At 38.3% G+C, this 72,089-nt stretch overlaps 1 long non-coding RNA gene across 1 annotated transcript; it reads left to right on the top strand.

Moving 5' to 3' along the window:
- Window positions 1-21,277: 21,277 nt before the first annotated feature.
- On the top strand, window positions 21,278-60,789 carry LOC122238410. Its single transcript, XR_006217324.1, has 3 exons — window positions 21,278-21,335; window positions 22,028-22,091; window positions 60,641-60,789. It is a non-coding gene; the product is annotated as an uncharacterized LOC122238410 (long non-coding RNA).
- The last annotated feature ends 11,300 nt before the right edge of the window (window positions 60,790-72,089 follow it).

Below are 72,089 nucleotides of genomic sequence, written 5' to 3'. Positions count from 1 at the left end.
AGGTAAGTACCCAGTAGTGGAATTACTGGTTCACATGGTATTCCTATTTTCAAATTTTTGAGGAACCTCCATACTTTTCCACAGTTGGACGCACCAATTTATATAGCCACCAAAAGTGCACAAGGGTTCCTTTTTCTCCATGTTTTCACTAATTTATGTTATTTCTTATATTTTTGATTCTAGCCATTGTAACAGATGTAAGGCAATATCTCATTATGGTTTTGATTTGCATTTCCCTTATGATTAGTGATGTTGAGCATATTTTCACTCAAATATTCCCTTTATAAGAACACCAGTCATATTGGATTATGACTTCACTTTAACTTGATTACCTCTGTAAAGACTATATCCAAATTATATCACACTCTCAGATACTGAAGGTTAGGTTATATGAAATTATTTTTTGGTTGGGAGAAACACAGTTGAACCCATAGCATCTCCCCTCTTTCCCTTTATTGACTATTAGTACGTACTCGTGTTTTTTTTTTTAAAAAAATTATAATCCATTTCTGTCATTATTAATTTTAATGCTCCAATTATCCCAGATTTGGTCTACAGGAGCTTCTCTGGTCTATCTCTGACATCCTTTTAACATTTGTGTCCATCATTTTTTCAGCACTGCCCTACTATCTGGTCTAACAGGCTCCAAGTTCTTTTTATACTTTCCCTGCCCCAGTCCTGAAACTAGCCATTTCTCCAAGGACCTCTGGTTCTTTTTAGAGCTAAGCTCCATTTTCTTTAATTCAAACTTGGCTAGAAAACATAATGGGAGTTTGAAACTATAAACAATAACTAGTAGTTTTCTGAGAAATCTTGTTTGTTTTGTGAATGTTGACTTATAACCTTGAGACTAAAAATGTTTATTAGGGTGACCTACATTTGTTAAAATGATTATTGTAGAAGGTGTCTTTGTTCACATAAATTTCTAACTGTATTTTCCATAATGTGTTGACTTTATTATGAAACTATCATGATCTCTCAATCTGTCTCTAGTTAACCAGTATGAAAGTTACTGTGTAGATTCTCTTAAAATTAGGCAATTAATTAATTAATTATTAATATTTTCTTTATTTTTTGAGGGAGAGAAAGAGAGAGAGAACAAGCAGGGGAGGGGCAAATAGAGAAGGGGGAGAGAGGATCTGAAGTGGGCTCTGTGCTGACAGGCTGACAGCAGCGAGCCAGATGTGGAGCTCAAACTCATGAACTCTGAGATCATGATCTAAACAGAAGTCGGATGCTCAACCGACTGAGCCACCCAGGCACCCCAAATTATTTATTTTTTTGTAAATATTTATTTTACGAAAAATAATGTGACTCTGACAGGTCAATTTTGAATCTCCGTATAACTGTATCAATCCTTATGTCTCTCCTCACTGTCTCAGAGGAACACATGTCCATCCTCCTGAAGGTAAGTCCAGTTACTCATGAATTGGTTCTGTCCTTTCCTATCTCCTTGAGGATCTTGTTCCATCAATTATCTCTACTGTATTTTAAATTTGTCTATCTCCATTGCATCCTCCTCATTCTATAAGCACTGTAAACACAGCCTATAATTACTATCTTCTCTTTACTTTTATCCCTCCTCCTCATCCAGGATAAAGTCCCAGGACTATTGCTTGAGACACAGTATTGCTGGAACTCTGCTAATTTATTATGCTTCTGTCGCATTCACAAAAACTCTAATCCTGATGAATACAACTGCTTGCCCTCTGCTGCCTGCATTTGGCAGCTGATAAAGGTTGCATACCTAGACTGATGCCACTATAAATTCATTCCAACAGCCTCATCAAAGATGTTCAAGCTGCAGAACGACCCCACTCTGTTTCCATGGTGTGCTGTCTCTCCTTCACATGGTTGCTTCTCACATTCTCTGCTGTCTTGGATCTCCCTATATCCCAGTCCTTCACTCCTTCCAGTGCTCTTTGCAGATGATCTTTCCTCCCACTTTGTTCAGGGAAGAGTTACAAGTGAGTCTACAAACTTACTGCTCTGCCGGCACACCTACTTCCTTCCCTCCTGTGACAACGTCCCTCCTTCCATTTGAGGCTCTTCTCTGAACTCTGCTCAGCAGAGCTTCCTCTTTTCTCTTCTACCTCAACTCTAGCGTATCATCTCTCTCTCCTCAGTGTTTAAATGATATTCTGTGTACAAGCCTTTCCCATCACTTTAAAACTGTCTACATCTTTCCTGTGTAAGATAACAAACTCTCCCAGAGCCCATATGTTGCTCCACAGCTACGGCAGCTCCCTTCACTCTTTCATATCCACTTTTCCCTTCTTCCACCACCTCTCTGCTTCTCAATCCACTGTGCTCCCTCTTATGTGACCAAGGCAGGGAAAGACCTCCCACCCGTAAATACTCTGACATGCATTCAGTCCATGTGAATTAGTCCTTGTTGACTTACACCGTGGCAACATTTTATGCCTGTGATGCTCTTCTTCTGAAGGACTTGTTTCCCTTGCTTTCCATTTCCTACCTGCTCCAGTTATTTGATACTCTGGGCTGCCCTCTCAGTCCCCTTTGCAAGCTGCTCTTTCTGCACCAGCTCTAGAATGTTGGTGTTCCTGTCTTAGCCCTCCCCCACACACTGTTTACGCTCCACACTTTTACTACATGCACTCCCCTAGCTTCAGCTGGTATCTTTGTATCCAAAGTCCCCACTTCTGTTTTTGGCTTGGACCTCTCTTCTGACTGTACATCCACATGTCTAACTGGCTCAATCTTTGTATATCCAAATCAGGACTCAATCTTTTACTTCAGAGCTATTCTCCTTTCTTTTATTCCTCAGTTTAGTAACACTGCTTTCCATTCCTCTGCCCATATCCGACAGATTATCAGGTCTGGGAGATGCCCAGTGTTACAATCTTGAGTCTTTCCATTTCTCTTTATTCCCACTACAAGTACTATTATTTCAACTCAACGTTATCTTTCAGCCAGAATACCTCATGCCTCTCATGTGCTTTTCCTGTTTTACTGCCGTTTAATCTGTCTGTTCTCTGCACTGCTACGGAAGGGAACTTTCTACAGTGTAAATTTGATCATGTGGGAAGACTAAACTGCTGATGACTTCTGTTGCCTTAAGAATCAGCCTTGTGGTTCAGCCCTGTGTCAAGCTCCGTGCTGACAGCTCAGAGCCTGGAGCCTGCTTTGGATTCTGTGTCTCCCTCTCTCTGCTCCTCCCTCGCTCACACACACACACACACACACACACACTCTCTCTCTCTCTCTCTCTCTCTCTCTCTCTCTCTCTCTCTCAAAAATAAATAAACATTAGAAAAAATTTAAAAAAAAGGATCAGCCCTATGGATTTCAGGGTCCTTCACGATCTAGTCTCTGCTACTCTGCTAGGAGGTCCAGGCTTCTCTTTACTGTTTACTCCTTTGCCCTTTTGTTTTTCAGTCATACTAAAATTAATTCAGTTCCTAAAATAAAGCATGTGCACTCTCTCCTAAGCATATCTATCTATCTAGTAATAAATAGATCTATCTATCTAATAATCTATCTAGTAATATCTATCTATCTATCTAGTCCCATTTTTCTCAGTTGACTGATAAATGCACTGCATTTTCTTCTTATGTGGGGGAAAATCTTTATATTTACATGTGATATTAGGTATATGATGAAGTCAAAATCTTGTGCATATTTCCTTTAAAGATGAGTGTTCCTTGGAATGTACCTTCATCCAGAATTCTAGGAACCCAACTTTAGATAACCTAGTAACATTTAAAATAAAGTAGTTTGGTTAAGTCGTCCTTACTTTAAGGCAGGAAGACTGAATGGCATTTATGCTGTCACTTCCCCATATTGCCAGATAGTGCTCATTAGCCATGGCACTCTTTTGAAGAGCTGACTCAACCTCATGATTACTCCAGCAAGTCACTGCCAGTAGGAAGTTCTCCTAAGTTGAAACCCTTTGCCAATTATATGAGTGGGCATGGCAAGCAGTTTTGCACTGAGGACTTGAGGACAAATAAGTCCAGGGAAGTGAATTCTTACTTGAATATATACGTATATTATATATATGTGTGTGTGTCTTATCTTAGACATCTATCTTAGATACCATAATCTTAGAGGAATAATTCTGGTCTAGATATCTTTAAACAAGGTATGTATACCCATGGGGGATTTTCCAGGGGTACACAGCTTAGGCAGCTTTAAGGAAATCATTTTGTAGGTGCTCAGCTTCTATTGTATCCCTTTCTAAAGCTGATCTGTCCGAGAACCACTCCTGCAGTCAGTGTTTCTTTCTCCTTTCCTGTCTCCCTTTCCACAGTTGATTGTCCTGCTTTACGAAGGAAATGTGTACCTCTCCCCCATCTGAATCTTATTGTGAGGCATTTTCCAGGGTATAAAAAAACTTAGAGGTACTAAACAGAGGGATGTTTGAAAATGTAGAGCTCCTGAATGAGGGCCCCTAGATTTGGTAAAGTGGACAAACAAAAATAATGGAAGAGAGCAATGCCTGATTTCATTCGGGCCACAAACTCATGGAAGGGCTCTATTCCCATCTTGTTTCTGTCTATGTGTGTTGGAATTGGGATTCATAAACAAAAGTGTGGCTATGGAGCACATCGTGATATTTTTACTTAAGTTGAAAAGTGGCAAATGAAAGTGATTTCACTAATTGGTTTGACCATGAGAACTGCTTTGACAGTAAGGTTTTATATAGCAGTTATGTTTCATTAATTGAATAGGCTAAACCTGAAACTCCGAGTATATTTTAAGATATAGATCGCTCTCTATTACTCTATTTTAAGATATATTTAAATGTAGTAAATAATATTCAATATACTAGAAATTGCATTTTTGTAACTGTTACATTTGAGATAAAAATTTAGATTCAGCGTAAAAATATATGAGGAGGTATATAATTTTTCAAAATTGGTGTCAAATTGCCAATATTTTAGGTACATTGTAAAGCAAATTTTCAAGTTTAGTATCCTATAATAATTTGAAAACAACAAAAAAAAATTGTGCCTTGAATAATGGGGCCCGAGCACGTTCAGACACCACAAAGACCCTCAGAATTTAATGATGAGAAAATTAGGATGCAGAAAAATCAGTGAGTAACCCATAACCATACTCTAAAATAAGGACAGGTCCCAGCTAGTTCTTCTAATTTGTCAGTACACTGTTCTTTATATTCCTTATAAAAGGCCTATAAAATTGGCATTGACATCCCATAGACTTTGATTATACAAGGAAGCACAAATATACCATAAAGTGTAAGAAGCCCCATGTGTAGAGCTCTACTATGTTATAAATTTAGCCTTAAAATGATATAACATACATACTGAACATTAATTGAGCACTTAATTAATAGCAATTTTTCTTACCTTCTTAACATTTAGAAAGGCTTTTAGAAATTATTTTTATAGCACAGATCTTTTAAAATGCCATCTAGGGAACTATGGATCAATTTTTCATTTTCTTTCATTAATTTTTTTCTTGGCAAATAAAGGCATTCCAAGCTGTTACAACTATCATTAATTTACTAATTAGCCATCTTAATACCTTGTAGAAGAAAGAACACCAGTCTCAGGAAATAGGAGTCCTGGACTTTAGTCCCAGATCTATCACTAATTTGTTTTGTGACCTTAGATCTTAATGTGTGTATGTGTGTTTGTCAGAGCATTGAATAGATTTTACTCGGAAGGCCAACTCTAATTGATAACAATTTCCTGGAGTTTTTCATTAAGAATGATTCTAAGGCTACTTCTGACATTTGTGGGAAAGGGTGCTATGACTGGTTTAGAATATTTCTTATGGGCATAAATGAGGAATGTTGTATATTTATCACCCCATATGATAAAAAAATTTATGTTGTCAGTATTTGGTCTTCTGGTACATGAGAGGTGTGTATGTGTGTTTCCTCCTTCTAAATAAGGGTTCATTAAAAAAATAAAAAGTCAACAGTCATATTTTCTTTAATTAATGTTGAAGTAGTTGGCCTTTAAGAATTTTAAAAAATAACTGACAAGATCACCTCACTGTTTCCCTAGATTTACAGCTTAAAAGAGATCCACAAATGAGAATTAGAAATGCATTTATAGGAATTTGAGGAAAGGCCAATGAGTTTGTTTTTGAGGGACAGTTCAGTTGTGGGTAGAGCCTTTTAGAAAAAGAATTGTGTTTGACTCCTCATTTTCCATTGTTTGTTCTATTTCCTTGCAGGTCTAAGAAAAATGATTTGCTTGGTTCAACCAGAGATTATTATCTCTTGATGATAAACTCATTGCTATTAAATTCTCTTACATCATAACATTATATTCAATTCATGCTGGGTGGCAAGACCTTTTATGAATCTCTTACCAAAGATTTGCACTTCCTAGTAGTAAAGTACCTGGAAGTGAACTTATTATGATCATAGGATGAGCATGGAACTATAGTACTAGAAGTAACGTGTTAAAGTGCCATTGAAAAGGTTCAAATGGTATATTGGACACCTGACTTAAGGGGCAATCTATTATAATCAGTAGGGGACCTGTTTTCCTTTTTATCTTAGAATGTTGTCTAGCACATGTATATAACAGTTTTTATTAAATCATATCCCCATGAGACATAATTTTGGGGTTTATGGAACTTAAGGAGGATAGTATCTGGGCTGAAAGGTTGGCAATGCCCAGATCTATCTGAGACTGTGCTACAGTTAATGGATGAGTGCTGTGTGACAGAATTTCAAGAGTTTCAACATGTAGAGAAGATAATAGAGGTCATCTTCAAGTATAAATGTTCCAAAAAGAAGCAATAGACTTACATGCTGAATTTGCTCCTTGTTATGGGATGTAAACTATTATGGGAAATGGGAGGCTGAACTGGGATGGTGTAATGCATGGGGTTGTAATCTATGTAAACTTACCCAGGGTGAGTCTTTGGGTCTTTTTTTTTTTAATTTAATTTTTTATTTTCTAAAATTTACATCCAAATTGGTTAGCATATAGTGCAACAATGATTTCAGGAGTAGATTCCTTAATGTCCCTTACCCATTTAACCCATTCCCCCTCTCACAACCCCTCCAGGAACCCTCAGTTTGTTCTCCATATTTATGAGTCTCTTCTGTTTTCTCCCCCTCCCTGTTTTCATATTATTTTTGTTTCCCTTCCCTTATGTTCATCTGTTTTGCCTCTTAAAGTCCTCATATGAGTGAAGTCATATGATTTTTGTCTTTCTCTGACTGACTAATTTCATTTAGTATAGTACCCTCCAGTTCCATCCACATCGTTGCAAATGGCAAGATTTCATTCTTTTTGATTGTTGAGTAATACTCCATTGTATAGATATACCATGTCTTCTTTATCCAGTCATCCATTGATGGACATTTGGGTTCTTTCCATACTTTGGCTATTGTTGATAGTGCTGCTATAAACATGGGGGTGCATGTGTCCTTTCAAAACAGCACACCTGTATCCCTTGGATAAATGCCTAGTAGTGCAATTGCTGGGTCGTAGGGTAGTTCTATTTTTAGTTTTTTGAGGAACCTCCATACTGTTTTCCAGAGTGGCTGCACCAGCTTGCATTTCCAATTTGGGTCTTTATTTGAGATGCTGCATTACATACTCTGCTTTGCAGACTCTTGGGAACCCATGTTAAAACAGGAATCAAAATAATGGGTTGGGATTCTGAAATCCCCGTGTGGCAGAGACTACTGATTGCTCTTCACTAAACATTTCCCTTTTCTTATTAGTAATAGAATTTCTTTCAAGTCAGTTTTAGTGGAGCAGGTGGTTACCCAGCTAGAGAACACATTTGAATCAAGGTGTGGCCATGTAAATAAATTTAAGCCAATGCAATGTGAGCAGAAATACGTGTAATTTCTAGGTCATCTCCTTAGCACCTGTTTGCCTTGAGTTGTCTCTTCTCTGCTGGCTGGAGAATGGTGACAATTGGATCAGTCTTGGACGTCATGAGTCACCAATGGTAGAGCCACCCTGGGAGCTCCAGACTGCCTTGGGGGAAAATAATGAACTTCATTCTTATTATAAGCCACTCTGTTGTGGGGTCTTTTGTTATAGCAGCTGATGAATACAGGAAATGGTACCCAGAAATGAGGTCCTATGTAACAACAGTTAAAACTATGCTTAGCAGTGTGGCACTGGATTGCAAAGCAGCATATCCTGCAAGTTCTCATGCTGCTGACTGTAATTTAGTATACAGTAACCTGGAAGACGGACTACCTGTTTACTGAGTCTGTTGGTCTAGGGTGACTACATAAAAAAGCTCAAACATTCGATGTTTATTGGCTCCTTCTTCCTGGTTTTTGCACAAGAGAGATGAAAGCAGATGAGATTAGCCAATTTTGTAAGCAGAGATGGAAAAGAGTATAGATCTGCAAAAGGAAAGTCTCTCTGCCTATGACCTGTAGGATAAAATCTGGGGATTCACAGGGTTTGCAAAGTCAACTCTTTTGGAGCAAACTTCTAAAGATAAAACTATCATTCAGAGCTTTGCTCACAAACCTGTTAAGACACACATCCAGACCAGGAAACAACTCCATGGCAAGGATCTGATTATAGGCATTGTTTTTCCTTCCAAGCTTATTGTTTAGAATGGCCTTAGGGTAGCAGTCATGAAATTGAGGAAATACAGAGGTCAGTAAATAAAGGGAAGAGTCACTTAGCTTAAGAACTATGCCTGAAGGAGAACTTTAGGAATGGTTATTGCACTTGGAACTTGGCAGAAGCAAATCTACAAGATCCTACCACAATTTTTAGAGAATTGTTTTGCCAAAGAAACAAGTCTGGCCTAGAAAAGCTTATGATTGTTCTAAAGCATCCTCCCTTCCTCTGAATGTGTACCAACAAAAAGCTGGCATACGTGTCAAGGACCACTTTTTTGTTATGGAAGCACTACACTGGTGAATAAGAGAAAACCATCCAGAGAGCCATGCCAGTGACCACAGAGAATAATTTACAAGGAGTTGCCTCTTGATGAACAAAATCACATTCCAACCAAGAGATCTATACTTTTAGGCAAGGGTTCTTCATAAAATCTGTCCAGAAGAATTCATCATTCCTGCAGATTATTCATGGCTGTGTATGTACCATTCTTGTCTTTTATAAATTGGAAATTTTATGACAGCTATCCTGGTCTTTCTCTACCGCTGCAAATGTGTGTATGTGCATGTGTGTGTGAGAGAGAGAGAGGGAAAAAGAGGGAGAGAGACGGGGAGACAAAAAAGGGAGAGAGAAAGAGGGAAAGAGATGGAAAGAGAGGGGGAGAGAAGAAAGGGAGAGAGAGGGAGAGAAACAGAGAGAGAGAGAGAGAGAGAGAGAGAGAGAGAGAGAGAAAGAGAGAGAGAGAACACTTGGGTATTAGTCTATAGGTCACTGAAATGTGAGGAGCCTCGTTTGGACCTGATGGAAAGGACTTTGCATCACTCAGAGACTCAGGACTTTGAGCTGAATGGAATGAAATGGAGGGGTTTGGGGGGAATGTGAGTGTGCTTTGTATGTGCAAAAAAGGCTGTGTATGAATACTGGGATGAACAGTGGGTTGGACTATGACAGAGATTAGTAACTTCCTACTAGTATTTTTTCTCTTCTTTTTTTTTTTTTAATGTTTACTTATTGATTTTGAGAGAGTAAAAGAGAGAGCAAGCCCAAGTAGGGGAAGGGCAGAAAGAGCGGGAGAGAGAGAATCCCAAGCAGGCTTTGTCTGCATTGTCAGCACGGAGCCTGATGCAGGGCTCAGTCTCACAAACTGTGAGATCATGACCTGAGCTGAAATCAAGTTGGATGCTTAACCGACTGAGCCACCCAGGTGCCCCTCTCTTCCTTTTAGTAAGACAACTTTCTCAGTCAGCTAGAAGTGGCATTTCCAATCTCCCTTGCAGCCAATTACAGACCAGTGGGATGTGAGCAGAAGGGATATATATGATTCCTGGGTTATCTCCTTCAAAATTAATTCATTTGACCTAGACAGCCTTTTTTTTTTTTTTTTTTTTGATACTGACTGGGGAATGGTGAGAAGTGGAGCAACTCTGAGAGCTGAATACAGGTTATGGAAGAGTTGGCATTACTAGGCTGGTTCACATCCAGATGGCTCTGTGAGAGAGTAAGAAACCTCAATCTTATTCAAGCCACTATATTTTGGGGTTGTTTGTGTTACTTTGTTAGAATAGATGAACTTCCTTCTCCTCATATTATGCAGGTAACCCTGGTGGTAATAACAGAATGATTTGTTGGGATGTTGCTGCTAAGCACTGGGGAAGTATGATAACATGTTATCAGACTTCATTGGGAGAACATCCTTCTAGTGCTGGGGTTGCTTGTGTCTGTCTTACACAGTGCTAGATAAACAGTGACATGTTTTGTTTTTCTGAATCTGGTATTATTAGCTTGATTACCTTTTTTTTTTAGGTGAGATTTTCATTGAATGTGTTTATGTAACTGATTACATTTTTATAGGGGTGGAGGATATTCTGTGCAATCTCAATGTGTATTTATATAATTAGTCCAACTCCCAATGTTCTTGGAGAATCTTACCAAAGGATAAATTAATGTATTAGTATGAGATGACCTTTAATGAACAGCAACAACAAAAATGGAATGAGATCCACCAAATAATGGATGCTATGTGGATTTTACAATAATGATACCATAATAACACCACTAAAATGAAGTTATAGAAGGTAATTTTACCTATAATTTTACATTTGGGACAAATGGAAAATGTACACTAATGTTATTCTGGAGGCTGAAAGTAGAACCCAGCTCCCTTGGGTACCTAGAAGATGACCCATTGCCACATTCATATTGGCAGAGAGAGAAAGAGACTTGAGAGTGACTTTATAATCTACCATTTTAGCTTAGCCAAAATTGTGGTGATCTAATTAACATTGTGATTTTAGTGAGGGAAGTGTCTGTCATAGTTATTAATTGTTAACTGATTTGAGATGTTTTGCATCAAAATACATCACACATATAAGGAAACTTGTTTGTATAAGTATGATGCATGGCTGGGATGTACACATTCTTTTTTTTTGTTTTAAGTTTATTTAGTCATTTTTGAGAGAGAGAGAGAGAGAGAGAGAGAGGGAGGGAGAGGGGCAAAGATAGAGGGAGAGGGAGAGAATCCCAAGCAGGCTCCATGCCATCAACACAGAGCCTGACATGGGGTTGAATCCACGAACTGTGAGATCATGACCTGAGTCAAAGTTGGATGCTTAACCGACTGAGCAACCTGGATGCCCTGGGATGTAAAATTCTTATACCCACAAACACATTGATAGTCTTCATAGGTACACTAAAAAATGGATTGATAATATTTGTCAGAGTGAACCCCAAAAGTATAAAATTGGCACTCAAATGTTTTGGGATAGGCCAATAATTATATGGGCCTGTGGAGAAGATAGAACAAAATATCAAAATAAAGATGTTGTTCTTGGTGGCTTGGTCGATTAAGGTCTGGCCCTTGATTTCAGCTCAGGTCATGATCTCACAGTTTGTGGGATCAAGCCCCTGGTTGGAGTCCACGCTACTAATGGGGAGCCTGCTTGGGATTCTCTCCTCTCTCTCTGCCCCTCACCCTACTCGTGCTCTCTTTCTCAAAATAAATAAATAAACATTAAAAAAAACCCCACACAACTTCTCCAGCCTGAATTAATTGCTCTCCAAGAACTCAGATTTATAAGCACGATCAATAAGGGAGCTGTGAATATTGCTTATGAGGCCATGTGATTTAAAATATTACCATGATCTGTTGTTATGTACAGAGATCATGGTGGTGTCTGAATCATTGCTCGTATGGATTGCCCATCAAATTGCAATTGGCAGTAAGTGTGTGTTACTCTGTCCAGTCCCTTTCTCTCTGCCTCTGATAATGAGGGCTACATGTTTACAATACAGCTGTAGGAAGCTAAAGGAAAACTGACTGGTGTTAGTGTTAGGTTTATAAACTCAGATTCTAATGTACTGACACATCAGTCCAGACACTAAATAATTATTGTGCATTTGAATCTGGCACAGATTGTTTTTGTGCATAAAAACCTAGTTAATCTTGGAAATCAAGCATAATACGAATGTATTACTTCATTGATAGCTCTGCCTTGATATTTTTCAAAGTAAGTTAAAGCACAAAAAGTAAACTTTTACTTTAAACATTTTCCTGTGGTGTGTAGCATATACATTCTTTATGTTAATGGCCTAAAATTTGGAAAGGTTGATTCAACAGTGAGTAGGAGAGCCTCTTTCATTTCCTTTATTATAGGTTGTTAGCATTTGAATGTTCTCAGTGCTCTTGAGAAACAGAATAAAAACTTTTCTTCCCTACTCCAATTTTTCTTTCTACTTCTTTGTAACTTTTGGTGCACTGCTCAGCCTGTATCTGAGGCATGCTGGAGTGGTTTTATGTATAGGTATTTCAGAGGTCAGTAGTTTTGCAATCTACAATGCTTCTCTTATGCCATATTGTTAAATATCACTTAGGTGCAAATAAAGGTTTTTTTGCATAATGTTTTTATTATTATTTACCTGTAGCAAAAGCACGGTCCTAATAAAACTTCTAGGCTGATATTCTGAATAACTAAATTGTGACAGTTCAAGCTTTTTTTTTTTCTGCCAGAATGTGTCAGAATGAGCCAGACAGAGTGCCAGAGATGTTGAACTTGATGTTTTCTGTCCCTTGACACATCTGGTGTCAGAAGCTGCCTCGGCTCTGGTAGTGAGTTTATTTTATCTACCTGTAACTGTGGAAATTGATGTGGGACACAGGGACTTATAGTGATGAAGCAATGGGACTATTTTGGCCAATGCTATACTTAGGTTAATATTTATAGGGTCATAGAACTTAAAAATGCAAGGGATCTTTGAGATGATTAAATGTCTCACTTTTTAGGCTGGGTTAATTTGAGGCCATGTCACAGTTTGCTGCTGGTGGTTTTAGTATCAGTGGTTAAAAAGTATTGGAGCAATGCATAGGTCAAAATCTGGTCGTGTTACCTAAGAGGTTCAGGCTCCATTCTCTCTCCCAGTGTCTCGTGTGTCATCAGTCCCTGGCCTCTACCTCATCATTGATGCACACCTGTATTCAGGCCATCCTTAATGAGAGGTCTTGCAAACGGAGCTCTTCCCTTACAATTTTCACATGCCTAATGTCCACACCACCAAAGACTGCATTGCCATCTGCACCATCATTTTAATTTCTGTCTCTTCTTCCTTGGAAATGTATTAAGAATAGAGAAGAGAAGAAAAAGGATGGGAAAGACATATCTTTCAATGACAACTTTCTATCTCAAGAGGACAAATCATTCTTTTTCCGTTGTTTTAGTCCCATCTGAGTAAAACCTCACTACCATTAAGTTGGAGGCCCGATAATGTGATGCCTAAAAGCTTGGATTCTGGAGCCACATTGCTTAGGCTTGAACCCTGGCTGTACCAATTGGATCATCACTTAATTTCTTGGGGCCTCAGTTTTGTCATCTGAAAAATGGGGATATTACTAGTACTAGCTCATATTGTTACTGTGAAAATTAAATTATTTAATATACCTAAAGTGCTAGGAGTACTGCCTGGCAAATGGTAAGTTTTTTGTAAGTCTTTGTTGTTTTTGTTTTTTGTTTTTGTTTTTGTTTTTGAGAGAGAGGAGAGACAGAGTGTGAATGGCAGGGGGTCAGAGAGAGAGGGAGACACAGAATGCAAAGCAGGCTCCAGGCTCTGAGCTGTCAGTGCAGTTCGAACTCGTGAACCACGAGATCATGACCTTAGCCAAAGTCTGATGCTTAACTCACCACCCAGGCACCCCTTTTTTGTAAGTCTTTATTATGAGAGAGAGACACACAAACGGACCATTCTTTGGTTAAGGAAATTTGAATTACTGTGGCCCTCTGCTAGAACTCCTGAACAAGATCTCAAGATCTGTGCTTAGGAGACAAAAGAAATATAACTGACCCACACATTTGATACTATGGGTTTGGCTACTTTTTAGTAACTTCTCCAGCAGAATGTTTGTGATCAGGGGGTGCCTGGGTGGCTCAGTTGTTTGATTTCCACTTAGGTCATGATCTCATGGTTTGTAAATTCGAGCCCAGTGTTAGGCTCTGTGCCAAGAACATGGAATCTGCTTAGGATTCTCTCTCTCCCTCTCTCTCTGCTCCTCTTCCTGTTCATGCATGTGCGCGCTCTCTCTCTCCCTCTCTCTCTCTCAAAATAAACTTTTTTTTTTAAAGAACATTTGTGATCAGATAAACCCCAGAGTCTCTGTCACTGTGCTCATTGTGGATGGATCATGGGTCTGCATCAACCCTGCCCTGACTTCCTGCTCAGATTCCCCCATCAAATGTCAAGCCAGCCTCTCTTTCCTCCCTAAATTTGGAACTTCCAACTCACTGTACTACCTTTAAGCTTAAACAAAAGTTATGGGGTAAAAATTATTAACATGGAGTCTGTAACCTTCTCCCCCCTCTACCGAAATGAAGAGGACAGGGGTGGTGTTGTCACAATTCTCACCAAAAACAAAAACAAAAACAAAAACAAAAACAAAACATTTGGAGAAGAAAAGGACACCTCCCTGAGGTCTGGCACAGGAGGCTATTATTGTTGTTGTTGGTAGTAGTGCAGCAGGGCTTGTGCTCCCGGATGCTTGGACCTCCAACTTCATAGTGGGAGAAAGAGGTGACATAATACTTATGGGCTATTTCTAGCCAGAGTGGGTGATTCCCGGATGAACAAGAAATATTCTCCAGGACTGCTGTTGTATGTAAGAGAAATGTTGGGGGAAGGGGGTGAACAGAAAGGAGAAATTTTAATAAAGGTTTGCTTTGGCCTACATATACCCCTCACAATGTTCAATAAATGCAAGTGAAGAACTTGAGATATTTTCGAAATGGCATTTGGCTGTTGCACTGTGTTTCCTCATTTCCTCATTGTGTCACTGAGACTCACCTGTGTGATTGATTCCTGGCCTCATAGGTGTTACATAAGCCAGTGTCTTCCCCCAGTGGGGAATAGTCTTTTTCTTCATCATTGAACCATTCTCCTGTTTGTAGCTCAAGATCTTCTTTCTGCTTTGCAATTTAGTTGTCAGTTATCCTCCCACCCTAGCCCTTCAGCAATTATTGAAGATACACTATAGCTTCATGTTTGTGGTATGATTCTTCCCACTATGAGTTACTTACCCATTCATTCAATATGTGTTTTAAAAATCCACTTAGAGCTTATTTTGGGTGCCTGAGTGGCTCAGGCGGTTGTGTCCAACCATTGATTTTGGCTCAGGTCATGATCTCACGGTTCATGAGTTTGAGCCCTGTGTTGGCCTTTGTGCTGACAGTGCAGAGCCTGCTTGGGATTCTCTCTCCCCCTTTCTCTTCCCCTCCCCCACTTGTGTGTGCAAGCATGTGTGAGCGAGCATGCTCTCTCTCTCTCTCAAAATAAATAAATGAACATGAAAAAAATTTAGAAATTATAGACTTCTTATAAATAAGGAAAATGTTTGGTATTTTTTTGCCTCTTTGTATGTTTTATATAATTTACTTTTATATTTTCCTAAATGATTTTAAGGCATGTTTCACATATATTATTTTAGTAAATTCTTGGAAAACCCCTTTGTTCATAAAGAGGGAAGGTATTTACCCCATTTCACAGATGGAGAAACTGAGTCTCAGTAATATGAAGTGAGCTACTCAAGTCAAATCGCTGATAAGTGGCAACAATATTCTGTTTCTGAGTTGGTGACTAGATTTTCTCAGCTGAAGCGTAAGAAGTTGGACCAGATTTCTGTTGGTCTGTCTTTCCTCATTTGATACTAAGAGGAGGAAAAGAAGAAGAAGAAGAAGAAGAAGAAGAAGAAGAAGAAGAAGAAGAAGAAGAGAAGAGAAGAAGAGAGAGGAAGAGGAAAAGGAGGAGGAGGAGAGATGAGGAGGAGGAGAAGGAGAAAGAAGGGGAGGAGGAGGAAGAGGAGAAGGGGGGAGGAGGATTCAGAGGAGGAGGAGGAATGAAAAAAGAAAATTCTCAGTGCCTTACATTTCTGTGTGAGCAGTGTCTGGATATTATTTCAGAGTCTTTGGAAACAGAACCTGTTTCTGCCTTTTCATTATGCTTCCATCTCATATTACACTCAGGATGAATCACTAGGTAACTTCTCAGTATTTTGCAAAGTATCTCAGTGTGTGTTTGAGGGAATTATTGCACATGATAGAGGGGCATTAATCATATGAAAATTGTGGGGAAGTTTAATATTTTAAGTTTCTAAAGAGACAGATCAAGTTTTTGGGTTTGAAGGAAATATTGATGGTAAGACATTGATGCTGACACTTGAGTTATGAAGACTGTGATTACAATGGGAATTTATAATAGAAATTTACGTACATTTGACATAGTCTGTAGTATTACTGTAAACTGACTTTCTAAAAAGGTTGCTGCAGTTTTATTCACACTTTGGTGATCTGTTGGACCTAGCTGAACCTTCTTGTGCGTAGCCTCAGAATCATAGTAAATAAAGGACTGGATTAATTAATGATACATATATTGGCTGTATCAGTAATAAATATTAGGATCACATGACACAATGAGGACCTAATTTCACTTGCTACTGAGTGAGTCACCTAGCACTTATGCCTACTGTAATACTTTAAATTAATTTCAGCAAACAGCACTTAATTGCCTTTAAGCCTCTTTTTTGGATGGTATGAGAGCTTACAAGTGGAAATGACACAAAATTGCTCTCCTCTAGCACCTCACTATTTAGTGGAAGAAGAGGACTCATAAAATTTATTAAAATAGAAGATGCTGTGTGTTGTATAAAATAGCTACATAGGCAAAATGAATATATGTTACATGTTTATACAGTCTAATTCACTGTCTACATATTCAGCTATTTGGACAATAGTTTTTGTAATGTTCGATTGAAGTTTAGGAGCCTGTATAGGTTTTGGGGACTCCTGGGTATACAAGACACCCTATTCTCATGGAAGGGAGAGATGCAAATAAGCACGAGTAGGAAGGAGTCTGTGCAGCTATGGGGAGACACGGTGAAAGGAGTGACCAGCTACTTCTAGGCATGAGGGGAAAGTAAGGAGGCAAAGAAGGGCTTTGGATGGTGTCAGAAGAGCTCACCACTGGGTAAGGACTAGAGAGACATTCTGGGTGGAGCAAATGTCTTGTGCCCTCCATGTTATGCTTACCCTAAATGGGTGCTTAAAGCTTAATCAGCATCAATTGACATTTTGAGTTTCCTCAGAAAATGTAGTCTTGCTTCAATTTCTCAACTTTTCTATAATTGTGAAAGCACAATTACTTCACTCTCCTTCCAATGTGAAATTGGAGCAACACGGGTATTAAAAGGTGGAAAATGTAAGCACTGAAATTATGTTTAGGGTAACATCTAGATAATCCACAACTCAGGGCACCACCATTGCCTTTTTTCATTTCTAATTGCTTTATCAGTGCTGAAGTGTTTGATAAATATGATGTATTAGTGTGACATTAAGTTGGAGAACCAAATTTTATGAAGGTTTAGAAATCTCATTTCAGAATGAAAACTTTCATTTGAAATTACACTCTTCCTTTCTTCTTTTACAATTTTTTTCACCTTATAATCCTTTCTGCAAATACTCATTAAATGGCACAGTAAATAACTATCACTTGTTCTTATTTTCTTCTGGAAAGATATACTCCTTCGAAAAAACAATACCTGCTAAAATACATATAATCTGAAAATGTGGTTGTGATAGACTTTTTAAAATAGAGGGTTGGGGGGCGCCTGGGTGGCTCAGTCGGTTAAGCGTCCGACTTCAGCTCAGGTCACGGTCTCGCGGTCCGCGAGTTTGAGCCCCGCGTCGGGCTCTGGGCTGATGGCTCAGAGCTTGGAGCCTGCTTCCGATTCTGTGTCTCCCTCTCTCTCTGCCCCTCCCCCATTCATGCTCTGTCTCAAAAATAAATAAAACGTTAAAAAAAAAATTAAAAAAAAAATAGAGGGTTGGTTCTGAGTTTGGAAGTGAATGCCATAGCAAGGGAAAAAAAGACACATAAGTGATTGTATCAATTATAATATTTATTAGTTACTTTTAAAATGTTCAGGGCACCGGGGTGGCTCAGTCGGTTGAGCATCTGCCTCTTGATTTTGGCTCAGATCATGATTCCAGGGTCGTGGGATTGAGTCCCATGTCGGGCTCTGTGCTGAGCATGGAGTCTGCTTAGGGTTCTCTCTCTCCCTCTGACCCTCTCCCCTGCTCATCTGCACTCTCTCTAAAAAAAATAAAAATAAATAAATAATTCAACGTTGCCTTTATTTCTTAAAGAGAGAGAAATAAAACGAATGTATTTATTATGTGTCCTTTCTCATTATTTTTAGATTTTTAATAATACATAGTATTTACTCATTGCTTACTCTCTGCTACCCTGAACAAATTATTGAGGTAGGTACTATTATTATACTCATTTTACAGTTGAGGAAACCGAGCTCAGAGAAACTAAGCCACATGCCCGAGATCACTGAGCTAGTATGTGAAAGAATTGAAATCTGAGCTCAGATTGTCTAGGGGCACAGGCTAATTGAGGCTCTGCAGTCTTGTAGCTGCACCATCTAGAACTTGGAGACTTTTCAGTCTGTGCCTCAGGGTAAGAGAGCCAGATCACATGCTGGCTCTTGAGTACTTCTTTCTGGCAGTGAAGCCACGTTTGCTTGCAGCCTATTTTCCAGAGCTAGTTGTGTGGCCCTTCCTAACTGCCAAAGGGTGGGAAATGTGAGGGAGCAAACAATTTTTGATGAGTAGCAAGTCCCTGCCACAGCTACTCTCATTAAAAACTTCCCTTAAAAGTTTCAAACAATAGAATACCATCGAATAATATGAATTTCAAACATTAAGCCAGGAGAGAACCTATATTAAATATTCAGAATTTCTGGGCAAACTCAGCTGGCCCAGCCTCTTCACCTCACCTGCTCCCCCTGGTATGGTGTTCCTTTCTCTGGGTGGGTATATTAAGACTGTGAGTTACATTTACTTCATAATGGCACTTTCTGGACTCCATTATTTATATGGAATCTTCCTTTTTTAAGATTAAAACATTTTTTAATGTTTATTTATTTTTGAGAAAAAGAGAGACAGAACATGAGCAGGGGAGGGGCAGAGAGAGAGAGGGAGACAGAATGTGAAGCAGACTCCAGGCTCTGAACTGTCAGCACAGAGCCCGATTCCGGGCTCGAACTCACAAACCATGAAATCATGACTTTGATGTCAGATGCTTAACTGACTGAGCCACCCAGGCACCCCTGTGTATGTGGAATCTTAAAATTACTGAGGTTCAGTCTCTCTCTCAGATTTGCCTTCTCCAGGGGTCCTTCTCTTCCCACTGAGATTTGGTGCTGTCTTGTAGAAGACTGACTGTCATGGAAGAGTGCTTGTATTTTTGCCCAGTTTTCCTGAATACATACAACAACAAAACAATCTCTAAAATTGGCAGAGGGAATAAGGAATGTTATTTATTTCATTTCCCTCCCCCACGATTGCATCTCCCCCATTATGTTCTCTGACCGTTGGGTCTTCCACAGGTGCTTGTATACACCCATTGATCCATCCATCCATCCAAAAAATATTTGTAAAGTTCTTACTAGGTATCTTTCTGTCAGATGAGTCTCCTTTGCATCACTTTTTGATTCTTAGTTTTATTAAAGACGTTTGTTTTTTTTTTCCTGGAAATGAGCTTACAGTGTAGTTTCAGACCTAGCCACTTCCCCAGGGAGCAAATAGCTTGCCCTGTGGTTGACACTCCTGTGCCCAGTCCATTGGATTTCCCTTGAGAACTTGACCATGATAAATGAAGGACACTTAGTCCCTAGAAATGCAGAGAGAAGAAAATGTCATGTGAATCCCCAGCATTCTTTTGAGGTAGCAAATACAAGGCAAAAACCTTGATTTAAAATCTCATCATTATGCAACCAAAGTAGGACATGTAAAAATCACAGCCATAAAACTCACCTCCTGAAATATGATAGCTACAAAAGAGGTTTGAACAAATGCTTACACTGGAAAGTTTTCCTGTGAAATTTACACACAGCTAGAATAAATGCCATCATATAAACATACCTATTGCTTCGGTTATGGATTTGTCAACACTGTGGTGCTCTGGCTAAAATGAACATTCCAACGAGATAAACATCTATGACCTTGGTTCTTAGCCTGGTTTTTGGTGGACTCTGCAGTGTCAAAATGGTATAATGGAATTTTATGCAGGCCTCAGGGTCAGGATTATTGGTGCTCTGAACCAGACTTGTGTGGGAAGGAGGGTGGATTTGAGAGACAGAGTGAGACCTTGTGCATAATACAGCTTTTTGCTTTAAGGTATGTGGAGAAAATCCTCCTTCCCAAGATACTCCTCTGCCCCTCTGCACATTGCCAGTAGTAGACACATTCACTTAGTCATAGCAACAGAAATTCCACTAATTAGGATTCATTTATGTTAACAAGAATCCTTTTTAAGATTCAATTACCTTAGGATGGCAATTGCTAATTCACAAGTTCATGCAAATTTTCTTAATCAGATTGCCTTTCTCTTTAATACCTGCCTGAGATTAGTGTCTTTGAAGGAAATGGAAGGAGAATTTGGAATTTGGTGGTGTTAGGGGGTGGAGCTGGGCAGAGGTGGAGATAGGAGGGAAAAAAGCAATTAAAAACATGTTTTTCCAATTATGAAAATCCTTCATGCAGTTTAGTGGAGTGCTTAAGGGAGCAGGCTCTGGAGCCAGATGATTCTTGCCAGCTCTGTGACGGGGCAAGTTGCTTCACTCTCAATTACCTTGGTAATATGAAGATACTAATACTTATATTAGAGGGTTTTGTTGTTTGTTGTTGTTAGATTAAATAAATTAATGCATGTAAAGAGGTTAGTATAGAGGAAGCACTCAAGAAATATTAGCTATTATGAATAATTCAGAAAATACAAAAGAAAATGAGTTGCCCAAAGCCCTATACATATCTCTAGAGCATCATACTTTAAAATGGGCACTGTTGCAGCACCTGGGTGGCTCAGTCGATTAAGCATCCAATTTCGGCTCAGGTCATGATCTCACAGTCTGTGAATTCAAGACCTGTGTTGGGCTCTGTGCTGACAGCTCGGAGCATGGAGTCTGCTTCAGATTCTGTATCTCCCTCTCTATATGTCCCTCCCCTGCTCACACTCTGTCTCTCTTTCTCTCAAAAATAAATTAACAAATAAACATTAAAAAAAAATTTATTAATGGGCACTGTTAACATTATCACCTATATCTATCCACTATGTTTATATACCATATACAAGTAGACATATAAATTGGGATTACATTGTCATTATGTCTTATTCTAATTTTTCTTCAGGTTATATTAGCTTATGAACACTCTGGGAAGGGCTTCATGGAGGAGGTGACTGGTAAATGTATTTGTCTTTCCACAGTCAGAGTTGAAACGCATTTCCAGCCTAGCAGTATAGTATAACCAAAACATAAGGCAGGAAGCCCAGGAAGAAGTGAGGACACTAATGTGGGGCAGGAGGTCTCAGGAGGTAGAGAAGCTAAAGGAAAGGTTGGGTCTGATTACTGAGGACAAGAGTGCTTACTTTTTGGCACTGATAGAAGGAGGCAGGTTTAAGGAGACCAGTTAGGAGTCACTTGTAATAATCAAGGGCAGAGGGACAAAAGATTAGAATTGGACCTGAGCTACTCCTATTGGAATAAAGAGGAAACTATGGATAAGAGAGGCAGCATGAAGGAGAATTGACACAATATACTAACTGATTAGATAAGGGGCTGTTGGAGGGAAGAGATAAAGATGGCTCTGAGGGAAAAAAAAATAGCTCTGAGAATTCTAGAAAGTATGACAGAGGGTATTGTATTATTCAGACCTTTGAGAGAAGACTTTTAGAAAATTAATGAAATCAGTAAATAGAAACCAGATTATAGGGTTAACAGCACAAGGCTAAGAAGTTCAGGAAATGAGCATAGATAACTCTTTGAAGGGCTTGATGTCAAAGATGTAACATGGAGTGTTAATGTAAAGGAGGAATAAAATGGAGGTAAGGCTTTGTTTGCTTCTGGTTTGTTATTATTTATTTATTTTTCTTAGGGATAAGGAAGACTTTTATCCCAGGGGAAGAGAACACATGAAGATGAAGGAGAAAGAAAAGAAGGTAATAGGGAAAGGGATGGAACCCCAGGTGGAAGAACCCATCTTGTATAGAAAGGGATTCCACCCTCTTTTGAGAGGAGGGATGAGGATAAAATAGAACAGTAAGTGAAAGGGGGGTGGTGTTTGGAGAGATATTGCCATGGAAAGACCCGGAGGAGAATCAAGTCACTGGTTAAGGGTAGAAGGCAAGTGTGGGACTGGAAATTTTCATAGAACAGAAAAGATTCTGAACAACCTGGGGAAAAGATAGGCTGAGGTTAAGAATTAAAACAAACAAACAAAAGATATGCAAGAGCTTTGAGGCTTATCTTATTTAATTAGAGCACGTATGCCAATTTTGAACCATACTTCAAATTAGATTGATATGCTATACAAATGCTTTAGTTATATAAACCTATTGGTTGTTGAGGACATCTTTCATTGCAGCAGCTAGAGAAAATATAATCTTCATTAAAGTTATGTATTAATTCTTAAGATTCTTGCTTGGATAAGGGGTACAGAAAGAAGAGTAGCTTCTCTGTCTCAGGAAGCGATCGTAAACAGTCCTTTTTTTTCATTTTACATATATGTATTTACTTATTTTCCATAATTAGCAAATTGTGCTTTTATAGTAAATACAAATCCACTATCCACTTTATATCCACTATAAAGTTAAATGACCCAAGTTTTGGTTTAAGCACTAAAAGAGAAAATATCAAGAATTTTGAAAAGGAACTACTTTCTAAAAAAATCAATAGCCTTTGTGTGAACAGAAGTGTTTGATGTTTAAAGCAAAACTCCATCTCTCTGTCCTTTCTACTCATTTGTACTTATTTACTCATTTATACATGTATTCATTCATTTAACAAACAATGTTTAAGTTCCCACTATGTTTTATGGACTGTGAAGAGACAAAAAGATGGAATTCTCAATTCATAACTGGTTGTTGATGACTTACATTTTTATCAGAATGTGGAAATACTAAGAAGACCCCTTCCTCATCTTGGGAGCCAGATGTGTATACTCCATGTGCATATATGAGTTCACTTAAAATGGATCAGGGCATATAAATGTAACTTCAGGGAAATAATAGATTATGCCTAGCATATATTCAGTGCCATCAGGTAGACTAATTTAAGTAGAATAGTTGCTATTGAAAATCTTAACAAAAGATGCTAAGAATAAGTATTAGCTGTCATTAAAAGCCCTATGGTATTATTAAAGAAACTAATAATCAAGAGAATTCACGCAAGGAAGAATAAAATAAGATTATACATTTTAATAAAAAGAATGTTTGTCTTGGGTTAGAGAGGCCTATAACTTAAATGTAAAGGTCATTTAAATGATCAACATCTATTGATCTGTTATGAGTCTGCACTGTGCTTGGTACAGGCCCAAAGATTATATTTCTCCTTCTTCCATGATGTAGGTCAAAGTGAGGACATTTTCTGGTCAATGTTTTAAGATTTAGTTAAATGGAATTGATACTTATTGATTCATTTTTAATATTGTTATTAGAAAAAATTATTTTCAGATGGTATCTGCAACATAACAGTCTGCTAACTTTGAATCCTATTTCTGTCCTAATTAGTTGTATAATCTTAGGCAGGTCACTGAATGATTCTGAGATTGTTTTCTCATCTGTGAATTAGACACAATGATTTCTAAGACAGTGTGGTTGTGAGGATTAATTGGACAAGATAAGGACAACTGATCCTTCCTTCATCAAATATTTACTGAGTACTTGCTCTGTTCCAGGCACAATTCTGGGACTGTGCACACAGGAGTGAATAAGGCAGACATGGTTCCTATTCTCATGAACCTTAAAGTCTTATAAGTGCCATTAAATACATGGAAAGGATAACAGGGAAAGACAACAATATAATGGGTGGGTAAGGAAGTCCTCTCTGAGGAAGGGACATGTCAGTTAAGAATGAAGGAAGAGAGAGGCAACTATGAGAGAGTAGTGAAGAATAGTAACCTAAATTCCCTATGATAGGAAAGGTGTGTGCAAAGAAATGGTAGAGGTAAGTGTGCTGGAGCATCAGAAGTTTAGGAAAAGTGGTGTGACAATGGAGTACTATGTGGCAATGAGAAAGAATGAAATATGGCCCTTTGTAGCAACATGGATGGAACTGGAGAGTGTTATGCTAAGTGAAATAAACCATACAGAGAAAGACAGATACCATATGGTTTCACTCTTATGTGGATCCTGAGAAACTTAACAGAAACCCATGGCGGAGGGGAAGGAAAAAAAAAAAAGAGGTTAGAGTGGAAGAGAGCCAAAGCATAAGAGACTCTTAAAAACTGAGAACAAACTGAGGGTTGATGGGGGGTGGGAGGGAGGGGAGGGTGAGTGATGGGTATTGAGGAGGGCACCTTTTGGGATGAGCACTGGGTTTTGTATGGAAACCAATTTGACAATAAACTTCATATATTGAAAAAAAAAGGAAAAGTGGTGTGAGATATAAAAAGATATTAAAAAAAAGTCATAGACTCAATTGTGCAAGACCTTGTAGATCATGGCAGGGTTTATGTATTTTATATTTAGGTCATGGGAAAGCCAATGATGGAAAGTCAGAACTGTAAAAGATCTGGCCCTAGTGTTGTTATTTAGGTTAAAGATGGTCATGTACTAGGTTCGTAGCATAAAAGACACAGAGAAGCAAATAGATTAGTCATTTGTTCTGATAGAGAGTATAGGTTTTTAAGTATGGAATGGATATGAGAGATAAAAGAGATAGATGAACCTGTTATGATTTGGTATATTCTGCCTTGTGTAATTGGATAGGCTGTGGTAACATTTACTAAGATGGGGAAAATAGAGAAGGAGCAGGATTTTTTTTTTTTAATTTAATTTTGGTGGGAGGGAGGTTAAGAGTTCTGTTTGGAGCATGTTAAATTTGAGATATTCAAATAGAGATATCAGATAGATAACTAGGTTGGACTGTATCAGATACTTGCTCAAAACCCTTCACTGGCTTCCCATCTGAGTTAGAATAAAATCTGAAATTCCTTTTTTAAAAAAAATGGGTATTTATTTATTTTGAGAGAGGGAGAGCGTGAGTGGGGGAGAGGCAGAGAGAGAGAGAGAGAGAGAGAGAGAGAGAGAGAGAGAATCCCAACCAGGCTCTGCACTGTCAGCACAGAGTTGGATGTGGGGCTCAGTCTCACAAACTGTGAGATCATGACCTGGCCAAAATCAAGGGTTGGATGGTTAGCCACCCAGGAGCCCCCAAATCTAAAATTTTTATAATGACTGAGAGGGTCTTGTTTTGCCTTCTGGTTACTTCTCTGATCCCATCTTCCTCCTTTCTTTCCCTTACTTACTGCTCCAGGCACACTTGACTTTTTTCTCTTTGTAGAAACTAAACATGGTATTCATGTCTCAGGGCCTTTGCATTCACCTTACTTGCTACCTAGAAAATCTCTTCCCATAGGTCTTTGCCTCTTGGCTTACCTCTACTCCACTCAGGTCTCTGATCAAATTCAACTCCTCAGAGATTTCTTCCCTGACCGCTCTACCTAGAATGGTTTCTACCTTCAACTTTAATACTCAATCCCTATATCTTGATTAATTTTTCTTTTTAACAGTTATTGCTTCTAACACATTAATATTCTATGTGTTTATTGTTTACATGACCTGTTTCCCTACTAGAAAATAAGTTTTGTGAAAGCAGGGACTTTGTTAAATTCACCGCTATATCTCCAGACCTAGACTCATACACCACAGGTACTCAGTGCCTAAGTATTTGCCGAATGGATGACTCTCTGGGTCAAAAAGCAAAGGAGTATTTGAGCCTAGAGCATATATTTGGGAGCCACTAGCATATAGATGGTGTGTAAAGCTCCAGGAGGGACTGAAGTGACGCAGGGGAGAGTATGGAGAGTGCAAAGAAGAGGGCCAAGCCTTAGTGCTAAGGCACTCTCAACATTGAAAGGTTGAATTGAGGAGATTGGGGGAGGACCAAAGCCAATGGAGACCAAGGGTTGATAATCAGAGAAGATGGAAGAAAAGCTGAGAAACAGAGACAGGATTCCAAAAAGTAAGTTCTATTAGAAGGCAGAAGTTCCCTTCTTGTTTGATCTGTTCTTCAACAAAGTTGATTTTAAGCTTTCACATTATTGCTCAAAGTTAATTTCTCTACATAACCAAAACTTAGCCACATTGAGGCTATTAATTGTACATTGAAAGAAAGTACTCAATTAATCTGCTTTTGCATATCATAATTATAATCCTTCCATCAACCTCTTTTCCCATTACTATTGCTAAAACACAAAATTTGAGTAAATTTTAAGATCTAATTGGCTTTATTCAATGATTCATAATTCAAGCAGCATCCCATCTAGCAAGTGGAAAGAGGGTCCACGGAGTTATACAAAATGGAAAGTTTTTATAGGCAGAAGTTAACAGAGTGGATTATTTCAGGCAAGCCACCTCTCATTAGGGAAAAGCAGGAGGTCTTATCATGTGGATTGTCTCACTAGCGCTGATCAGGAAATTCCAGACTGACTTAAGATTCTTCTCCTGGGAGAGGCTGAAACTGTAGTTAGGTTAGGTATTAAGTTGTGGTGGGGCTTAGCAAAAGTGACTCCATTTGGGTATGTTGTTTCTTTTTAATACTGTTTATTAAGACATCTATTTGGCAAATACTTAGAAATACCATCAGCCTTAAATTTCTTCATAAGATTATTTTTGTTCCCACTGCCTGTTCTTTTGTCTTTGTACAAATATAACTATATAGTTTAAATCACAGCTGGATTGGAGGTAGGATGGGTGGACCAATGAAATCAAAGTAGCACCAGAATAGTTGGGCTAATCAAAGAAATAGTATTATTTGTCATTGATTATTTACATACCAGTATCCTAAAAATGGCAAAAACAGCATGAAGAGATGATAAAAGAGGTTTGAAAATGGTAGGGTGGATATTAATATTTGATCTATTCAATGAATATAGATTTAATAAATCAACTTTTTAGGTGGGGTGCTACTTAAACAAGGGGTGTTGATTTGATTTTCTAAAACATAGTCATAAAATTAATTTTCTTTCATTGTTGATATTGCCAAATAATTTCCTTGGTTCTGAACTATTTCAAAGAGGTCTTAAGTAAAGCCAAACATGTATTTTCATAGGTGATTTTATCTGTCCTCTAATATCCTGACTTATTTCATTATTTAGAAATGTATTTGAAGTCAGTCACCTTGGCCACCAGTAAAATACATGTTATTTGCTTCTTTCAGAAAAAACTGTTCCTTCAATTTAGATACCACATAGTGTTTGGGCCACAAAGAAAATACTGCATTCTCTGGTATTAGGACAAATCATATACAATTACAGAAGGTAGCTTTTGCTTGAAGTTATTTCTTACTGGTCCAGGCAGTATTTATTGTTGCGTATAGAATACTTAATGTTCAGATAAAACTCTAAACCCAGTTTTTATTAGTTAAGATATCAGAAAAATTGTTTCTCTTATAATTATTGTTTCTGATACAGGTGGGACAAAGTGTTCTGAATTTGTACCTTCATGTTAATTTCACTTTGAAATGTAAGAAATGAAGGCTTGAAAACCAGAGTCTTATCATCATACTTGGAAAGTAATCTCTCTTTCTCTTTCCTTCCCATTTTTTTCTTTCTCTAATATTTCCCTTCTGTTTCACAAAGATTTAAAGTGGCATACAAAATATAAAGAGTAAGTGAAAATAAATATAAGGCCAATAAGAAACATGAGGCAGAACAAAAAGTAAAAGATAGGAGAGTAAAAGGGAATTAGGAGTAAGTTTAAATGTCCAAATCCTAGCCCCAAATTCCCATGTACTTGTTAGAGGTAGGCTGTGAATGTGAAACTAAGCCTTCTAATTGGCAATATGAGGAAGGGAATACAATATGTTTTACCAAAAGGAGAAATAAGTCAGTCACTTAGGATAATCATCATATTTCCTGACAGTGAGACCAGAAAGACTTTTTTCTACCCTTGGCCTTCATAGAGGGAATACTATGTATGTAATGAACAGTCTTTGATGACATTCTTAATAATACATGGGCTTATGGTATTAAACAAAAATAAAACTCATAAAAGTAATTTAGGTCCATGAGGGTGGGATATTGGAAGGGGTGTTTATCCTAAAATGTAGTCAAGGTTAAATACTCCCTAATGATCTACTCTCATTGGATTATGTAATGTTTAGATAAATGGCAAGTTTCATAGCCTGTAGATCACTGATTTTCAAACTACAGGTTGCATCTATTAGTGGTTAGTAAAATTAATTCAGTGGTTCACAACCAACTTTTAAAAAGGATTAAAAAAATAGAAGAGAGTAAAGAAGATTAATCAGAGTATCTTAAGAAACTTCATCATTTCTTTCAAATGTGTGTATTGGGTCATGATGCAAAATGCATTTCTTACTGTGAGTCTAGTTAAATGGCATGAAAAACCCTGCATTGAGGCAATTCTCATAGACTATCTTTCGTGCCTAATTTTGCAGAAGGTATTCCTTGGCAGTAACTCTAAGATTATATCCTTTGGCAAGCGCCTTGAAAGCTGCAATTCTGAGTTCAGTCATCGGCTGGGGGCTGGGAGTGGGGGCACAGGGGTGGGGGGTGGAGAGAGAAACATTGAAATACACTTGGAAAAATGGAGGTCACTGACAAGTGCTCTGTACTGCTGCATGACGGTGAACCAAGACAGTGCACACAGGGCATGACAAGCTTTCTGGAAGCAAAAGGAAAGACTACATTAACTAAATGCATGGCTTAGTATGGAGCCTCAGCTATAGCCCAGTTAAGAGTTGGAAGTCACCCATCCAAAAAAATAACTTTGGTCCTTTTTTCAGGTAATAAGTATAGTGCAGTTCCTGTGATAAGTAATAAGTTAACTACATAATTGTGATAAAGTTACATTATTTATAAGAGAATACCCTATAAAAAAGTGTCCTTGGTTAACACCAGGCAAGTCTCCTGATGCTAAAGACTTTCAACTCTAGAATTTGATTAGTTTTCTGTGACTACAATGCAAAGGAAAATTCAACCTGTTTCCTCTCATAAGCTTCAAAAGTGGTTTCCTGTGTGTTGAAGTGCTACAATTAGAAATGTCTCAGAAAACAGGACTTCAAACATGACAATCCCTGAATTCCATCTGACACATATTAAACCCAAGAAGAACCACAGAAGGAGATGTTAGAACAGCATGGCTTATGAAGTCCTCTTTTTTTAAAAAAATGATGTACGTAGTTACTGTGAATTGTCTTTTTGCTGGGACTGCCTTATCCACCATCTTAGGCTCCCTGAGATTGGAGACAATGTTACACACTTTTAAAAGGAGAGTGAGTTTATTGATGCTTAATTTACTTTCAGTAGAATTCACTCTTTTTGTGTGAACAGTTCTAATGAATTTGGATATATGCTTATTGAGTTGGTGGCCACCTTACAAATCAAGGTAGAGAACGTTTCCATTGACACAAGAAGCTCTCCACATGCCCCTTTGCTGTCATTCTCTTTTGTTGCTCTGGGGTCTTGGCAACCACTGATCTGTTTTTTGTCCATAATATAGTTTTGCCTCTTTCAAATGTCACTTAAAAGGAATCATACAATTTGTACTGTTTTGGGTCTGTCTTCTATCTAGCATAATGCTTTGTGATTCATCCTCATTTCTGTATTTGTCAGCACTTCCTTCCTTTTCAATGTACAAGTATTTATATCCATTTGCCAGTTGATGCACACTGTGTTTTTTCAGTTTTTAGTAGTAGTAACTAAAGCTACTGTAAACACTTGTGTACATTGACATGTCTTCATTTCTCTTGGGCAAATGCTTAGTTGAGGGATTACTAGGTCATATGGTGAATGTAGATTTAACTTCATTAGAGCAAGCTCTTCTTGGCTAGTCATTCCTCAGTCACTTTTGGCCAAAGATCAGCACTTATAGGGAACAAACTGAGTACACTTAAATGAAAAACCACCAATCAGACATCAATCCCAATGAAATTATTACCAGAAAACATAAAAAATGGACTGAATTTGACTTCTATTTCCTTAGTTACCTTCAACTATTCTGAATTAACTGCTGATAAACAGTGAAATGGTTCAAGGCAGCAGGAAACAAGTTAGGGAAGCAATTGGAAGAGTGCTGAATTCATAAATTGAAAAATAAGTGTCTAGAGAAGAAAGGATTAGCGATGCTTGCAAATCATGCAGTGTGCTCGCTTTTCTCATTTTCATTCTTTGAGCTAGAAAGTTAATAATATTTTTAATGATTCTGATTTTAAGTTAAAGGAGTTGAATTTACATGGAAGCAACATAAAAGTGACCTAGCATATTTCTTTTGAAAATGTGAGCTAAAAAATCAATTTTGTATGTATTGTGCTACGTTTTAGCCACTTGAACAGAGACTCATGTCAACAAATGCCATCAGACTGAAACGCTGCTTCATCTTCAAGTGTTTCAATGTGCAGTAGTCCCCTCTTATTCCACAGTCTGGAAGCAGGTGATCCTACTGATGTGTTGTCAGAAGGTCAATAGTAGTCTAATGCTATGTCACAACACCTATGACATTCACTTCACTTTGTCTCATCACATAGGCATTGTACCATCTCACATCATCACAAGAAAGCACAATAAGATATTTTGAGAGAGAAAGACCACATTCACATAACTTTTATTACAGTATATTGCTGTAATTATTCTATTTTGTTATTATTGACAATAATTGTTTCAATTATTATTATTATTATTATTACAACAATAATAATTACTGTGCCTAATTTATAAATTAACCTTCATCATAGGTTTATATGTATGGGAAACAACATAGCATATATAGGATTTAGTACTATCTGAGGCTTCAGGAATCCACTAGGAGTTTTGGAATGTATCCTCCACAGATAAGGGGGGAGTACTATCTTGTCATAAATAAGAAACCAGCTACAATAAGAAATGCATATATTATTTTTTTAATATATATTTTTTAATTTGAGAGAGAGAGCAGGGGAGAGAGGCAGAGGGAGAAAGAGTCTTACGCAGGCCCCGTGCTCAGTGCAGAACCTGACACGGGGCTTGATCCCACAACCCTGAGGTCATGACCTGAGCCAATATCAAGAGTCAGACACTTAACTGACTGAGCCACCCAGGTGCCCCAGAAACCCATATTTTAATAAAAGAATTTCTGTTTGAACTTCCAAATACCTTTCCTTATGGTTTTATATCTGTAAGATCTTGGTTATTTTGACAAAGCATCAATTCAGTGAAAAGCCATTTTGTATTTTTAGTGTTTAGGTGAGTTCTTCCAACTTAGTCATTTGTCTGAAGTCAGTTTGAAGAAGTGACTTCTATGAATCGGAATTCATAAATGCAAAGATTCTGTGAAGGATGCTTAGCTTTATTCTTTGTTAACAGTCAATGTGTTGGGGGGATTTACTCACAGAGAAAGCTCTCCTGGTTTTCTTTAACTTTTTGAAATGATGTGCTTTTCAAATAATGCATTAAATGTGCACTGTAGACTCTGCACTTACTTGTGGCCACTGGTTTTGTAAGACAGAATCCAGAGTTATTGAAGAGGAAGTCAGATAATACTTGGAAGACAGTATTCAATTATCACACACAGAGGCAAGGAATGGTGCTTAGCTGGACCAGCACATCAATCATTAAGGCCTAATTAGTACATAGACTTCTTTCTCTTTCTGGGGTCTTGTACACAGTAATGCCATGTGTAGGTTCAGTGGGTACACAAACACTGTTGGAATGTGTACCCTGACACTGCTTCTTGCTGTTCTCCAGGTTGATGCCTGGATTTCACATTTTCATATTTCTATATTTTAAAAAAAATTTTTTAAACGTTTATTTATTATTGAGAGACAAAGAGAGACAGAGTGTGAGCAGCGGAGGGGCAGAGAGAGAGGGAGACACAGAATCTGAAGCAGGCTCCAGGCTCTGAACTGTCAGCACAGAGCCCAACATGGGGCTTGAACCCACAAACTGCAAGATCATGACCTGAGCCAAAGTCAGACACTTAACTGACTGAGCCACCAGACACCCCTGATATTTCTATATTTTTGACTGAGGTATTCATTCCTGTTAAAAACTATGTGAAGCAACATTGTCTCTTACAAGTATCTTTTACACTATAGTATGAAAGAAGGACAGAAGAACAGGTGCTACTAGATAAGACCCAGGGAAATTGTGGGAGGAATGTGAAATGCCTTTGGTTGGGAAAACACAGTTCATGCTCTAGAGCCCAAATGAACTAGCTTTTGCCCTGGAAATATAAATCACCATTCTTGCTGACTTACAGTCCCCCTTAGATAGAACCCAACCACACCCGGGATCAGCACTTGACCTATATAAGACTAGAGTTCCCAAGGGAGAAATGATATTGTCTTGCACCAGGTGATAGCAGTAGAGAGGAGGAGAACAGCTAGATTTGCTACTTGATTGTTGGGCTGGGACTGAAGGAAGGAAAAGGCATGAGGCAAATATGAGGCAACATATAGGGGAATGTGGGGCAAGCTAGAGGAGAATCACATTTTGGGAAAAGAGTGAGAGATGCATTTTGACCAGATAAATTCTGAGATGCCTATTAGATATCAGGTAAAGATGAAGTAGGCTGGGGCACCTGGGTGGCTCAGTCAGTTAAGTGTCCAACTTCAGCTCAGGTCATGATCTCATGGTTCATGGGCTCGAGCCTCAAGTCATGCTCTGTGCTGACAGCTCAGAGCCTGGAGCCTTCTTTGGATTCTGTGTCTCCTTTTTCTCTGCTCCTCCCCCACTTGTGCTCAAAATAAAATAAACATTAGATAATAAACATTAAGTAAATAAATTACATTAAATAAATAAACATTAAAAAATGTCAAGTAGACAATTGAGAGGTGCCTGGGTGGCTCAGTCAGTTGAGCAACTGACTTCGGCTCAGGTCATGATCTCACAGCTCGTGAGTTCGAGCCCCATGTCGGGCTCTGTGCTGACAACTCGGAGCCTGGAGCCTGCTTCAGATTCTGTGTCTCCCTCTCCCTCTGCCCCTAACTCACTTGAATTCTGTCTCTGTCTTTCTCAAACATAAATAAACATTTAAAAAAATTTTTTTAAATGTCAGGTAGGCAATTGAGATACAAGTGAAAAGCTCAGAGAATAATTTGGGGCCAGACGTGTAAGTTTGGAAGTCATCAGCACATGCATTTTATTTATTCACCTGAGGTGTAGAAAGAGAAGAAAGAGTTATGAGTTAAGAAACAACTCTGGACAAAACAGTGGAGAATCCTTACATTTATAGCAGGAAGGATAGAGAAGGAAGAACCAGAGGTCAGATGGAGAAGGAAGATCCTAGCAGAGGATTGACAAGGGACTCTCAATGAGGTAAGGGGAAAACCAGGGCAGTGTAGTGTCACAAAAGCAAGGGAGAGAGTATGTCAGGTCAGGAGTGCTTAAACATGTTAGCTGCTACTGAGAGGATGAATAGGGCATTGGCCACTAGACTTGGCAGCATGGTAGTGTTAATGACTGACAGACCATCTGTGGGTTCATAGTGCCAGAAGACAAAATGTTGAGGACGGAAGAGTGAACAGAAGCTGAGGAGATGGAAATTTTTGAGAGATTCTACTATAAAGAGTAGAGAAATGGAGAGGAAGTTTAATGTGGGGCCGATGGATAGAGGTTTGTTTGCTTTTTTTTTTTTTTTTTTTAAATTTTTTTTTCAACGTTTTTTATTTATTTTTGGGACAGAGAGAGACAGAGCATGAACGGGGGAGGGGCAGAGAGAGAGGGAGACACAGAATCGGAAACAGGCTCCAGGCTCCGAGCCATCGGCCCAGAGCCTGACGCGGGGCTCGAACTCACGGACCGCGAGATCGTGACCTGGCTGAAGTCGGACGCTTAACCGACTGCGCCACCCAGGCGCCCCTGTTTGCTTTTTTTTTTTTTTATGAACAAACTCTAGAGCCTGTTTTGAGTCTGAGATACAGAATTAATGATATGAGAGAGAGGGAGGGAGGGGATAATAAGAAGGTGAAAATCTTGAGGCCAGAGAGACAGGATCCACAAAAGCAAGGTTTGAACTCAAATAGCAGGAAAGAAAGTAAGTTCCCGTTGGCTCTTGTTTGCTTGATGAAACTTGGAGGAAACCAAATGAGAGAATGGGAAATAATTAAGGAGTGAGAAAATGGTGTAAATCTTGGAGAGGGGCAAAGCAATGGGGAAATGCAATCAGATTGCTGGAGTTTTGAGGGTCTACGGGAGTTTGTGGTCATGAATGTTATGTGAAATTAGTCAACTTACCTGTGTGATTTTCTTCATCAATGTTCATCTGTTTCGTTAACCATCTCAAATATTTGTATCCACCAGGGTTTTTATTTTCTATTGGTACTTATATTTAGAGAGGCACAGGGAAGGTGAGCTGAAAATGATGGGGTCCGTGGAATAGAGGTCTTGAAAAGGTTTAAGAATTTTATTAGGGGGATTATTGAACAAGTGAGCTAGAAAGATTGAAAGTGGTGATTGGAGAATTAAATGCTTGAAACTGAGATTTTGAAGGTGGAGCAATTTCTGCTATGAAATGGAAAGCCTAGGATTTAATCACAGTGTGGGTGACCTGGGTGGAGTGGAGGAAAGCACATTACAGATGGTGTCAATAAGAAAACCAGAATCCCAAGTGGATAATCTTGTGAATGTTGGAGTCATCATGAGCAAGACAGTAGTTTCATGGGAAGGAAGACCATATATAAAGCAAGGAAGTGGGAGATGACAAAGGACGCTAGTAGATGACAGCAAACAGGAGGAAAATAAGGTGGTATATTCAGGTGCCCTACAAATCAAGGGAGCAGGATGCATTCTTTCCCTTTCCCTTTCAATCTCCCCCACACCACCAAGAGGACATCTGCACCACCCACTGAGAAGTAAATGCAAACTCCTTAGAGCTTAACTTGGCTACCAAGGCTCTGCATGATCTGGCTTTCTTAATCTACTTCTCCCATCTTTTCTAGTACATTTTGGAATATTACCCACATTATAGTCATAATGGCCTTCTTTTAGTCCCTTGAGGAGACCAAACTCCTCTCTCAGCGTTCTGGCATATGCTATTTCTGGTGCCTTAAACTCTTTTCATATGAATGACCCCTTCTCAGCCTCAGCTTAGATATCATTTCTCTTCCCTGACCTCATAAATTAAGGTGGTCCTTTTTATAATGCTTTGTTCCTTTTCTTTGTGTTGCTTATCAAAACTTGAAAGCATATATTTAAACATTGGTTTACTTTCTTATTATTTATGGTGGCTCCATGGAAGTAGGAATTGTCCTCCCACTGTTGTATTTACAGAAGCTGGCAGAGTGCTGGGTACATGGTAGGCAGCTCAGCAGAGGGGCACCACATAGTGGTTAGGTGTTCAGACTCTGACGTTAGATAGCCTGAATTTAAATCCCAGCTCTGTGGATAATATTTATGAGATTTTTGGAGGATTACTTTCTCTGTGTCTTTGTCCTTTCCTATTCAATCTGTAAAATCGAGAAAATAGTAATTGTCTTATAGAGCAGATGTGAAGGTTAGAAATAATGTATGAAACTATATATGAAGTCTACCTACTACAGAGTTAAGTGTGCAATAATTGTTTCCTAAAAGATGCTGTAACTAAATATTCATTGACTCAACTTTCTATTGTGTGTAGATTCGTCATAGAAAAAGCTTTTTTAGTTTCAAAGCCGTATTATTTCTAACATTAAGTAATCAAACCTCTCTAATGTTCAGTTTCTTCAACTATAAAATGAAGAAAGTTGGGTATTGTGATCTCTATGGTTTTTTTTCTGGTTCTAGAATCTTCAATTATATGACTACCGAGTAGGTGTGGGGTTTTTTTTTTTTGCCTTTTTTCCCCCTAATTACACCACAAAATAGGTTTTGTTTTCCTCCTTTGACTTGTTATAAAAGTAGTAATCCTCAATTACTTAAAACAGTGAGTTGTTTTGTTTGTTTTTTTTGCTTGTTTTAGTAAGAGTTGGAGGCTAGTGAAAATCGTCTAGGAAACTTTTTCAAATTACACATGTTTTCCCTCTTCTCTTGCCTTTGATTCTAGCACAGAAGGGGAGGGAGTGTTGTAGTTAAAAAAACTCCCTAGCTAAATCAAATCTCCTCCTTTGGCATCTTCTGCTGACCACCTACTGTTTGTCTTATTCAGAACCAATGCTTTAAAAGTTAGGAAAGAAGAGATGCTTAGCATCACTGCCTATATATAAGCCAAATATAACAGGCTTTCCTTCTTTGGACAATGTGATGACTATGACCATGTACCATTTATTCCCCCCAATTGGGATTGTTATGAATGTCACTGTTCCAAAAATGATTCTGTTCACAGCTCTGTGCAACAATCTCTCTCCAATCCTTAGAATTTCTGTATCAAGTGGCATTTTAATATCACGAGTCTCTTTTAAAAATTACACCATAATAAAATTTAAGTTCCTTGAATTTCCTTGTATTCTACTTCAGTGAAATTCTATTTAGATTTTAAAAGGCATCATGCCTTTGAAATATGCTATAATCAAATCCCAGTGAAAAATAACAACAAATCTAGGTTTCAAGTGTAAAATTTTGAATAAGTGTTTTATTTTGATTCTTGTCTGATCTGCTTTAACTCTTTTTACTTACCTGTCAACCAAATAGAGAAAAGGGGGAGGCAGATTCACAAACCAGACAGGGCATGGGAGTTGGGTCATGGTAGGATTCTTGACCTTAGTATCTACCAAGTTTAGGTGCCTGGAAAGTCCGAAGTGGATTTTTATTTCCTCATGGTGGGAATTGATTTATTAGCTTAGGTGGTGACCGTGACTCTGCCTCACTTCATGGCCTTTCCTCTGCCTTAGATATATGTCTATTCTCTGAGGCCTTTGTTGTCTGAGGTTGCCACCAGGGAATTTTCTACAGCTTGAAAAAAAACAGTGTAAAGAGAAACACTTAATAGAAATCTTTGAAACCTAGTTTTACTTGTACTTCATTTTTCTTCTTATAGTTTTAAATTTTTCAAGTATAATCAATTTTGTTGTATAAAATTTCCATTTCAATCAGCACCTGCCCGAAAAAGCTTTTCAGAGTGTTTTTAATTTATACATGCTAAGGTGGCTCCTATTTTGCAAGGTGTTTGTATAGGAAACCTTTCTAGTTTGAGGAGTCTTTTGCAAATTCTTGCTTATATTTGCTACTGCAGATGTACCTGAAGCTCTAAATTACCTCATTTTCTCAACATTTTCTGAAACTTCCCAGTGTTTCTGGTATCATCGAACATTTGAAATAGAAAAAAAAAGTTTTGTGTAACTTTGAATGGAAAAACCAGACAGTTTTTAGGAGACTAAAAACATAGAAGCATGAGGGAATTGTTTCACTATTCCAGATTCTTCTCTGAACTTAAAAAAATTTTTCAATACATGTCTACTAGTGACGATAAGATAACACACAGGTGTGAGAGAAAGCCAATCTTCCAAAGACCCCAGAGGGAGCTCCCACTTTTAAATGTGGGTACCAAGCAAACTTTGATTCAGTTCCACAATATTTAATATGTGCACATTTAATATGTGCCTATTATGAGCAAAGCATTGTGAGAGATAAGCATAAAGCAAAGACCCATCCTTTTGGGAATTCACAGTCTAATGGAGGAGACTGAGATTTATGCACATGACTTAGATTAAGAAGACCATGAGAAGTGATGTCTTAGGGATAGACAGGAGGGGATTTGGACACATGGGGAGGGACTAGGGAATCTTGAGGAGCTTCTTGAGCTGAGCCTGGAAAGATGTGTATAACAAGGTACATTCTGAAATTCTTTCCATTTCCATTAAGTATCACATACCTTAGCAATAATCTAACCCTGCTATTTAATCATTTATTTATTCATTCAACACCATTGAAGACTCTCTGTGGACCAGTTACTGGGCATTCTTGGATTTATTCAATGTTTATTCATTCAATATACATTGTTTTAGTGCTTAATACATACTCTTCTTACTGTATTTTCTCCCTAGGACTATAATCTTGGGAGGTTCTGAAGATGGTCAGCCATGGGAAACTGTGCATGGCCATGGAGTCCAGTTCAAACTTTTTCATTCTCCAAATAATTCACAACTAACCCAACATTGTTCACCTTACTATTCATAACTGTAGTTTTTCCAAGGCAAGGCCATTCTAAACTTAACTGATATCATAATTTGAGGTTAAAAGAAACAAAAGTGGACTAGGAGAGAAATGTCTAGTTCTGAACCCATCATTTATTATCCTCTCTATCTTGGGCAAGTCAGTCTCTCCCTGTCTGTTCTGCACCTTTAAGATGAAGATAATAATCTTGACTTGGTAATAATATTAGAGTGGGTAGTTGTGAGGATTGAATGAGAAAGCATGCCTGAAAGCCCCTTGTAAGCTGTGAAGCATATAAAAATGTAATGTTTTATTGGTTAGCAACTTTTAGCACAGCAGGTACTAGACATTTGCAAAATACTTGATGATGATCATTAAATTGATGGTAAATACTTAGTTGATGTTGAATATTATCAATATACCCAACAAGTGATCATTGGAAATGTGTCTGTTCTGGACTGAATTGTGTCTCCCAAAATTCTTAAGTTGAAGCCCTAATCCCTAATGTGACTGTACCAGGATATAGGGCCTTGAAAGAAGTAGTTTAGGTTAAATGAGGTCATAAGGATGGGGCCCTAATCCAATAGGACTGATGTCCTTATAAGAAGAGGAAAAGACACCAACAGTGCTTGTGGATGAGGAAAGGTTATGTGAGGACACAGCAAGAAGGCAGCCATCTGCAAGCCAAGGAGAGAGACCTCATGAGAAACTAAGCCTGCCAGCACCTTGATCTTGGACTTCGAACCTCTAGAACTTTAAGAAAATAAATTTCTGTTGTGTAAGCCACCTAGTCTGTAGTATTGTATTATGGCATCCCTAGCAAAATAATATAAAATCCTTATATACACTTCAATCATTTTTCATTCTCTTAATGGTTTATGCATGTCACAACTAAAAACTATTAAAATGGAGAAATATGAAAATCATGCCCACCTAGAGTTTTAGATCTGGAGTTACTTAAAAGCAGTAATAACAGATTTAGAGGATTATCAGTTGTTTAATGCTACAAGTTTAAGAGTTGTAGGAATATTCTACCTAATTCATTTGCTTCTTGTTGAAATTTTACCTCTAAGTTTTTAAATTACATTCAACAAATTTTATACCAAGCAGTGCACATCTGTTATTAAGATGCACAGATGTGTTATTTGCAAAAAATATGTATCTCATGGGGTGTAAGGTGGCTCAGTGTGTTAAGTGTCTGACTTTGGCTCAGGTCATGATCTCATGGCTTGTGGGTTCTGGCCCTGCATCGGGCTCTGTGCTAACAGCTCGCAGCCTGGAGTCTGCTCAGGATTCTATGTCTCACTCTCTCTCTGCCCCTCCCTTGCTCACTCTTTCTCTCTCTCCAAAACAAATAAACATTAAAACAATTAAAAATATATAGATATCAGTAGAAGTGTTAGATCTTAGTATAATGTCTATCAAAGAAATGAAATGCCAGAAGTCTGGAATTTTTTACTGGGCTCATTTTCTTACCCAGTGGGGATTATATTTATATATGCGTTGATATCTTATTTTTGTTCAACATGGAAGGGTTTTCACTTGTGAGACATACGTTCCTACCTCATTCAAATTCCCAAATATTTGCATTGAGAAATATTACTTGTTTTATTTTTATTTTTCATGTATCTATAACACTGTGATTTTATTTTGGGTGCTTTGTTTTTCAATAAACAAGGATTAGGAATTCATGGCTAAAATGACAACTAGTCTTCAGAGTGAATCACTTGGTACTAAACTATAGATTTTAGAGTACATATAACTCAGTTCTTATTCTCTGATAACTGTACAGCATCTTTTTAAGTACATAACACTTTATTTTGAATAAAAGCTTTAAGGCCATTTATGAAAACTGGCTAACATTATAAGATAGGTTATAGGAAGGAGGAGTTTTTTTGGCATCTGATACTGCCTCAAGTGGAGGCTTAATGTAAAGATTTGGCAGAACAAACATATCCTTAATAAAGAAGGCGAATGACTTAAAAGTTTAGAAACTGATATAGTAACCGATTCAGGAAACCACACCATTTTTTGGTTACCAAATTAGTGTAAGCAAATAGTATGATGCCAATAGACGAATAGGTGCTGGGCATATATTCAACCCAGTAGCAAAGAGGACTTTGTTGCTTAGAACAAAGAGGACTCTTTCCAGTGATTACCCTATGGTCAGAGGTTTTGTTACCAGAAGGAGAAATAAAGCAGGAGGATTAGCCATACATTCATGAGAGGTGATGGTGGTGAGATTACCAAGTACTAGCACTCTCTAAAATAATGATTGACTAGCCTAGCATGTTTACCTTGAGACCAATCTCTTGTTAATCTATGTGCAATTCAGTCATCATCTATTATCTGTTTACTGCTTTCTTTGTTTTGTGGTGGCTCTCCAGGAAAGGGGAAGAGGTTGAGAAGACAATAAGAATCCATATAGTTAAAACACTTTCTCCCACCCTGGAGGGGAATCAGCTTGCCACTCTCCCCACCATAGTTCTCAGCTTCTTAGAAAGAGCAGGACTGCTCTAGCTCTGTCCCTATGTTTTCCCGAAAGTAGAGCCTTTCCCAGGGGCCTTAGGCCAGGCTAGCCAGCCAGAAGTGAATCTGTGTGGAGGCTGCTGGTCATTCTTTGGATGGCTTCCTACCTGCCTCAGGGCAGATTCATGAGCATCAGTGACTCTCTAAAACTCTGCAGTCTTACTCTTGACCAGCCTATGTAGCCTCTGGTGCCTTGTAATATATTTTGACTTAATAATTTGCAGTTATAAAGAAAATCATTTTAGGGATGCCTGCGTGGCTCAGTAGGTTGAGAATCTGACTCTTGATTTCAGCTCAGGTCACGATACCAAGGTCACGGGATAGAGCCCCATGTCAGGCTCTGCACTGAGTGGGGAGCCTGCTTAAGATTCTCTTTCTCCCTTTCTCTCTCCCTTTGTCTCTCTCCCCAGCGCATGCACAGGTTCTCTCTAAAACAAACAACCAAACAAATAAATAAAATCTTTTTAGATTAATGTTGTGTCTCTTAACTGTTTTCGGTTCCCAATCCACATTTGCTTATACTGTTCCCTTTACTTGGAATGGCTTTTCATCTTCCTTTATTTACCTAAAATTTGTACATCATTCACTGTTAGCCTCAGTCTCAATTACTCACAAGCTTCTCTTGGATGCCCTCTCTTCCTTAACTACTACACCATTAGGATTTATGCGCAGGGAGGTATAGAAGTAAGGTAATGAGTAAGGAAACCTTCCTAACTATAGCCTACTCCTAATAATTAATATTAAGTATTGAGTATTAAGCATTCTCTTTGCTGAAAAGAAACCTGCTTAATATAGGTTAATCAAGTGTTTTCCAAATGTTTTGACTGAAACTTTTTCTGCTAACATCTGTAGACCTCTGACTGGTGTGAAAACCATCAGCATGACCTTCAGAGATGGTCTAACTGATCTTTGTTCCACATTCAACAAAGTACTAGTCTAGGCTGTGTTAACTCAGAGAGGGCAGGGGTGCATCTATGTCTCTCTTTTGATACCTTCTTCTCTTTTTATATTCTGCTGTGTGATGAGTTGCACTAGATTCACAAAATGTAGTCCCCAGCACACGTTATTTTTTTTTAAGTATTTTATTTATTTATTTATTTATTTATTTATTTATTTATTTAATTTATTCTCAAGTTAGTTAACATGCAGTGTAGTCTTGGCTTCAGGAATAGAATCCAATGATTCAACACTTACATATAACACCCAGTGCTCATCCCAACAAGTGCCCTCCTTAATGCCCATCACCCATTTCCCTGCCCCCCATCAACCATCAATTTGTTCTCTGTATTTAAGAGTCTCTTATGGTTTGCCTCCCTCTCTGTTTTTATCTATTCTTCCTTCCCTTCCTCTATGATTATCTGTTAAATTTCTCAAATTCCACATCTGAGTGAAATCATGTGATATCTGTCTTTCTCTGACTATTTCACTTAGCATTTACCCTCCAGTTTCCATCCATGTTGTTGCAAATGGCAAGATTTAATTTTTTTCATCGCTGAGGAGTATTCCAGTATGTGTGTGTGTGTGTGTGTGTGTGTGTGTGTGTGTGTATACATATATATATATATATATATGTATATATATACATACCACGTCTTCTTAATCCATTCATCTGTTGATGGACATTTGTGCTCTTCCATAATTTGGCTATTGTTGATAGCACTGCTATAAACATTGGGGTTCATGTGCCCCCTTCTAATCAACACTCCTGTATCCTTTGGATAAATCTCTAGTAGTGCAATTCCCAGCACACATTTAGACTAGTCCATTAGCAGAACTGTTCCAGCCATGTGTATATAAATACATAAAAAAGGCTTTGCATTTAAGCTCAGTTTGGAGGGGGGCAGTTGAGCCTCACTCACTGCACACACAGGTGGTAAAGACTGGCTTTCTATGAGATGATAGTTCCATGTAGCCAGGAAAGTATTGATATCTCAAATGCATCTCCTTACCAACTTTATTCTCTATACTTTAGATTAGTAAAACTTGTTTATGATGTCTGCACCTGATCTTTTGGTTACTGTAAACCTGCTCTTGGCATTTGTCAGTATTGAGGTCATACAGTCCAGTAAATACCAAAAATATCTCCCCATGAATAACCTAATCCTCCATTTATATATTTTAATATTTTCAAGAAGCTATAATTGTCAAATGCAGCAGATAAAAACCATAGTTTTAACTTAGAAATTATAAGATTACAGTCTTTTAACTAATTGTCATTAAACTAACTTGCCAGATTGAGTTGTATGCTTACCAAAAGTAGGTTGTGCTTGATCGTGTACCTGTTTATGCTGTCCTATTTATTATACTCTCATTTAATTAGGTATTACATAGCCAATGACAACAATGCAGAAAAGAAGATTACTGGTGAATGCTTTGTGTAAAATACTAGATGAAATGTAGCCTGCCAAAAACAAAACAAAACCCTGCTGTAAAACTAGGTGTGGACAAGACAGTTATAAAAGTTGGGGAAGGAGGAGCCATAAAAATTTGGAAGTGCCTTTAAATTCTTGGCTTACTTAAAAGGCTTAGAACTAGACAGCATAGATAATGTATCATCAATTATGAAAAGACAGTGTGGAATTCCAATCAGCAAATCCATATGCTAATGAAAAGTTTGGTTCTAAACCAAAATCTGGGTGAATTAATGTGTTTTTAATCAAAATGAATTATGTATCATATGTGTTGTGTATCGTTTTTAAATGATCTTTTGGTTTAACGATCTTTTTCAGTTAAATAACCAACTTGTCAGTTCAGTCCTGTTATATGGGATGAGAGGCTCCTGTTGTATGAGCATTGTGACAAATTAAACCTCACATTGCCCGCAGTCATTTCAGGTCTCCTCCCTCACCTAGCTGTAATGTGCACACATCTAAAGCCACAAAACCCTGTGCTCCCTATAGTGCAGTTGCTGCATCCACCTTTCAGCTCTTTTCTGTTCAACAGTCTGTAGGAAAGTGTAAAATATGGGGCAGAGGCTCTCTCCATGCTCTGGATGAGCTTATTCCTTCTGTCAGCTATTATGGCTGTTGTCTTGCCCTCTCTGAATTCCTGAAGTCCAGATGTTTGCTTGCTTTAGTCCCAGAAATCCAGTTTGCCTTTCCTAACATTGCATTCACTTCTTTAAGCTGGTCTGGTGACTTGCTTTGGTAGCTGACAGTTCAGATACTCTCGTTTTTGTTTTTGCCTCCAGGCTCATGGGTCCCATACCTATTCTACTCATACTTTCCATGGCTTCATCTTTCTCTGAGTTGAGCATCTGCTGAGTTGAGCAGTTGAGCATCTGCTTCATGGTACCTTTTCTTGGTCTTCACTTGGCACCTTTGATGCTTGGGACACAGCTTACGTCTTCTAGACATCATTCTCCTGATCGAATAGTGAAATTATTTTGCTCTTTTAACTATGTTTTCCAACAGAGGCAGAAGACTGGAATGTAACTGTGAAGGCAGCTATGCTTTGCATGTATTGCTCTCGGTTCTGTTCTTCTTTATGCTATTTTGAACTGAACCTAGGGGCAAAGATGAAACTGGAGAGACTAATCTCTTGTAATTTTGTAGCTTGTCCACAGGCATCTGTAGTCACCACCCACCACTAGTTGGCTCTGGATTATTAATTATATATATATCTTGATCATGGTTTTGGATTTTAGAAAGCAAGGCTAGGAGTTCAGTCCACCCACGGAATCCTGGCATATTTTTCCAGTAAACAGATAAAAAGGAGTAAGGTGGGGTGGTAGTGGTAGTGAATGGCTGTTCATTATTATAAAGATGTACTATATCCTTGGGTCATGGTAGAGAATAAACCCAGTGAAGTTACTATGAATACAACAGCTGAAAAAGGAATAAGAAAACAGTGCTTGTGCTTATAATACTTTGTAGGAATTAGGTTTGTTTGAGCTTGAAGTTTGAAAAAGGACCTAGAGCAGTTTAAAACATATTTTAGACTTATTATTAAAGGAACAAAATGAGAATGATAACATGAACCACTCCATAGTCATGGCCTTCAAAGCACTCTCCTCAAATACTCTTGTAAGTGATGCTAAATCAAGGTTGTCCAGTGATATAACAAATAACAATATATATGAACAAATACCAAGGTCAATATGCCTACACCAATTATTAAGCCAATCTAACCATTTATTTCCAAATAGACTTGTAGGTGTTATTATATGGTTTTGTAGCTCATTCAATACTGAGAATTCTACTTCCCCTGTCTGGAATTTATCAGTTAGATGTAGATTCCACATGTGTTGAAATTGTTAATAAATGTGACTCTGTCTTAACTTACCTTACCTGAAATCAGTTCCTGATGAACAAGGCAAGTCAAGGCAAAGGCTTAGGAATATGATTCAGTGGTACAGAAAACAAACACAGAGTATACTCACACTATGCTAAAAACCAAACAAATCCAGGGCATAGATATAAGGGTAATTCCCACAATAGAAAAAGACACAGTGTCTTTAAATAAAGTAATGCTGGGAGTGTAGGATTCTCATTTTATACAGTAGTGTACAATAGCCAAACAGTATAAACTGTGTTCTCCAGATACCTTTAGCAGAAAGACATCATCCTGTGCCATTCAGCCAATAGTTACAGACAAAAGGTTTACAAACAATAAAGAATTCCATTGGTATTAGTAGGCTATTTTTTGCCACTTCTACTTGATAGAAGTGCGGGGTGATAATTCAAACAGCAGGAACTTAAATGAATTTGCATGGTGTTTACTAGCAAATGCCAACTTGCAGTAATTTAAATTACACTCATTTTAGACACATTGATTGGTAAAATTATATAAATATTTTAAAGCACACATCAAAGATTACTTCATTGCTGTATATGCAAAATACTACACATAAAAATTTCTTCCACTTAATAAGCCACATTGCAAAACCAATTTGGAACCTGCTTGCTGTGCTAAAAATATAAGATAAAAACACAATTCCAAAGATCTTAGCAGAGTGTGGATTTTTTTGACAGAAGAAAATACAATATGATTGAGGCCTATCTGGGGCTTCTCATGAGATCCGTTTCAGCTTCCTGCTTCTTGTCCTAAACAGGACGTTGCCCTGAGGACATAGTAAGAAGGACCCTATGAGGGGGGTGGCACCTGGGTGGCTCAGTCGGTTGAGCATCCAACTTTGTCTCAGATCATGATCTCACAGTTTGAGGTTGGTAAGTTGGAGCCCCACATTGGGCTCACTGCTGTCAACCTGTCAGTGCAGAGCCCACTTTAGATACTCTGTTCCCCCTCTCTCTGCCCTTCCCCTGCTCACGCTGTCCCAAAATAAATAAATATTAAAAAAAAGAAGGACACTTTGGGTTATATTAATAGCAGGAACAGTGCACTAACACCTATGAAGTTATGTTTATATAATCATGTGTAAGGCAGTGATTCACCTCTGAGCAAGTACTCTGGATCATTTATTATGTAGCATTTTCAATACTGAGCTGCTGTGCACCTGTGCCATAGTCTTGCCTCATCCTTGGATAATTAGAACCAAGTTATCTTCTCTTACTAAACCTCTCCACTCCTACCACATTATTATCTCTTTGAGCTATGCATGTGTAACTGGTATACTGAATAAGCTAGGTGCAGGACTCTGAGATACTAGAGTAAAATTTTTTCTTTCTAACTGTTCCCTTATAAAACTTGGTCTCCGATTCTGTTTTTCCATGTTCCTAGATTAAAAAAAAAGATGAAGGTAAGTCCTAGAGTTTTGGGGACTCTGAAACAAAGAGCAGGCTCATTTCTGAAATTAAAATGTCCTGTTGAGTGTAACAGTGAAATTTCAAACCTCATTTGATTGGTATCTTTTCTTTTCCACTAGATTGGGCCTGATTCAGGCAGGTACCCTGTAATGGGGGAGGCCATATGATTGGCTTCTCTCTCCATACCATGCTTCCTTTCCTCAGTTAGAAGATGGGTTTCTGACCATTTTGGGCTTGAGCCAAAGGAGGAGAGGGAATTCACAAGAGGCATGATTTGGGCATTTTAGGTGAGGTTATAAGGCTCTAGTATTGCTCTGGTTCCTTCTGGATGTGGTGGAGGTAATTTGGCTAGCTCTTTCTCCAGTGGCTTGTGTGTGTGTGTGTGTGTGTGTGTGTGTGTGTGTGTATGTATATGCATGTCCAGATGGCATCACCTTGAAGCTCAGCCAGGGATCCTTGCCCTGGCCCCCGTTCTGTAGTTTGTTCTCCTTCATCTATGCACCTCCCTATAAAATGAAGACTCCACAAGCCCAAGGAGACTAGAAGCCCACAATTCCAGACCCCTTCTCTGTACTGGGACCCTGGGATACCTTTCCAAGTGGCTCTGACCCTGCTTTCTAGTCCCTGCTCATGCCTCTTCCCCAGGTCTATTTTCCAAGAACAGACCACACCCACTATGTGCACTCCTAACCCCAGGGGATGGTCAAGGGTGACTTTTTGCTGGGGGGCTGGTAAGTGGGCAGTGGGAGTAAGTGGGGGTGGTTAGTGGGTGGTGGTTTGGGTTTGGGTGTTCACATGAAAGCACGGGGATCTCCTTGCACTACAAAGAGGAGTCAGGATGAGAGATCCAGACTGGAGACTGAGGGCTGGCAACCGCCTCCCCCTACACACCCCCATGCTACCCTTTTGTGCCATGGAACTCAGAGGAGTGTGAAAATTGTAAATCTGAACCTGGTCTTGCAGATCATTCTGTAATTATATTTTTAAAGTAGTAAGATGAAACATTTTATTCAACAATTTATTAGCTTCATTTACACTTTTAAGTATTTAGGTAATTGTTGATGGGCCTCTATTGTATTTTTGCCCTAGACCTCTCTGTGGTGTGTGTGTGTGTGTGTGTGTGTGTGTGTGTGTGTGTGTGTGATCTATTTCCTAGGGGCCTCTAATTATAGTGAGTGTGTGTGTATGTGTGTGATCTGTTTCCTAGGGGCCTCTAATTATAGTGACATTACTGTAGTCAATATGTGTGTGTGTGTGTGTGTGTGTACACTTTTTTTCTAGCTCAACCATTGGATTTCTTATAGACCACCCAAACAACTGATCTCTGTTGGGTCCCTTCATCCTTTTAGGCAGAGTGATATGCTCTTTAAAAATATGTCCCCATAGGTCCCTTTGGCGATGAGAGAACAGGCATCCTTTCCCTATCATCATCAGAAGTGAACATCTCCTATAGGAGGTCTCTTTCTCTTTAGTGCTAGGATGTGCTTCTATATACAGCCTCTCTCTTAGTTTCCTACTGGAAAGAGGTTGTCTTCATCCTCTCAAATGCCAGGGAACATGCAACAAGTTGTCCCTAAGGTTCTCTCAAAGTTACTTGCACTTGGCATGAAATAATGGGGAAAGATCTCTTCTGGATGCTCCATGGGGGTGTGAGGTTCTGTACAGTCCACTGACAACCCTCCAGGACAGTCCTTCTTCCCTGATATCTCCAATATCACCCCCATTAGGCTGGAGGTGGATGAGCATTAATGCTGGCAGACCTGGGTTCCCACTCTCCTTAGCTTGCTCAGCATCGATAGTCTAGGATCTCCCTTCAGAGAGTCCTTGACAGACATTGTATTTATGGACCTTTGAGGTCTCCACCAAAATTCCTCAGTTTCAGGAAAAGCCAAATTTAACATCCTGTTACATTTGCATTTGAGGGAGGCTCAAATCCCATGTCCTTAATCTCTCCTGCTATGGAGGATGGGGGTGGGGGGACTAACAGAGAGAACCTCAAATGTGTGTAAGAAAATAAATGTTTAGATCTCCAAACAAAGGGAAAGTAAAAGATAAGAAGATGCTAAAATCCAGCAAGTAGTGTAGACTTACAAGCAGAAAAGGAAAAGAACCAGTTTAAGAAGCAGGTTAGAATGTTAAAAATTAGCTAAGCCAACCTCACATCAAAGGAAAACTGAGCGATAGACATAGTTTCTACAACTACCAAGAAAGATGCAATGGAATTGATGTCCTGGAATCATGGAAAATTCAGAAGCTGTGGATTTCAAGATTTTTGTGCAATCCATGCCAGGAATCCTACTGGTTTGTAGTCAATCCTCAAAGGCATAGTCTTCAAAAGCATCAGGAGGAGGTTCAGTGAGGGAGATTGCCAGGGATGATTATCCTGCTAAGACAGGTGGGCTGATCAGAGAGCAACTGTTCCAAGAAGCATGTTTTGAAGACGTTAAGAAGCAAGAGGCACTGGCAGCAGCCACTGTGTCTCAGGGAAAGCATGTCTTGCCTGCCATAGATGAGAAAATGCAGACACAGGAGCAGCCACTCAACCATAGAGCTATTAGATTCATTTTTAGGTGAAAGAGAGGTCTGGTTTAGGCTGCTCTTCAACACAATTTTGTCAGAAAAAAAATGTGGTATTTTGATGCCCATTTGATACCCTGTTTATTTCTCATTTTGTTCAGAATCTGTAGGAGTGAGATTATTACCTTGAGAAACTACAATTCTCTTGACCCTTGTCAAAGGCTGAGTAGACACAGCCTCTTAGTCAGAGATACAGACCTGCCCACCTCTTGGTCGATCCAGGTCCTCAGCTCCTGTCTTTCTTGGAGGCAGAATGATATGAAGCACATCGGAAGGAGACCTGCAGGAAGAATGCCAAAATAGCACTTGGCAATTATAACCTTGTGACTATTTCTCTAGGAAAGGAGATGCTCAGATTCTACACGACTGGTTACGTTTATTGGCACAAAAATATGAGGGAAAACTTCTGAGAAAATGTAAGAATTTAATATAAATACCCCTCAAAAGCAAAAAAACTCCATTTGCTTTTTCGTTGTGCTCATTAAACCATCTCGCTTTTTTTCTTCTTAGTTGTCCATTCACTGGAATATATTGCTATCTTTTTCTCCAGGCTTTTAGCTTCATCCTATTCAGGGAATTACTCTCACCTCCGCCATTGGGGACTGGTTTTTTTGCAATTAAAAGAAACTAACAACTACTGACTGGGGAAAATATGTTAGCTCAATGTGTTTGATACTGTCTGCTGCCTAGACTCATGGCTTCATTTGCCTCACTGATGCTGGTGCTCTTGCCAAGTTTTTCTCTTTTGCCTGTTTTTGATCTGTTGGGTGCTGATCTGCAAGTACTGCTCTGCCCTTTAGCTTAGTCAGATAACTGAGATCCATGACCTAATGTCTGCTTTGAATTTCATGCTGGAGTAGGTGGGTGTGTGTCTTTGGGTACTAAGTTAATAAGTTTGGGTGAGTCAGTGGTCCACCTTTCTGTCCTCAAAATAAGGATGGTTTTGGTGTGTGTTTACAGGTATGTGGATTTCTCATAGACAAGTGTCTGAATACTGTAAAGCCTAGTTAGCAATTTTGCATGGACTTCTATTCCAAAGGATTGTGCAACAACTTACAAATACACAAACAACAAAAACAACACAAAACAAAAAAGAAAAAAAACAGAAAAAAAAGTGAGTAAATAGGAAAAAAAGAGAAATTGGATTGGAAAAATCGGATGAAACCAGGGATGAGGTTAGCACACAAAAATGGATGCTGAGGCCTGCCACACTTGCTGCATTTAAGAGCATAGGTTTTCCTTTGGGTTTTCTAGCAGTCAACACAGAGAGAGAAAAAACAAAAATACACAATTTCCTATGAACATAATAAAAACATTCACAAGAAGGACAATTATTCTTGAATACTGTGAATACTAGGGGGATGCTTTCTGTGTTTTCATAAAGACAATTCTGTGAAATTTAATGAACCACATCATTAGTAATGTCCTCATGGTGAGACAATAGTGAATATCCCAGGGTTGTTTCTTTTAGCATTATCCCTTAACATAGCTGATGTAATTATTAAACATAGTGCATTCACCAAGAGCAATTCTACATGGACCAGACAGTGTGTTCAAGTCACATGGCCCTCAGAGTTTCAACTCGATTCAGGACAAATTGAAGTTTACAGTTTATGGACTGCTTATCCAAAGTTTGGGCAATCCTTCTTAAATAGTGCTTCTCTCAGTGGAAAAATTTGACAGCTACTGGGAAACAGTAGGTAGGAGGTTATGGTTCCTTTATAAGTTCCTGGAGTGAAGACAGTCCATATTATTGGTTAAATTCAGAATCTTATTTCTTTATAGTCAGGTAGGCTGGAAAGTAAGACTGACATTCTCTCAAATTTGGAGATTCTTAATGATCTCACTTCTATAAGTGAGCCCAGGTAATTTGCATGTATAGGATCATCACTTTTCTTTGCTCAAGCATAGTGAAAAATTAATGATGCAAGCAACTAAGTTCTATTACTAAGGGCTTAAATGCAATAATTTTAGTCTAGACATTTTTTTGAAGGGGGTGTTGAGAAAAAAGTTACTCAAGCATAAAAAATAATTCAGTAAACATCTATGAAATATGTAGATTTAAACATTTAGTGTCCTGGTGAACTTTCCAAAGAAAACAGATAGCAAAATGTATCCCAAAAAGCCCCAATAATTTTACCATGGCTGTAGGATATAAGCAAGTTAAATTTTGGGTGAGTCCATTCAAAAATGAAAAAATTAACTTTTGAATAATTGACATGTCACCAGTCTTCCTGGTAGTAATTAGATAATGGCACATTTTCTTACCTTCTACTTTCAACTTGTAATTGATTCCATTAATACCATTTTGCTGAGTTATTCAAGTAAAACTTATTTCTAACAGAACTGTTCCTACTATATAGCTTAAAATATTATGGAAATTTCATCCACCCATTTCTCTACCTTTCACATATGAGTTATTCACTTTAAGACACTGTGAGTCCTTTTTATCAGGAAGGTAAAACTTTTCTAGAGGCCCCATTGAAGATTTTTGCTTGTGTACATTAGCCAGAACTGTGTCACATGACCACTTGTAGCTGTGGTGGAGATTGGGAAAGTGAGCATTTAGCTTTTCCAGCCTCTAGAGAGAAAGGCACATCAGGAAGAGTGGGAATGGGTGTTTGGTTACCAACAATGTTTTCTACAACAGTGCTCTATGCCATAATAAGAAAGGTGGTGGTGGAAGTAGGTTTTAGGTATTCCCTTATACTTAAATTTAGATATTTTCATTAGCAAATGGATAGGGGGCACACAAGGAACTATTGTAACAGAGTTAAAACAAAGCAGGAGGAGGCTCAAGGCAATAGTCCTAACATAGAAAGCCCTAAGTCGTCTTCCTTTTCTCCTTTTAAGTCCTAAAGCAGGTTTTTGTGCACTTCTTCATAGCAGGCCAGTATATCTTTCTGTTTCATCTGGAGGCATTTCTGTGGCCCTTATCTGAAAATTGAGAAGAAAGACTTCAAATTTGGTATCCTGCCTTTGAATGAAGTATTTGATGGAAAATATTTTGGAAAATAAAAACAAACCACAAGAAAAAGTGGTGTAATTATTATGTAATTGAGCAAGTATGTAAAATAGTCACATCTCTCTCTTTCATTTTATATTAGAGGTTTAATCAAACAAATTATTTTTTGTGTGATATTTATTGCATAAGAAACATATTGGGGAAGAAAAATAATTATATCTTCATCATTTGAAGCAACTGTTTTTACCTTAGAAAGACATCAGGTAGAATGTTTTCAGCAGCAAACAACAAATGCCTCATCTCTAATGACTTAAAAAATAATGAGATCTATTTAAGTCACATAATAAGTGCCTATGTAGGTGGACTGCAGGAGTCACTTCAGGTTACCTCTGCCTTCCTCGGAGAGGCTCTTGGCTCCACCCTCTTCTGTGTATTGGTACCATTTGTAGGCTGGTACCAAAATTACCACAGTTCAGAGCATCACATATAAAACAAATTTCCATAGAAGAGCTTATTTTCAAGAGCAAAGAATCCTCAAAGTGTTATTTAGACTGGCTTCATTACAATCACCTGGGAACTTGTTAGAAATGAAATTCTCAGGACCCACTACAGAACCATCAAAATTGGAAGGAAGAGGGGTATGAAAAGGGGAGGGGGGAAATAGAGAGGGGGTTAGGCCTTGGGACTTCAAAACTTCCCCAGACTAAGAATCTTTGGTTTCACCTAATTGTGACCCATCCTCTGGACTAGGAATAGCCTGATCCCAGACTTCCCAGAACACATGTTCTTGAGAAAAAGGTGGATATCTGCATGGAACCATGGTCCTGTTGGGAAGGATGATGGCTATTGATTGGCAAGGCCACCAAGAGCACCTTCTTCACATGTTCCATGGTTATAAGCTCAGCATAGATCCAAATTAATACTCTCGTTTCCCTCTCTTAATGTTATAATGTATTTTCATATTGTTGTATAGTTTTATTTCATAATTATTGCCTTAATGTCTACACAATGAATTGAGTCATTTTGAAGGTGAAGTGTATGTAATTTTCACAAACTTAAGAAATGTTCATAAAGACTCTGAGGAGCTGGTGTTATATAAGCTTAAAATTACCATAGAAACAGACTCTGCAAAGCTATGCTATCAGAGGCATAACAGACGTGTGTGTGATGATGTGTCAAACACGAGGAAAACATAGCTTCTGGGAGCTGTGCTCAGTGTTTTTCTACCTTCCCTGGTGACAGAACTTGTATGGAGATAATTCCAAGTAAAAAAAAAATGTACAAGGGTACAGCCGTACACTATAATTAGTAGAATACTAGTTCTTCTAAGTATGCAATGGAAATACCATGACTCATGCTGGAGAGCTAAATATTTGGGAGCTCAATGCCACATATTTCCTAACTTTATTATGACAGTGATCACATAAAGTAGGAAGAAAACTAATTGACAAATCAAACAATGGATACCTATTAGGCACCTATAAGAAATACCTACAAGACAGTATGTTAGGGACTATGCAAGAGAAGGAAGAGTAAAATGTGATCCCTGCTCTTGAGATGCTTATATTATTGTTGACAGATGAATCAATGAATATAAAAAGGCAGCTAATTCAAGGAGCCAGACAAATAACTAATAAAAGACCAGGCATCTATCAAATGGCTATTATCAAAAATGAGATTAATAGGTGTTTAGTGGAAGATTTTGGATTAAGGTGAGTGGGGCAAAATCATAGAGGAGTGATTGCAGCAGGATTCCAAAAGATAGACTGCATTTAGGTCTACATAGGAGGATCACTAGGTAGTATAGTTAGGTGAGAGAAAGGCACAAGGATACAGCCTTTTGAGGATGAAGGAGTAGACCAGTCTAGTTTGAAAAGTGAAATAAAGTCCATTCCTATTGTGTTTCTGGTTAAAACATCTGGTACTTTTACTCTAAATGTAAGCTGGAGACTTGTATACAGTGATATTGGAGATATGAGTGTGGACTAGAGGTGTTAATGAACAATGTTATGGTTTTAAGCTTTCCTGTGCCTCAGTTTCTTCATCTATAGAATAGGACTAATAATATACACCTCAAAAGGTTTTTATGAGGATTAAATGAATTAGTACAAGCGCTTGGAACCCAGTAATTGTTCAGTAAATGTTTGTATTATAAGTACTACTAGTATTATCGTATTAGCAATGGTAGACCCTTAAAGATTATTAAACAGAAGATATTAATGATCCAATTTGCATTTTAAAAAATTACCCTGGGGGCGCTTGGGCGGCTTAGTCGGTTAAACGTCTGACTTTGGCTCAGCTCATGATCTCACTGCTCCTGAGTTCAAGCCCCACATTAGGGTCTGTGCTGACAGCTCAGAGCCTGGAGCTTGCTTCGGATTCTGTGTCTCCCTCTCTCTCTGCCCCTGCCCTGCTCATGCTCTGTCCCTCTGTCTCTCAAAAATAAATAAACATTAAACATTTTTTAAATAATAAAAAATAAAATAAAATAAAATAAAATAAATTCCCTGGCTGTAGTGTAGAGAATGGATTGAAGTCAGAGGAAAGAATAGGCAGAATAGTGAAATTAGAAGGAAGTTGCAATAATCTTGCTGACAGAGGGTGGAGCCCTGGGTTAGCCAGTAGAAATGCATTGGATTGGTATGTGTAGTATTTGGGTATTTCTTCCAACTATCAAACTAATAATTACTGAGCTCTTACCATGTGCCAGGTACTGTCTCAATGTGGGGGTACAATGGTAAGCAAGAAAGGCAAGGTTCTTTTCCATTTAGAGCTTAGATTACAGGAAGGGAGATAGATAAACCACATGCTAACTAATAGGTGAAAGACCTATCAATTGGGATAAGATTTATGAAGGTAACAAACAAATGAGGGGCTAAGAAAATAACAAGTCAGGAGTAAAAGTGAGGCTAGTTTTTGATGCTTCTTTTAGAAGAAGCCACTCCAAAGTGGCTTTGAAGCTGAAAACTAAAGGAAGAGAAGAAAAAGCTGTCCAAGGGAAGTGGGGTTCAGGCATTGGGAATGGCACCCACAGGACAGAGCCAGTGTTCCTGGAGCCCTGGGAGCACAAGCAGGAGCAATGTGAACAGCAGTGGGAGAGGTTTGCAGGAGCCCTGTTATGTGGTCTTCCAAGTCTTGAAAAGGGGTTTGGATTTGACTTTAACTGCAATGGAGAGTCTTTGTAGTGCTTAAAGTAGGAACGTGAGAGACACTTAGGCTTCATGGTGCTGTTGTGGGGCTGTTGTTGGAGAAGACCGAGGAGTTTATTAAATCCAATAATGAACAATTGGGAATGAGTTGTGTAAAAGGTATAAACAAAATGCTCTGTCACTCAAAGAAAGGCATTGCAGTGAATGTGTCCATTTTAGATGGAGACGTCTGAGTGTATAGAGTTATACTTGCTAATATAGTAGACCAACTTCTAAGAAGATATCTCTTCTATTTGACTAACACTCTAAAGAACCTATAATGTTAAAAGCAATCTTTTTTTAAAATAACTAAAATGATAGGTTTTTATGTTCTTTTCATATAGAAGAAAATTGTAGATATTTTCATCTTTACCTAATTTTAAAAACGCCTTTCTGAAATTTCAGCTATTTTTAGATCATCTCTTCTGCTCCTAAAATATTACTTTTAGTATCATACGTTGGAAAAACTGTTCCAACAGGCAAGGTCAGTAGAGAACAAAGAACTGAATCTTAGAACTCTAGAGTTTTGGAAGTGTAAGGACAGCTAGCTTTCATCTTGTCCAAATTTCTACCTCTTATCAGGATTCTTTTCTATAAAACCCTCTACACTGCAATGAACAGCTCATCTGTGGGCTGGGCCACCACTCCCACACTCAACTGACCCCCAGGCAGACAATACTACATCTTTCTTAAATTGAATTTTATATTGCTATGATAGCTGCTTTGAATTTCACACATTGGTTCTACTTTTACCTTCTGAATTAACAGAGAAAACATCCACATCCTCTTCCTTTAAAATATTTCATAATGGTGAATTCAGTTCCTGCATGCCTTCACAAATATTTCTTTTTTTAAGCCAAACATTTTCTATTCTCCTTTTTTTCAATATATGAAATTTATTATCAAATTGGTTTCCATTCTCTTTTTTTTAAGTTAAGAAAATCTTCGTCAATTTACCTCATCAATTTGGCCACGCTCTTCTATTCTAATAGTTAATGGTTCTCTATCTCTAAAACTTAAAAAGTAGTTAAGAGTAACTAGACTTACACTGTGGTTCATGTGGAACTGTAAGTAGTTAAAACTCCTAATTTTCATTTGAATAAAGGAAATTTTCTTCTGGCCTGTCTTTGTGTCTTGAATTTTTTTGAACAAAAGCTTAGGATTTATTGTTATTTTTGTTTAAATTTTATTTATTCTTGCACTTCTAGTTATCATCTAAGTATTTTGGAAAAAAAAACTTGAATACTTATTCAGCCAGTTATTGAATTAAGTGTATTTTAGGTTGTGTTCAAAAGACACTTAGCAACCATTATCATGCCGTCTTTGTCTTTATCTCTTCTCTGGAAAAATGATAGAAAGTCATAGAAAAGAACGTAGTTTAGGACAGAACTCTTGTGACTTTTCAGTAGTCTGATATTAATATGTTAATTTACACTGTAATAATAATTGCTTATCAAGTGTAAAGTGCTTCAATAACTGCATTGCATTTATTCATTTAATATTATATCCTACAAAGATGGTACTACTATTATTTCATTCTTATAGTTGAAAAAAAGAGGAGCTTAAAATCAAAGTAACCTCTCAGGGTCACCTGCTAAAAAGCTATAGAGTTAAAAATTTTAAACTAGAGAATCTGAAACCAAGCCCACACTCAACCACTGAACAGTCTTCTCTTTGAGCCATCTAGTTGTATTGTATCCAATGCTTTTCATTTTGATCTCAAGAGTGCAGGTGAGTATTTTGACCAACAATAGCTTAAAGTCCATTTTCAAAATACTTATTTCTCTGGTTTACTAGTGTTTTACCACAATTAAAAAAAAAAGGCAAATGGAAGAATTTAACTTATGTGGGTAACATAGAGTTTCTTTATTTTAAGGACTTTGCCTATAACGTGATGTACATGTGTACAGAGTCCATTTGAGTCATTTATCCCTCAGTATGAATGACTGGCTTTGATTGTAGGAAGAAGATAAAGCATCATTGTACCTTTTCTATGTTCCAGTCAGAAGTGGTGTTGAGGCATTAAAGTAAGCCCCAATCAAGAGAGTCAGTATAGGACTACTTTCTTACATCATACACAAAAATAAATTCAAAATAGTTGAAAGACCTAAATGTGAGACAGGAAACAATCAAAATCCTAGAGGAGAAATCAGGAAGCTACCTCTTTGACCGTGGCCACAGCAGCTTCTTACTAGACATGTCTCAGGAAGAAAGGGGATAAAAGCAAAAATGAACTATTGGGACCTCAATAAGTCAGTCAGAGAAAGATATCATACGTTTTCACTCATTTGTGGAACTTGAGAAACTTAACAGAAGACCATGGGGAAAGAGAAGAGGAAAAAGTAGTTTCAAACAGAGAGAGAGGCAAACCCATTGGAAACTCTTAAATACAGAGAACAAACTGAGGGTTGTTGCGGGGGGGTGTGAGGGAGAGGGGAAAATGGGTGATGGGTATTGAAGAGGGCACTTGTTGGGATGAGCACTGGGTGTTATATGTAAGTGATGAATCTCTGGAATCTACTCCCAAAACCAAGAGCACACTGTATACACTGTATGTTACCTAACTTGACAATAAATTATATTAAAAAAAAAATCTTCTGCAAAGTGAGGGAAACAATCAACAAAACTAAAAGGCAACCGATGGAATGGGAGAAAATATTTACAAATGACATATCGGATAAAGGATTAATATCCAAAATCTATAAAGAACTTATTAAGCTCAACATCCAAAAAACAAGTAATCCAGTGAAGAAATGGGTAGAAGACACGAATAGACATTTATCCAGAGAAGACATCCAGATGGTTAACAGATGAAAACATGCTCAACATCATCAGAGAAATACAAATCAAAACCACAATGAGATACCACCTCACAGCTGTCAGAATGGCTAAAATTAACAACCCAGGAAACAATAGATGTTGGTAAGGATGTGGAGAAAAGGGAACCCTTTTGCAAACTGATGCAGTGACTCTGGAGAGCAGTATGGAGGTTCCTCAAAAAATTACTGATAGAATTACCCTACAACCCAGCAATTGCACTACTAGGTATTTATCCAAAGGATACAGGAGTGCTGATTCAAAGGGGCACATGCACCCCAAAGTTTATAGCAGTGCTTTCAACAATAGCCAAATGGTGGAAAGAGCCCAAATGTCCATCAACTGATGAATAGATAAAGAAGATGTGGGGTGTATATATATATATATATAGAGAGAGAGAGAGAGAGAGAATATATATATTGAATATATATATGTATATATATATATATATATATATATATTCAAAAGGATGAAATCTTGCCATTTGCAACAACATGGATGGAACTAGAGTGTGTTATGCTAAGCGAAATAAGTCAGTCAGAGAAAGACAAATATCATATGATTTCACTTATATGTGGAACTTATGAAACATAGGAGAAGGGAGAGAAAAATAAGATAAAAACAGCAAACCATAAGAGACTCTTAAATACAGAGAACAAACTGAGGGTTGTTGGAGGGGTGTTGGGTGGGGGTGGGGATGGGCTAAACAAGGGATGGGCATTAAGGAGAGATCTTATTAGGATGAGCACGCTGTGTTATATGTAAGTGATGAATCACTGGGTTCTATTCCTGAAACCAATATTACACTGTATTTTAACTAACTTGAATTTAAATAAATAAATTTTTAAAAAGATGGTATAAACAGAAGTTATTTAAAAGATGAAATTTAAAGAGTACATTATTTGAGGAGAAAATTTCAACAAAAACTTAATTTTGGGGGATTGTCAAGTAAAAAAGAGGAAAGAAATGGCACCCATAATTCCACCATTTAGAGATAATATCTCTTAGCAGAAATGTGTATATTCCATTACCTTTTTCTGTGTTTTTATTTTTACCTTTTAAAAAATTAAGAAATTTACTTTTTCATGCAGTTTTAAGTTCACAGCAAAATTGAACAAAAGTACAGAGTGCTCCCGCACACCCCCTGCCCCACACATGCATAGCTTCCCTCATTATTAACATCCCCCACCAGAGTGGTACATTTGTTACAATTGATGAACCTACATTGACACATCATAATCACCCAAAGTTTGTAGTTTATGTTATGGTTTACTCTCAGTGTTGTACATTCTGTGGGTTTGGATAAATGCATAGTGACATGTATCCACCATTATAATATCGGGGAGACTAGTTTCACTTCCCTAAAAATCCTGTTTTCTGCCTGTTTATTCCACCTTCCTCCTAACCCTTGGAAACCACTAATTTTTTTACTGTTGCCATAGTTTTGCCTTTTCCAGAGTGTCGTATAGTTGGAATCATAGCCTTTTCAGATTGGCTTCTTTCACTTAGTAATATGCATTTAAGACTCCTCTATGTCTTTTTGTGGCTCAATAGCTCATTTCGTCTTGGCACTGAGTAATATTCTGTTGTCTAGATGTACCATAGTTTGTTTATCCATTTACCTATTGAAGGACACCTTGGTTGCTTCCAAATTTTGGCAGTTATGAATAAAGCCGCTATAAACATTCATGTGCAGGTTATTGTGTGGACGTAAATTTTCAGTTCATTTGGGTAAATACCCAGGAGCACGATTGCTGGGACATATGGTAAGAGTATATTTAGTTTTGTAATTGAGGTACACATTTTAAGCTCAACTGAGCCATATAGAGGATTGAATTACAAAGTTAGGTTTCTCTAGGGCTCATAGTGCCTCATCTCTCTTATTTTTGACTTTCCTCTCCAGCCTGACCTTTTATGTACTGCTTCTGTCTTGTAATTTTTGCTGGTTTGTGGGGCTGATCCAGCACTGACTCAACATATAACCTTTCTAATCAGTGTACATCATCCTCTGGTGTCTCAGTTCAAATTCAGGAAGGGAACAGTCTGATTGGCTCAATCTAGCCTGTTAGATTGATTGATTTGCTTCCACTTTGGTGTCCAAGCAGCTGGGGCAAGGGTGCAAAGCCTTTAGTCAGACCTGCCCTTCAGGAGAGATTTAGGGAATAGTGGGGAACGGGTGTAATTTCAAATCAGGGAGTTTAAGTTAGGAGGTTATTCTTGGTGTATACCATTACTACTGATCTCAGTTAACCGGTTTCTCTGGTCTAATTATTAACAATAGCACTCCCTTTTAATTTTAAAACTATTCTCATTTGGATGATAAATTGTATGTGGACCTGAAGTACAACCTATTTAAATGCTCTGACTGGTATTATCTGTGATTATCAGGTACATGGTAGGGAGGTATTCTAGAAATCTTCTTTCCTGAAGACTTCTCTGTATTTTGGGAGTAAGTAAACTGCATAGAATAAGAAAAACAAGGAAAAGGAAATCAAACTATGTTCAAGTTGTAGTCTGCAGGAGTTTGATTACATTTTGTTTCAGATGAAATGGGTATTAGTTCTTAACAGACAAAATTAAACAGTTCAGAAATTTTCTGAAGTTGATCATCTTCTATTACTAATATACTTTAGTTAAATGCAAATGAACATAAAAGGACAGTAGTCCTCCCTTATTTGTGTTTTTTCTTTCTGCATTTCAGTTACCTGAGGTTAACTGTGATCCAGAAGCAGACGATCCTCCTTTGGACATAGTCTGAAGGTCAACAGTAGCCAAATGCTAGGTCACAATGCCTACATCATTCACCGCACATTCACCTCAGGCATTTTATTATCTCACATCATCACAAAAAGAAGGGTGAGTATGGAACAATAATATATTTTGAAGAAAGAGAGACCACATTCACATTACTTATTATAGTATATTGTTATAATTATTCTATTTCATTATTATTTATTGTTGTGATCTCTTACTGTGCCTAATTCATAAATTAAACTTTATCATAAGTATGTGTGTACAGAAAAAAAACATAGTATATATAGAGTTTGGTACTATCTGCAGTTTCAGAAATCCATTGGGGGTCTTGGAACGTACCCCCAAGGATAGGGGGGACTACTGTAGATGTCTTTTGGCTCAAATTTACCTGTTAATTAAAGAGTTCTTATATTTTGCATCTTTCCAATATTTGAGCAAACCATATATTTAGTGACAATAGTTCTAGCATATAAATTCAATAGTTCTTCCTGAAAGGTAATTAATAAGTAAATGGTTGGTTTTTGTGCTCATTTAAATAATTCTTTTTTTTTTTTTAACTTCCCTTCTCAGGCATGGTTTTCTTTCAACATTGTTTATTAGATCCCAAGCAGCTCTGAAATTAAAATAAATATTTTTAACTTTTTAGGGCTACTTTAAATTTACTTCAGCTTTAGTTTGTAATCCTAAAAGAGAAAGGGGAAAAAAAGGAATGGGTTCTATAAACTATATTGGTTCTTGTGACAGGCAATAAACATTTGTTAAAATATGATTAAAGAGATCTACCTGAGATGATGGCAACTCTGCTGTTTTCAAGGATAAATATTCAAATGGTCAACATGAATTATTTCACATTTTTCTTCTATGTTTCTTTATTACATTCTTTAAATAAGTCATAGAGGATGTTATGTAGGGAATGAAATGACGATCACATTAGAACTTGATTATTGGAGGTTTGGGAGATGGTTCAATTTTAATTCTGTGCACTGGTATTATTTCAAAATCCTCTTAGGAAAAAAAATCTATAAAGACAGTTCTGAGGATATCAGTATTGTAAACAGTAATTTTGACAATCTTCCTGACACCATCCAAGTGATAAAAGGGACAAGAGTGTTCCAAAGTGGAGGAATAAAAAAACGTTATGGAAAAGTGCTAGTTTCCAAGAGTGCCAAGCCCCACAGATAGAATCACCAATTTATCAAATACTATTATAACATCCAATTCAACATAATGGGGCTTTTTCCATAGTCTGGCTTACAGCCCATGCCAGCATTGCTTTTCTGCTGTCGATACAAAGAAATCTATTACACTAAAAACTGATAGAATAGAACTGGATGTTGATTGCAAATCTCTGCTGCCTTGTCAGCAGACTCCTATTAAATGGAGACATTGTCCTTTCGAAAAGGAGTTGGGTACAGTAACTCCTGGAATACAATGGCATATATTCTTAATGCATTTTGACGTGTTGACAGATTCCCCCCCCACCCCCGCCCTTTCTTCTTTCAGAGCTCTGTCCTCAGACCCAGTCCCAACTGTGGTTGATTACACTTATGTCTCATACGGTAGATTCATACTGTATCTCCTTACAGATGATTTCCTTGCCCTTGCCACCACTACCAGCTAACTTTAGGACACCCCACCCTTTTATCACTGCCATGTCTTAATATGGCCACAGTAAGCTGTAATTCATCAGGAGTTACTCTAGTTGTTTCACATATATATATGTCCTGACCATATTGTTAAGGACCATGTGTTTTAGTAATTTGTATTCTTTAAATATCAGGTATTCTATTCAACAAATGGAAATCACTTTCTGAATGCTGAATAAAGAAAGCCACATGGCCTTCAATTTTTTTTTCCATTTTACTGCTTAAATGCAGATACTCAGATGGAGTTAATATGACACTATTAAGTCCTTCTCTGCAGGGCCCTCTTTAAGGCACAGAAGTGCCCTCAGTATGTGTTCACATGGTCATATGATTTTGTGTAATTTGTAATAGTTATCATTTTAACCTTAGTTAACATTGTTGTCTTCTTCCACTCATAGTCACCCCTGCCACACTTCCTTTCACACTGAGTGGTATTAGAGTGGCTTGCAGTCATTTTCAACTCTAGATTAGATATTTAGCTGTCGTGGAGAAAAAGCTTCCAGGAATATGCTCACCACTCCTTGTGCTGAATTACAAAGGGACAGGGCTAGAGGTTGTATGATAATGTCCTATAGTACTCAGCTCTGGACGTACATTGAGAATGGAAGAGAAAAAAGATTTGGAATGTATAGAAGAACCAATAGCTAGTATATGAGAGAATCTTGCAAGTATGAGAGCTTATATATGAAGAATAGCAAGCATCATATACATACACACGGACCACTACTGTCACCACCGCCAATGACAAAAGCCTTAATGAAAGTTTTCCCAAATTTGACAGCATTCCTTAATAAATTTGTGTGACCTTAATGATGGTGAGATATTAAACAAATGAAATATTTTTCAAATTGTCAATAATTAAAGAATGTGAACCTTCACACGCAAGAACCATCTCAGAAGAGGGGCAACGAAAGCTTCATCAGACGACCACCTTCTTAAGAACACAAGCAGAAACCATTTAGTGATGTAGCCTTCAAATATATTAAATCTGTGAGATTTGTGTCAAATTTAACCACTTAGAAACTATTAGAACTGAAGTCTCCCTTTATTATCCTAGAATCTCATTTTGTTAAATATTATGTGCAATAAATTGCCCATGGTTATGTTCTGGAAACCATTGTGTTTTGCATTGGATTCAGTCTGTCACTATGTGCCAAATGCCCTTCCTATTCTGGCTGGCTGGCTTATTTGTCACCTCCACCATGCTGTGTCTGTTTCCCTGTAATGTGCTTGTTCCAGTTAGTCTCTTTACTCAGTATGCCAGTATTTACAATTGTTACCACTTAGTCAAATTCTACTCCCTCAGTATGCAAATCAAATGTTACTCCTACCTGCAAAGAGGCTTTTCTGACCCTGCAGCAAGGAGAGCAAAGCCTCTCCAACTTTGAGGCTTTGAGCAAAGCTTCAAAACCATCTTGTGACATCCCTTATATTCTTGTCTCTGTTGCCATTTGATTCTGTGTGTCTCAGTCGTATTTCCCCTATTAAATCCAAATGTTCTTAGGGACCATTATTAGTACTACTGTAATTATTTGAGGCCTCAGAGCTGTAGGAATTCAATATTATTTTGGAATAAATGTCTCAGGAATGGCTAGTGTTAAATCTGAGAATAAGACTTTAAGCTAGAGTGATCAGCTTGTCGGTGTAAGAGGAAGAGGTTCTTTTTCTGAGATTAGACACCAAATACTTGTTTTATTTCATTTTTGCAAAAGTGGGAACAACTTAATATTTTAAGAGCTTCTAAAGTCCCACTCTCCCCCGTTTCTTTAGAGGTAGAGGCTTGAATTCACATTTAAGGGCCCTAGGCTCATTTGTTTTGGACCCTACTCCTCCTCCTTTTCTCATTTTTCCTTCTTTTTCTTATAAAAAACAATAAAGTAGGTATTTTTTAAGGATATTAATATAAACAAATATCTGTATATGCAAATATGCTTCAGGATATCCTGTCTGTAAAAAATCTGTTTTATAGCCCCTTCTAACTGTGGTCTCATTTATTTGCTCCTTATTCAAGCATAATTTCTCCTAGTATTTCTTTTTCTCCTTCCTGTTTTCTTTCTATTTATTTATTTATTTATTTATTTATTTATTTATTTAATATGAAATTTATTGTCAAATTGGTTTCCATACAACACCCAGTGCTCATCCCAACAGGTGCCCTCCTCAATACCCCTCACCCACCCTCCCCTCCCTCCCATACCCCATGAGCCCTCAGTTTGTCCTCAGTTTTTAAGAGTTTTTATGTTTTGGCTCCCTCCCTGTCTAACCTTTTTTTTTTCTTCCCCTCCCCCATGGTCTTCTGTTAAGTTTCTCAGGATCCACATAAGAGTGAAAACATACGGTATTTGTCTTTCTCTAACTGACTTATTTCACTTAACATAACACTCTCCACTTCCATCCACTTTGCTACAAAAGGCCATATTTCATTCTTTCTCATTGCCACATAGTATTCCATTGTATATACAAACCACAATTTCTTTGTCCATTCATCAGTTGATGGACATTTAGGCTCTTTCCATAATTTGGCTATTGTTGAGAGTGCTGCTATAAACATTGGGGTACAAGTACCCCTATGCATCAGCACTCCTGTATCCCTTGGGTAAATTCCTAGCAGGGCTATTGCTGGGTCATAGGGTAGATCTATTTTTAATTTTTTGAGGAACCTCCACACTGTTTTCCAGAGTGGCTGCACCAGTTTGCATTCCCACCAACAGTGCCAGAGGGTTCCCGTTTCTCCACATCCTCTCCAGCATCTATAGTCTCCTGATTTGTTCATTTTGGCCACTCTGACTGGCGTGAGGTGGTATCTGAGTGTGGTTTTGATTTGTATTTCCCTGACGAGGAGCGACGTTGAGCATCTTTTCATGTGCCTGTTGGCCATCCGGATGTCTTTAGAGAAGTGTCTATTCATGTCTTCTGCTCGTTTCTTCACTGGATTATTTGTTTTTCGGGTGTGGAGTTTGGTGAGCTCTTTATAGATTTTGGATACTAGCCCTTTGTCCGATATGTCATTTGCAAATATCTTTTCCCATTCCGTTGGTTGCCTTTTAGTTTTGTTGGTTGTTTCCTTTGCTGTGCAGAAGCTTTTTATCTTCACGAGGTCCCAGTAGTTCATTTTTGCTTTTAATTCCCTTGCCTTTGGGGATGTGTCAAATAATAAATTGCTGCGGCTGAGGTCAGAGAGGTCTTTTCCTGCTTTCTCCTCTAGGGTTTTGATGGTTTCCTGTCTCACCTTCAGGTTCTTTATCCATTTTGAGTTTATTTTTGTGAATGGTGTGAGAAAGTGGTCTAGTTTCATTTTTCTGCATGTTGCTGTCCAGTTCTCCCAGCACCATTTGTTAAAGAGACTGTCTTTTTTCCATTGGATATTCTTTCCTGCTTTGTCAAAGATTAGTTGGCCATGCTTTTGTGGGTCTAATTCTGGGGTTTCTATTCTATTCCATTGGTCTATGTGTCTGTTTTTGTGCCGATACCATACTGTCTTGATGATGACAGCTTTGTAGTAGAGGCTAAAGTCTGGGATTGTGATGCCTCCCGCTTTGGTCTTCTTCTTCAATATTGCTTTGGCTATTTGGGATCTTTTATGGTTCCATACAGATTTTAGGATTGCTTGTTCAAGCTTCAAGAAGAATGCTGGTGCAATTTTGATTGGGATTGCATTGCATGTATAGATAGCTTTGGGTAGTATTGACATTTTAACAATATTTATTCTTCTAATCCATGAGCATGGAATATTTTTCCATTTCTTTATATCTCATTCAATTTCCTTCATAAACTTTCTATAGTTTTCAGCATACAGATATTTTACATCTTTGGTTAGGTTTATTCCTAGGTATTTTATGATTCTTGGTGCAATTGTGAATGGGATCAATTTCTTTATTTGTCTTTCAGTTCCTTCGTTGTTAGTGTATAAGAATGCAACTGATTTCTGTACATTGATTTTGTAACCTGCAACTTTGCTGAATTCACGTATCAGTTCTAGCAGACTTTTGGTGGAGTCTGTCGGGTTTTCCATGCATAGTATCATGTTGTCTGCAAAAAGTGAAAGCTTGACTTCATCTTTGCCAATTTTGATGCCTTTGATTTCCTTTGGTTGTCTAATTGCTGATGCTAGCACTTCCAATACTATGTTAAACAACAGCGGTGAGAGTGGACATCCCTGTCGTGTTCCTGATCTTAGGGGGAAAGCTCTCAGTTTTTCCCCATTGAGGATGATATTAGCTGTGGGCTTTTCATAAGTGGCTTTTATGATGTTTAAGTATGTTCCTTCTATCCCGACTTTCTTGAGGGTTTTTATTAAGGAAGGATGCTGAATTTTGCCAAATGCTTTTTCTGCATCGATTGACAGGATCATATGGTTCTTATCTTTCCTTTTATTAATGTGACGTATCACATTGATTGATTTGAGAAGGTTGAACCACGCTGCAGCCCAGGAATGAATCCCATTTGATCATGGTGAATAATTCTTTTTATATGCTGTTGAATTCGATTTGCTAGTATCTTATTGAGAATTTTTGCATCCATATTCATCAGGGATATTGGCCTGTAGTTCTCTTTTTTTGGGTCTCTGTCTGGTTTAGGAATCAAAGTAATGCTGGCTTCATAGAATGAGTCTGGAAGTTTTCCTTCCCTTTCTATTTTTTGGAACAGCTTGAGAAGGATAGGTATTATCTCTGCTTTATATGTCTGGTAGAATTCCCCAGGGAAGCCATCTGGTCCTGGACTCTTATTTGTTGGGAGATTTTTGATAACTGATCCAATTTTTTCACCTGTTGTGGGTCTGTTCTAGTTTTCTGTTTCTTCCTGTTTGAGTTTTGGAAGTGTGTGGGTGTTTAGGAATTTGTCCATTTCTTCCAGGTTGTCCAGTTTGTTGGCAAATAATTTTTCATAGTACTCCCTGCTAATTGCTTGTATATCTGAGGGATTGGTTTTAATAATTCCATTTTCATTCATGATTTTATCTATTTGGGTCATCTCCCTTTTCTTTTTGAGAAGCCTGGCTAGAGGTTTATCGGTTTGTTTATTTTTTCAAAAACCCAACTCTTGATTTCATTGATCTCCTCTACAGTTTTTTTAGATTCTATATTGTTTACTTCTGCTCTGATCTTCATTATTTATCTTTTTTCTGCTGGGTTTGGGGTGTCTTTGCTGTTCTGCTTCTATTTCCTTTAGGTGTGCTGTTAGATTTTGTATTTGGGATTTTTCTTGTTTCTTGAGATAGGCCTGGATTGCAATGTATTTTCCTCTCAGGACTGCCTTCGCTGCATCCCAAAGCGTTTGGATTGTTGTATTTTCATTTTCATTTGTTTCCATATATTTTTTAATTTCTTCTCTAATTTCCTGTTTGACCCATTCATTCTTTAGTAGGGTGTTCTTTAACCTCCATGCTTTTGGAGGTTTTCTAGACTTTTTCCTGTGGTTGATTTTAAGTTTCATAGCATTGTGGTCTGAAAGTGTGCATGGTATGATCTTAATTCTTTTATACTTATGAAGGGCTGTTTTGTGACCCAGTATGTGATCTATCTTGGAGAATGTTCCATGTGCACTCGAGAAGAAAGCATATTCTGTTGCTTTGGGATGCAGAGTTCTAAATATATCTGTCAAGTCCATCTGATCCAATGTATCATTCAGGTCCCTTGTTTCTTTATTGATCCTGTGTCTAGATGATCTATCCATTGTTGTAAGTGGAGTATTAAGGTCCCCTGCAATTACCACATTCTTATCGGTAAGGTTGTTTATGTTTATGAGTAATTGTTTTATATATTTGGGGGCTCCCATATTCAGCACATAGACATTTATAATTGTTAGCTCTTCCTGACGGATAGCCCCTGTAATTGTTATATAATGCCCTTCTTCATCTCTTGTTACAGCCTTTAATTTAAAGTCTAGTTTGTCTGATATAAGTATGGCTACTCCAGCTTTCTTTTGACTTCCAGTAGCATGATAGATAGTTCTCCATCCCCTCACTTTCAATCTGAAGGTGTCCTCAGGTCTAAAATGAGTCTCTTGTAGACAGCAGATAGATGGGTCTTGTTTTTTTTATCCATTCTGATGCCTATGTCTTTTGGTTGGCGCATTGAGTCCAGTTACATTTAGTGTTATTTTTGAAAGATATGGGTTTAGAGTCATTGTGAAGTCTGTAGGTTTCATGCTTGTAGTAATGTCTCTGGTACTTTTTGGTCCTTGCAACATTTCACTCAGAGAATCCCCCTTAGGATCTCTTCTAGGGCTGGTTTAGTGGTGACGAATTCCTTCAGTTTTTGTTTGTTTGGGAAGACCTTTATCTCTCCTTCTATTCTGAGTGACAGACTTGCTGGATAAAGAATTCTTGGCTCCATATTTTTCCTGTTCATCACATTGAAGATTTCCTGCCATTCCTTTCTGGTGTGCCAAGTTTCAGTAGATAGGTCTGCCGCTAGTCTTATGGGTTTCCCTTCATATGTTAGAGCGTGTTATCCCTAGCTGCTTTCAGAATTTTCTCTTTATCCTTGTATTTTGCCGGTTTCACTATGATATGTCATGCAGAAGATCGATTCAAGTTATGTCTGAAGGGAGTTCTCTGTGCCTCTTGGATTTCAGTGCCTTTTTCCTTCCCCAGATCAGGGGAGTTCTCAGCTATGATTTGTTCAAGTACACCTTCAGCCCCTTCCTCTCTCTCTTCCTCTTCTGGAATTCCTATTATACGGATATTGTTACATTTGATTGCATCACTTAGTTCTCTAATTCTCCTGTCATACTCCTGGGTTTTTATCTCTCTTTTTCTCAGTTTCGTCTTTTTCCATAATTTTATCTTCTAATTCACCTATTCTCTCCTCTGCCTCTTCAATCTATGCTATGGCTGCCTCCATTTTATTTTGCACCTCATTTATAACATTTTTTAGCTCCTCGTGACTATTTCTTAGTTCCTTGATCTCCATAGCAATAGATTCTCTGCTGTCCTCTATACTTTTTTCAAGCCCAGCGATTAATTTTATGACTATTATTGTAAATCCCTGTTCTGTTATATTGCTTAAATCGTTTTTGATCAATTAGTTAGCTGACGCTACTTCCTGGACTTTCTTTTGAGGAGAATTCTTCCATTTCGTCATTTTGGATAGTCCCTGGGGTGGCGTGGAACTGCAGGGCACTTCCCCTGTGCTGTCTGGAGAACTTGTGTTGGTGGGCGGGGCTGCAGTCAGACCTGATGTCTGTCCCCAGCCCAGCACTGGGACCATAGTCAGACTGGTGTGTACATTATCTTCCCCTCTCCCAGGGGCAGGCCTCACTGTGGAGTGGTGTGGCCCCTGTCTGGGCTACTTGCACACTGCCAGGCTTGTGGTGTTGCTTTGATGGAATCTGGCCAAAGGCATATTAGCCAGGGTGGATCCACAATGTGTACAGGGGCGAGAGGGGCAGGCTTAGCTCGCTTTGCCCTAGGTGGTCCTCTGTGGGAGGGGCCCTGCAGCACCGGAAGGGAGGCAGGCCTGTTGGAGGGATGAATCCACAGAAGCACAGTGTTGGAGGTTTGCACGGTGTGAGCAAGTTCGGTGACAGGAACTGGTTCCTTTTGGAACTTCAGCTGGGGGGTGGGAGAGGGAGGTGGCTCTTACCAGTGCCTTTGTTCCCCATGGAGCTGAGCTGTGTCTTCTGGGACTCAACCACTCTCCCTCCTTGCTCTCTGAAAGCAGAGGTGTCCGCTCACCCTCCCTGCTGTCTGAGAGCAGAGCTGTTGACTTTTAATATTCCAGATGTTAAGTCCCGCTGGGTGTCAGAACTCACGGAATCCCACCCCTCGGCTTTTGCAAGCCAGACTCAGGGCTCTGCCTTACGGGGCGGGCTGCCCCTCCACCGCCCTGGCGCCATCCTGCCAGTCCCTGTAGTGCGCACCGCCTCTGCACCCTTCCTACCCTCTTCTGTGGACCTCTCATCTATGCTTGGCTCCAGAGAGTCCGTTATGCTAGTCTTCTGGTGTCTTTCTGGGTTATTTAGGCAGATGTGGGTGGAATCTAAGTGATCAGCAGGACGAGGTGAGCCCAGTGCCCTCCTATGCCACCATCTTCCCCTGGATCTCCCTTCTTCTTTTTTTTAATGTTTACTTAGTTCTGAGGGAGAGACAGAGGTCAAGTGGGGGGAAGGGGCAGAGAGAGAGGGAGACAGAATCCAAAGCAGGCTCCAGGCTCTGAGCTGTCAACACAGAGCCTGACACGGGGCTTGAACTCAGGAGCTGTGAGATCATGACTTCAGCTGAAGTTGTATGCTTAACCGACTGAGCCACCCAGATGCCCCGCTCCTTTCTGTTTTCTCCTTTATTTACTATAATTGAGCTTCTGTTCCTTTTACTCCATTACAACTACTCTTGTCAAGGTCACAAATTATTTTCATGTTGCCAAAGTCAATGGTCATGTCTCTATTCCAGCAACAATTCCATTCACATTTACAGAATTACATACCAAGGAAAACCTGTTATCAAACTCTGTGGACATAGTCAAAATGACAATGAAGGCAGGTCAAGAACAACCCTAGAATATGTAAAAGGAAAAAGGATAAATGAACCAGGATTTACTATTAAAACAGTAAACAATCCTAAAATAAGAATAAGAATAAGAAGAATAAAAATGGTAAATAATACAATGACCATCATGGATCATCTTCATCAGCTACTTTAGGCAGTGGTGTGGCCAGAGCAGAAACACTTTGCAATGCTACAGATAAATAGAGTCTAAAAGTTTTCTTTCAATAGGGATTTATTTTTATAAATCTAGTTTTCATATGCACTTCATTGAAGAAGGTATAAAAAACTATGACAGGCCAGTTTATGGATAGGGTGAAATTCTCACTTCCTCAGCTTTATGTGATGACAAGGCTCACTATGCAGAGTCAGTTTGGCCATGAATGACTCGTTAAAACACCAAGGACTATGATAAATTCCAATGATTTGATTTCTTTAGCTAATGGGGATTTTCAAAATTAGAAAAATAGAGTACCTTAATTTCAGTAAAATGAGTTCTTATTTTAAAGAAAAGATCCTAAAGCTTCTATGTATAGACACGCATCTACCTGTGTTGCAACTCTGTGGGTTGGAAATCAATGTTTTGTCATTAATGGTTATACCTCAAAGCCATTAGTTACTAACTCTGATTATGTCATTTACATTTGTAGTCACTCAGGATATTTTATACTTACCTGAGGCAGACAACATCTTTGAATTTTAAGTGGTAACTGAATGGTGACATTGTAGGAGAAGTCTAAGCAAAACCCAAAGTCCCAGCAAAACCTAAGCAAATGTCAGCATTAGTCAGAGCCATTTTCCTACCCACATCATAGGTCTGTACTAAGCCTCAGCATGAACTGAGTGACAGTCACTCCCTTCAAGGAACAAATGGAAGGAGAAGGTTTAAGAGAGAGGAGAGGGCCAAAAGGAACACATGGAAGGAGAGGGCTTAAGAGAGAAGAAAAGAACTGGGACAGAAAAGAAAAGACTGAGTCTGGTGTAGAGCAAAGTCAGCTGGGGTCAGAGGGTGTCACACAGTGTATCATACTGCTGACAGCTTGGTGAAGGCTGAAAGGAGCGTGGAGGATAGTGCAGGCATAACTCCTATGCATTACCCACTCCTCTGTGCTATAGTTTAATGGAGAAACTATACAGGGTTCCTGGTTCAAGGGCTACTAGGAATGTCTTAGTATCTTTAGCTGTGACGGCTAATACAGCTTTGAGAAAAGGGAGGCTAATTCTTTTTGGTACATATTTAATGAATTTTACATAGATGGCAAATG

The sequence above is a fragment of the Panthera tigris genome, chromosome B2, assembly GCF_018350195.1.
Source record: "Panthera tigris isolate Pti1 chromosome B2, P.tigris_Pti1_mat1.1, whole genome shotgun sequence".
Classification (NCBI taxonomy): Eukaryota; Metazoa; Chordata; class Mammalia; order Carnivora; family Felidae; genus Panthera; species Panthera tigris.
The sequence above is the reverse complement of the archived record's forward strand: the minus strand, read 5'-3'. Positions and strand labels throughout refer to the sequence as shown.